The 72,089-nt window shown below is 43.8% G+C and overlaps 2 protein-coding genes across 3 annotated transcripts in view; one reads left to right on the top strand and one right to left on the bottom strand.

Moving 5' to 3' along the window:
- Positions 1-4,615, bottom strand: part of LOC132832386 (zinc-binding protein A33-like) — a 15,734-nt gene extending 11,119 nt beyond the window's left edge. The window contains exons 1-5 of one of the 2 annotated variants that reach the window (XM_060850339.1): positions 3,963-4,615; positions 3,773-3,868; positions 3,431-3,679; positions 2,965-2,987; positions 1,317-1,423 (exon numbers count right to left, since the gene is read on the bottom strand). In XM_060850339.1, the coding sequence (XP_060706322.1) occupies positions 1,317-1,423; positions 2,965-2,987; positions 3,431-3,679; positions 3,773-3,868; positions 3,963-4,373 (886 nt within the window). In that variant the 5' untranslated portion in view covers positions 4,374-4,615. The remainder of the gene's footprint in view (positions 1-1,316; positions 1,424-2,964; positions 2,988-3,430; positions 3,680-3,772; positions 3,869-3,962) is intronic. The other variant, XM_060850340.1, reaches the window with a different exon arrangement.
- Positions 4,616-26,805: 22,190 nt separating this feature from the next.
- Positions 26,806-51,847, top strand: LOC132832408 (zinc-binding protein A33-like). The gene is made up of 6 exons (XM_060850371.1): positions 26,806-27,217; positions 27,585-27,680; positions 27,774-28,007; positions 28,846-28,868; positions 30,041-30,156; positions 50,462-51,847. Exons 1-6 carry the CDS (start codon positions 26,807-26,809, stop codon positions 51,010-51,012), a joined length of 1,431 nt encoding a protein of 476 aa, XP_060706354.1. The 5' UTR covers position 26,806; the 3' UTR covers positions 51,013-51,847.
- The last annotated feature ends 20,242 nt before the right edge of the window (positions 51,848-72,089 follow it).

The raw sequence follows: 72,089 nt of genomic DNA, 5'->3' as shown, positions 1-72,089 counted from the left end.
TGGCAAATAGGACTAGATTAGATTTGGAGATGCCGGTGTTGGACTGGGATATACAAAGTTAAAAATGAAACCACTCAGGTTGTAATCCAACAGGTTTAATTGGAAGCACTCCGAAAGCTAGTGCTTTCAATTAAACCTGTTGGACTATAACCTGATGTTGTGTGATTTTTAATTTAGGACTAGATTAGGTTAGGATATCTGGTCGGCCAGGCCTCTAGGAATTCTCTGGCATGCCTTTGCTTAGCCTGTCCCAGGATAGATGTGTTGGCCCAGTTAATTCCCATGGACAAAACCAATGCCATCTACAAAATTCCATGCAAGGACTGCCACAAACACTACATAGGACAAACAGGAAGAAAGTTAGCCACCAGGATACACGAACACCAGCTAGCCACAAGAAGACAAAACCCTCTCTCCCTCGTAGCCCTACACATGGATGAAAAAAACCACCATTTCAACTGGGACAACACATCTATCCTGGACAGGCTAAGCAAAGGCATGCCAGAGGATTCCTAGAGGTCTGGCACTCCAACCACAATGCCATAAATAAACACGGATCTAGATGCCATCTATCAACCCCTGAGAAAGTGAACAGGAAATGACATCACCACAAACCCCAGGAACCCCATCTAAGACAAACATATAAATAGGAAGCAGGAGACAACAGCTTCACTTCACTTGGAGGTCGCCACTGATGATGTTATCTAGCCAGGTAATGAAATGTCTGGATATCAAACCTACATCTCAGCGAGCAAACCTACACCCTACAATCAATGGACTTGTATGAAAAAATAATAATTTCACAATCTGAACAATTTCGCTGAGCTCTCTTTTTCATGAATTTGAGGATAGTCCTAATTTTTTGTAGGCTGTTTGACTGTGTTAAATCCAGAGATATTTTCTAAGTCTTGATCCTAACAAAATTGAATATCAGCCCACAGCCTCCCTGATCCAGTGCAGATTCGCAATTGCTGCAGTTTCCTATTTGTCTCAATTTCAATTCCAATTCCACCTGAAATGGTTAATTGCCTGTTAGCACATTATTCTTTTTAATAACTTCCTGGTTGCCAAGCGGTTCAAGTCTTGTCTGTCCATGCTATGGCCAGGGGTCCACTATTCTGGCGATCACTTCCCTTCATCGCTTTAACATTACATGCCGACGCCTCAGGCACTTACCCAGAGAAACTCACAGAAAACAAAGTAGACAATGGACAGCCTCCTGCTGTCAGCTACTGACAATCTGAACATTTAACTTGGCGCCTTGGAGTCCTACACAACTGCACTTACAATCAACAAATCAGATATAGGAGTTTTACCTGGGACAATGGCGTTTAACATTTCTCTCCAGATCATGTACTGCAACGGGCCATTGAACTTTCCAAGAGTCAGCTTTATCGAAATTAACTGATGTACATCACTAATCCTATAAATATTAAACAGTTTGTTGTTAAGGGAAAAAAACATTTGTTAGGATATTTGAGAAATAATTTAAGATTTCAGTTTTTTTAAAAACCTTCGAGTGATTGCGGTAGAGATAAAATGTTAATCTCGTTTCTGTAACTGAGCAAAAATTAATGACAAATGCAAGGAAGGAGCATGGAAACGCCCAGGACAAGAAATAGGCCCACAGCCTGAACACAATTAGTTGCTAAGACATTACACACTGCAGGGGAGCGGAGGGGGCATGCATTAGTCCATGTGCTCAGTGGATTATAAACAGAGCTTGGAGAACAAAGACAGAGGTTGGGAATACCTAAAACCTCATGCCCAATTATATAATACGTGCCTCTCAACTCTGCAGGAATCCTGGTGTCTAGATTTGGCCTCTTGATCATGTCTGAAATCAGTCGCTGCACTATGGGCGATCAATTACCTCTGCAATTCCCTTCCTGATTTTCTAATTTCTAAGTCTCTCTTCCTTATTTTCAAAAACACTGTTATAGCTCTGGAGTCTGTTTGAATATTTCCTGATGCAAAGTCGATCTAACGTATGACCTTCTAAATCTTATGTAAAAATTGCCTGAGGGAAAAGGCGCTATAGAAATGCAATTAATTCCTGCTGTCTTGTTAAGAATACAGAGTTCGAGTGTATAGTTTTTCTTTCTTTAAAAGTCTGAATACCCTCTAAGCTATGACTTTGTCAGGTTGACCTGAAGCCTTGCAGTAACATGGATCTTGCAAACATGGACACTGAGGCTTGCTCAGATTGAGCTGGATGCTCACAGCTACACAGCTACACAAACAGTATAACTCAGATGAAATCCAATCTGGGTTGTATTGTTTACATGGCATCTAGTCAATTTTAGAGTCATAAAGATGTCCAGCGGACACCTTCCGACCCTTCGGCCCAACTCTTCCATGCTGATCAGTTAGCACAACGGAATCTTGTCCCGCTGCCAGCGTTTGGCCCATATCCCTCTACACCTTTCCTCTGCACATACAGATGCATTTTAAAATTGCCATTGTACCAGCCTCCAACACCTCCTGAGTCAGCTCATTCCATACACACATCACCTTCTGCGTGAAAATGTTACCCCCTCAAGTCTTTTTAAATTTTTTCCCTCTTACCTTAAACCTACGTCCTCCAGTTTTGGACTTCCCCCGCCCTGGGGAAAAGACCTTGTTTATTCACTCTATCCATGCCCCTCATGATTTTATAAACCTCTATCAGGTGACCTCTCAACCTCCGATGATCCAGGGAAAAGAGCTCCGGCCTATTCAGCCTCTAAATGTAGTTCAAACCCTCTAACATTGGCAACCTTCTTTGAACCCTTTCAAGTTAACCTTTCCCACAGCAGGTTGAAGTCAGCGTGTCGGTTATATAACGCTGAAATAACAAGCTTCTGATTATAAAACACACTCGTGCGTGAAGCATCAGTGGAGATAAGTAATAGCGACAACCACAAAATAAATTTACAATCGCACTTTATTATTTAGCAAACTGTGCAAGTTTTTGTGCCCTACCTTCTCTTCCGAATAGTTTCATCCTGAAATAAAGTAATTGCGAACAGTGAGGACGGGAGTAACAGAGTTCAAGGGGGTGGAGAGAGAGAGAGAGGCCGGTGAAACGAGCAACACGGAAGTGTAAATATATTCCCGGAAGAGAGGCAAAATAAACTGGAATTCAACAGCAGCCGTTTACAATTACCCGCACATGTGAAACGGCAACATAATTGTAATTGGGGCTTCCCAGGGATAACAAAATGAGAGTTGGAAAGGAAATAACAACTAAATAAAATACTCAGGTCAGGTGTTTCATTCTCCAAAAGTTGTCGTGCATTCCGCAGGTATGTTGAGGAGCCAGTTAGCCCAGTGGCAACCGCAGAACATAGGCAAAACATGATCAGTCATTTAGATCTACTTCTACCTTTTTAGCAAATGTTATATTTGTTTTCTTTTTATAAGTTATTGAATCACTGAACTGACTCACAATATGTTCTGTCACCTTCAGAAACATCAATTCGTCTTTTTCCTCCATCAGTTTCTGCAACTTTGAGAGTTTCTCCTCAATAGAATTTAAATTCTCCTGAATCTCTCGAAGGATTTTCTCCATTGGTTCTACAATCCTCTCCTCTTCTTCCCTGAGATCTCTGAGTAAACGCTGCTCTTTCTCAGTGAGAATCTGGTGCATTTTAGTGAACTCGGATGTGATGTGGGTCTGCAGACTGCTCGCCTGTTCCTACCAAATGAAATGTGAAACCTCATTAATGTCCCGCGGTGAAGGGAACAAAACTAACCGAGATCCCATAAAGTCAGCACAGGGAGACCTCACCCTCACTTCGGAAATCTTCCGTTTCTGGGTCAGTTCTGTTTGTAGAACCGCCGATTTCTTCTCTGTGAGAGAATCTAAGGAAGATTTCAGCTGATCCTGGAATTGGAGAGACGGAAAAAAACACAGAATTGAAATGTTAGACCGTGAAATTATGATAAAACTCTAACCTTTTAAAATATCCCCCTTTTACCTTGTACATCTCTACAGCCTCATTGATCGGCAGGAAGCAGTGCTCTCTGTGTTCCCGCGAATCTCGACAAATCAGACAGATCAATTTCTTGTCAGTTTCACAAAACAGCTTCAGATCTTCTTGATGTTTCTCACAGCGAATTTCACTTTCCTTCACTTTCGGATCCAGCTTTAACTTTCGAATTTTCTCCGCTAGGTTCGCTAAGGCCCGGTTTACCTTGAAGTTTCTTTCAGTAAATTCCTCTCTACATTCCGGGCAGGAGTTTATCTCCTTCTTTTCCCAACTCTGGGTGATGCAGGAGCGGCAGAAGTTGTGTCCACAATCCAGTGTAACCGGATCGGTGAAAAAATCCAGACAAATGGGACAGATTGCTTCCTCGGTGAAAATCTGTAGCTGCTCCCTGGAAGACATGATCACACTCAGAACTTCCTGATTCAAATTCTCATCACTTTGAATATTCACACGCTGCGGAACATCTTCATTTCCTGGTGAGGTTCACCGCAATAGTCGTACAACTTTTATTATATCGTGAACTATACCTTCAATTTTCTCACTGGTCGTTAAAAGTTAGCGCAGTTTGGAGAATAAGCAGAGTTCACGTACAGACGGGAAGAATTCAGTCAATCCGCCGAAGGTGGTAGAACTGCATCTAATGTTGTCAAGGCCGAGAGAGGGAGTTTCCGGAGGCAGAGAAGGGCGGGGTCGAGATGAGATTGCATTTTTCTCCAGTCTGAACTCGTTTGCGCCTACCAAGGCTCTAGTGAACTCTGATTTCTAAAGATTTAAAAGGTCCCTGAAGAGGCAACCTTTTCATGCAGAGGGTGGTGTGTGTATGGAATGAGCTGCCAGACGGAGTGTTGGAGGCTGGTACAATTATAGCATTTAAAAGGCATCTGGATGGAATATGAATAGGAAAGGTTGAGAGGGATGTGGGCCAAGTGCTGGTAAATGGGATGAGATGAGTGCAAGGTTTGTGAAGGTTGTGAAAAAAAATTCCATGCAAGGACTGCCACAAACACTACGTAGGACAAACAGGAAGGAAGTTAGCCACCAGGATACACCAACACCAGCTAGCCACAAAAAGACACGACCCTCTCTCTCGTAGCCCTACACACTAAGGAAAAAAAACACCATTTCGACTGGGACAGGCTAAGCAAAGCCATGCCAGAGAATTCCTAGAGGCCTGGCACTCCAACCACAACATAAACAAACACATAGATCTAGATGCCATCTATCAACCCCTCAGAAAATGAACAGGAAATGACATCACCACAAACTCATCAACCCCATCTAGGACAAACATATAAATGGAAAGCAGTAGACAACAGCTTCGCTTCACTTGGAGGTCACCACTGATGATGTTACCTAGCCAGGTAATGAAACGTCTGGATATCAAACCTACAGCTCAGCAAGCAAACCTACACCCGAGGGACTAGATGAGGTTAGGATATCCGGTCGACATGGACAAGTTGGACCGAAGGGTCTGTTTTCATGACTCTATGACTCTAAGTGACTATGTTCCTCCAAACTCCCCCGCATTACCCTCCTTATCCGAGTGTGAATCCTTGGAAGATCGGGGTTCTCTGGACTATATGGGTGGGCAGGAATCACTTTACAATGCAGACAACATGTCCCGTTCGAACTTTGACTCACACTTTCACTCACTCTTTCCTTTCTTCTATATGGGAGGGAATATCGATGGGAAAAACTCCGCCCCACTGACAATCTGCAGGATTAAAGGACAGATTCATCCCATAATTTCACCCTGTCCCCCTGCCTCCTGCCAGCTGTAAACTGATGGGGGTTGGACTCAGTCACAGGTAGTGAGAGAAGCCAGGTTAACATCTGGGAATAAATCCTGTATCAGAATTGGGAACTGAAAAGTCAGCAACCAGATCTACACAACTGGGGCATTTGGGGATGGGGGTGTGGGGAAGTTGGTAGTGATGGAAGTTGAGAGAAGAAAAAAAAATCGAAGTTCATTTGTAGAGAAGTAATTGTTGGGTAGAATGAGCTGTGAGCTGCAGGAACCCGGGGTATTCCAGTCTTCAATATTTCCCAACAGGTGGAAGGTGTTTGAGATGAATAGGTGCCAGAGAGGCTGAACAGGCTGGGGCTATTTTCCCTGGAGCTTCTGAGGCTGAGGGGTGACCTTATAGAGGTTTACAAAATTATGAGGGGCAAGGTAGGGTAAATAGGCAAAGTCTTTTTCCTGGGGTCAGGGAGTCCAGAACTAGAGGGCATAGGTTTAGGGTGAGAGGGGAAAGATATAAAAGAGACCTAAGGGGCAACATTTTCAAGCAGAGGGTAGTACGTGTATGGATGAGCTGCCAGAGGAAGTGGTGGAAGCTGGTATAGTTGCAATATTTAAAAAAGCATTTGGATGAGTATATGAATAGGAAGGGTTTGGAGGGATATGGGCTGGGTGCTGGCAGGTGGGATTAGATTGGGTTGGGATATCTGGTTGGCATGGACGTGTTGGACCAAAGGGTCTGTTTCCATGCTGTACATCTCTATGACTCTAAGCATTAGAAGCGGCATCATTGCTAAGATATATTGGTAGAATTAAAATATTTGACCCATTGACCCCTGTCCACATTCATAATTCATGAAAACCCCAATTTTCTGGAGATTCATACTTTGGGTGAGGAGGGTAGTGCAGGAGAGTTCGATGGAACATAGTCACTTAGAGTCGAAGAGTCATAGAAGCACACCTTTTGGCCCAACTCATCCGTGCTGACCAGATATCCTAACCTCATTTAGTCCCATTCACCAGCAGTTGGCCCATATCCCTCTCAACCCACCCTATTCATATTCCCATCCAGGTAACTTTTAAATGTAATTGTATCAACCTCCAACACTTCCTCTGGCAGCTCATTCCATACATTTCTTGAAATGTAAATAAGCACAGTTCTTTACTACATCCCAGAAACAGAATGAGACCTTCAGATTCTGGATTCTTACTTATAAAACCAGTTGATTGACCCCAAGTGTAAAATTGCTGATGGTACAGTTTTCTTTAAAAAACTACCTATTCAGGGATGTCATGACAGACCACTGAATCAGATGGGACTTGACGTTGGGCATCCTGGCTCAGCGATAGGGAGATTGTCACTGTGCCACAAGAGCTCACATCATTCGGAGTATAAATGAAATCTAGAAGTTCCATTCACACGCAGTATATTGCAATGGTCCAGCCTTCACCACACTGGAAAGATGTGTGATGTGGAGATGCCAGTGCTGGACTGGGGTGGACAAAGTTAAAAGTCACAAAACTAATTCCTCACAGTGGGAGGCAGCAGTGAAGAAAGTAAATATAATCTGGCATTGTGTGAATTTTTACGTTGGTAAGAGTCTGAGAGATGGGAACACCCTCCAGTTTTAGATAGTGAAACCTCCAACAATCGTGAAATTATACAACACAGATGTTGTAGGGCGGCACGGTGGCACAGTGGTTAGCACTGCTGCCTCACAGCGCCAGAGACCTGGGTTCAATTCCTGACTCAGGCGACTGACTGTGTGGAGTTTGCACATTCTCTCCGTGTCTGCGTGGGTTTCCTCCGGGTGCTCCGGTTTCCTCCCACAGTCCAAAGATGTGCAAGTCAGGTGAATTGGCCATGCTAAATTGCCCGTAGTGTTCGGTAAAGGGGTAAATGTAGGGGAATGGGTGGGTTGCGCTTCGGCGGGTCGGTGTGGACTTGTTGGGCCGAAGGGCCTGTTTCCACACTGTAAGTAATCTAATCTAAAAAAGTAATCTAATCTAATGTTTATTCGGCCTCCCTCGGATGAATAAGTGCCAGCCCTTTGAAAGGACTTTCCAGCTTGTCCCATAACCTCTCCCTATAGTGCTAAATTAATATTAACCTTAAAATATTCATTCAGTTTCCTTCTGCAAAAAAATATTTATTCAACATACCTTATCGCTCAAATAGTGCTTTCCTGAGCAGGAAATGTCTACACCGTATTTCTACTGATTCCTTTTCCAACACGATGGCCAATTTCTCTGCTTCCACTAACACTTTGCATCAGACAATATGTCTCAGTAGGGATCCTGACCTCTATATCTCAGGGAACATAGCAAACAGTGCTTGGTAATTTTGAAAGCAGCTTCTGATTCAGCCAAAGACTCTTCAAACAGATGAAACAAAAAGTTTCAAATCAGAGGATAAGCCAATAATTATTTAAAAAACTATTTAGAACATAAGAATAGGAGCAGGAGTAGGCCATCTGGCCCTTTGAGTCAGCTCTGCCATTCAGGAAATCATGGTTGATTTTTTGTGGACTCAGATCCACTTACATGTGCTCGCACCGTATTCCTTAATTCTTTTTTCTTTAAAAATCGATCTTAGCTTTAAAAATGTTTATGCATCAACTACTTCACTGGGCAAGGAATTCCATAGATTTACAACACTCTGGGTGAAGAAGTTCCTTCACAATTTAGTCCTAAGTCTGCTCCCTCTAATCTTGAGGCTATACCCTCTTGTCCTAATTTCACTGCCAGCGGAAACATCCTCTCTGCTTCTATCTTATCTATTTCCTTCATAACTGTATACATTTCTATGAGATTCCCCCCCATTCAGAAGAATGCGCTTGGTAATTTTGACAATGCTTGGCAATTTTGAGAGCGCCTTCTGATTTAGACAGACACTTCAAACAGATGAAATGAGGAGTTTCACATCAGATGATAAGTTAATAATTATAAAATGTATTTATTGCGATGTAGTTAATATGTTAATGGATGCAGGTTTGTTCATTGAGCTGAAAGGTTGATTTCCAGTTCTTTCGTTACATTACTAGGTAACATCTTCAGTGGACGTCATGCGAAGCAATGCTGAAAATTCTTGCTTTCTATTTATATGTTTGGGTTTTTCTGGGTTGGTGATGTCATTTCCTGTGGCGAAGTCATTTCCTGGTCCTTTTCACAGGGGGGTGGTAGATGGGGTCTAACTCTTAGAGTTCTGGTTGGAATGCCATGCTTATAGGAATTCTCATGCGCGAATTCTCATCACCAACCCAAAGAAACGCAAACATATAAACAGAAAGCAGGAATTTTCAACATTGCTTCACATGAGTTCCATTGAAGAGGTCACCTAATAAGGTAACGAAATGTCTTGAAATGAACCTTTCAGCTCAGTGAGCAAACCTACATCCAAAACCTCAATCTGAGCTATAAATCTTCCAAAATTCATCAATGTGTTAATTTATGGAATAGCTATATTGTTTGTCTTGATCTAAAATCATTCAAATATCCTGTTTTGTACTATAGTGCTTCAATGAAATGCCTTGTGGTATTTTATTTCTTTAAATGCATTACATACATAATAGTTGTTATCATTTTGTTTTAACATTACAAAGCTGAAACTTTATATTCATCAAAGAGACAATTCAATCTTGCAGGTAGAAAATTTAATGTAATAAGGAAAGCAGGGCAATTTAAAAAAAAATAATCAGGAATTTGGCGAAAGTGAGAACTGCAGATGCTGGAGATTAGTTGAAAGAATGGTGCTGGAAGAGCACGGCAGGTCAAGCAGCATCCACGGAGTGGGAGACTCACATTTCGGACAAAAGCCCTTCATCAGGAATAATCAGTAATATGCTTAGTCAAATTAAAAGTTTGGCTACAGCCAAAGTATTGCACCAATTTCTGCTTCGCAACTTCGGAAATGTGTCAAATTCTTTCAGTGGTGCAGAGGAGATTTTCTTGACAGGTTCCAGAAGTGTGGGACTTTAGGCACATGGTCAGTTTTGAACTGGGATTTCTTTTCCTTTAGGATGAAAAGGATTATTAGGGAGAAGCATAGTAAGGTCATACCTGATCATGCTGGCTTTATGGAAGTTACACACATAGAGAAAAAGAAACTGTTCCCTTCAATTGATCGTAGAAGGACCAGAAAACATTTTTTTTGGTGACAGTGGGAAGAATAAATTATTTTCACATAATGATGGTAATCTCGCAATGTTATATCTGGTGTGAGCAATTAATTATTTCAGAGGAAATTAATTGGGCGTTTCAAGGAAATGAACTTTTCCCAACAGTGAAAGATTGAAATTGTAAAAAGCCTATGGAATTATTGTGGCAGAACGAGGCAATACAGTCCCCTTCTGCCTCACAATGGCTGTGTTAAAAACATTATTAAAAAGAAAAGAACTCAAATCCAGGCAGCTTCATTATCATGGCTATGTTGTCGAGGGATCTTCATTGGAAATGTGCAAATGATTCCTAGAGGACTGGCCTCCAAGTTCAAGACAGAATGAAGCTAACATCTCTGATTGGAACCTACACTGCAAGGTTTTCTCAGTAACACAGCTGTATTCATAACAGCACCGATTTCAGACAAACAAGTGGCATAATGACTCTCCAAACCACAAGGGCACTGAAAGAAAAATTAGACTTCTGCGGCACCCACAGCCAGAGAAAATATATAAGGTAATGATAAGGCTTGCAAAATGTAGTTGCTCAGAAATATAGAATACATTAATATAATTACAGTGGGATTATTTTCAACGGCTGCTTAAAATCTGTTTCTTACATATATACTTTGAAAAAAATCAACTATCAAATGTCTATTTATCTCATCCTTTTATAATTGATTCTTGGGCTTTACCTACGACTAGAATTCTTTGAGGAAGTTACCAAGTTGTTAAATGAAGGAAGGGCAGTTGATGTCATATACATGGATTTTAGTGAGGGGTTTGATAAGGTTCCCCATTGTAGACTAATGGGACAAGTGAGGTCACATGGTGTGTAGGGTGTTCTAGCTAGGTGGATAAAGAACTGGTTGAGCAACAGGAGACAGAGAGTAGTAGTTGAAGGGAGTTTATTGAATGGAAAAAGGTGACCAGTGGTGTGGTTCCCTCCCCTCCCCAATCAGCATTCCGAAAAGACCACTCCCTCCGTGACTCCCTTGTCAGGTCCGCACCCTCCACCAACCCAACCTCCACTCCCGGCACCTTCCCCTGAAACCGCAAGAAATGTAAAACTTGCGCCCACACCTCCTCCCTTACTTCTCTCCAAGACCCCAAGGGATCCTTCCATATCAGCCACCAATTCACCTGCACCTCCACACACATCATCTATTGCATCCGCTGCACCCGATGTGGCCTCCTCTATATTGGGGAGACGGGCCGCCTACTTGCGGAACGCTTCAGGGAACACCTCTGGGACACCCGGACCAACCAACCCAATCAGCCCGTGGCTCAAAACTTTAACTCTCCCTCCCACTCCACCAAGGAACATAGAACATAGAACATAGAACATAGAACAATACAGCACAGAACAGGTCCTTCGGCCCACGATGTTGTGCTGAACATCTATCCTAGATTAAGCACCCATCCATGTACCTATCCAATTGCCGCTTAAAGGTCGCCAATGATTCTGACTCTACCACTCCCACGGGCAGCGCATTCCATGCCCCCACCACTCTCTGGGTAAAGAACCCACCCCTGACATCTCCCCTATACCTTCCACCCTTCACCTTAAATTTATGTCCCCCTGTAACACTCTGTTGTACCCGGGGAAAAAGTTTCTGACTGTCTACTCTATCTATTCCTCTGATCATCTTATAAACCTCTATCAAGTCACCCCTCGTCCTTCGCCGTTCCAATGAGAAAAGGCCGAGAACTTTCAACCTATCCTCGTATGACCTATTCTCCATTCCAGGCAACATCCTGGTAAATCTTCTCTGCACCCTCTCCAAAGCTTCCACATTTTTCCTAAAGTGAGGCGACCAGAACTGCACACAGTACTCGAAATGTGACCTAACCAAAGACCTGTACAGCTGCAACATGCAGGTCCTTGGACTCCTCCATTGCCAGAACATAACAACACGACGGTTGGAGGAAGAGCACCTCATCTTCCGCCTGGGAACTCTCCAACCACTAGGGATGAACTCAGATTTCTCCAGTTTCCTCTTTTCCCCTCCCCCCACCTTGTCTCAGTCGATTCCCTCGAACTCAGCACCACCCTCCTAACCTGCAATCTTCTTCCTGACCTCTCCGCCCCCACCCCACTCTGGCCTATTACCCTCACCTTGACCTCCTTCCACCTATCACATCTCCATCACCCCTCCCCCAAATCCCTCCTCCCTACCTTTTATCTTAGCCTGCTGGACACACGTTCCTCATTCCTGATGAAGGGCTTATGCCCGAAACATCAAATTTCCTGTTTCTTGGATGCTGCCTAACCTGCTGCGCTTTTCCAGCAACACATTTTCAGCTCTGTTTGGCTTGTCCAAGGATGGATAAATTGTCCCAGTCAAATTATATCCTTCTTCATCTGTATATAAGGATGTCTTTTGGTGGCTAGTTGATGTTCATGTATCCTGGTGGTGAGTTTTCTGCCTGTTTGTCTGGTGTAATATTTGTTAAAGTCCTTGCAAGGTATTTTGTAAATGACATTCACTGTGCTTGTTCTTTGTACAGTGCCGCTTAAGTTCATTAGACTCTGTTTCAGTGTGTCGGTAGGTTTGTGGGTTTCCATGATGGCAAGGTGACTGAGTAGTGTGGATGTCATTTCAAAGATGTCTTTGTTGTCAAGTAAAGTGGCTTTGGTTTCTGGGCATGCTGTGTCTGCATGTTTGGGCATGTTGTTGAGAAATTGGCAGATTTGTGTATTGGGTACCCATTCTTCTTGAATAAACTGTACAGCTATTTCTCTTCTGCTCTTCATAGTTCCTCGGTGATGCAGTGTTTAGTTGGAAAAGCGCAGCAGATCAGGCAGCATCAAAGGAGCAGGAGATTCAACGTTTTGGGCATAAGCCCTTCTTCAGGAAAGAAGGGCTGAAGAAGAGCTTATGCCCGAAACGTTGATTCTCCTGCTGCTTTGATGCTGCCTTACCTGCTGCGCTTTTCCAGCAACACATATTAAAGCTCTGATCTCCAGCATCTGCAGTCCTCACTTTCTCCCTGCAGTGTTTAGTGGCTTGTTGAAATAATGTCCTAATGCAGCTTCATTTGTGGATGTTGGGATGATTTCTTCTATCATTCAGTATTTGGTCTGTGTGTATTGTTTTCCTGTAGACGCTGGTTTGAAATTCCCCATTGAGAGTTCGCCGTACTGTGACATTTGGGGATGGCACTTTTTCATTGTTCTCCCCCTCTTTCACGATTTATCCACTAAGTATATTGTTGATGGTGTTGTAGGTTTTCTCTAATTTGTTTCATTTATGATGACAAAGGTATCATCTCCGTTGTGGACCAAAAGTTCGGTTTGGATGGTTAGAAGGGCTGTTTGTTCGAGTCAATGCATTAGTGCTTTATGCTAGGAACCCTGATATTGGTGATCGCAATGGGTTTCCAATGATTTGTTTTTGGTCCTGTTATTGAATGTGAAGTGGGTGGTCAGGCACCTTTTTGTTTGTAATTTTTTAAACTATGATTATTACTTGGTTGAAGGTGCATTTCTTGCACACCGCTGTCATTATCTCATATCACGATATATCGGTGAGAGCAGACCTGTAAGTGAACATGTACTTGGAGAATACCCTCCCTCACGTTCTGTGATGTAGACATAGGTCTCACGGAATAGTCACGACCTGATGCTACGGAACCACAACACACCAGACAGTGATGTCACACTTGACTTTCTTTTCAACATTCTTGTTATTAAAACAAAAGGAGTTTCTTTACACATACCGCTGGTAACTTACATCAGGACAGTCACCCTGAACAAAATCACACTCACTGGAACAGCCATGATGACAATGCCAATACACAGCAAGGAACACTGGATACCACCAAAGCAGAAGACAGGAGAGTCATGATTGAAATTTGGAAATGAGCAAGTCCAGTTCATAGAGAGAGCAAACACAAAAATCTGGTCAGGCTTTTCTTGTGACATGACCGTTGAGTTGCTTTAAATTGGCAGCTGCACAGACCTCCAAATCACACTCATTGTCGTGTACTCAAAAGAATTTCTGAACCATCAGGCCCATTACCAGGAGAAAGTGGAAATGCTGTAAGTGTTTCCTTCACCAACTGGCAGCTCTCAGGCATGTGGAAAAACCACAGCTTACATTGAGGAGTGTGGTGCACAGAGTCTTATCAATGGAAGCCATGATGTGGAGGTGGCGGTGTTGGCCTGGAGTGGATAAATTTCAAAACCATAGAACACCAGGTCATAGTCCAACAGGTTTAACTGAAAGCTTGTACTATTGGATTATCGCCTGGTGTTGTGTGATTTTTAGCTTTATCAATGGAATGCTGGGCCAGGCCATGCGGTTGGGGCACAGTTGCTGTTGCAGTTAGTGGGACAATCATTTACCTCTCAAGGCTGTTCAAACTATTAATCAACAAGCATCTACATCTACCAGCCCTGAGGCACAGAAATAAACAAACCCACCATGCAAGTCCAACATTCTTGGAGAATCCCTGTAACAAAGGGCTGATCAAATCCCTCATTCCTTTCAATGTGTTATATTGCTGATCATACTTGATATATTTGAACTTTTTTTGCTTTTTGAGTGTTTAATTTTGATGCTATCAAGTGCATTCACTGTGCCTTTTCCATTTTTGAATATATTTGATGTGGAAAATGGCAAAGGGTTACTGAAAACAAGCTCCAAATACAAGCTCCAAATTATAGTATTTGATGTCAAATGATGACTCATTGTTTTCGAGCACATTTGAATATAATGACATTTTTTTAATCATTCGTGGGACATGGGGATTGCTGGCTGGGCTAGCATTTGTTGCCTATTCATACCACGTTATATTTCAGGATTTTGACCTTGTGACTTGGTGATATATTTCCAAGTCAGGACTTGGAGGGGAACTTGCAGGTAACTGTGTTCCCATGTACCCAATGCCCTTATCATTCCAGATAGTACTGTTTGTGGGATTTGAGTGTGTTGTCTATGGAATCTTGCTGAATATCTGCAGTCCATCTTGGAGATAGGACACATTACTGCTGTCGAACATTAGTGGAGGAGGGAGTGAATATTTCTGAATGGAGTATCAATAGAACAGGCAACTTTGTCCTGATTGCTGTCGCATTCCTTGTGTCTTGTTGGAGCTGCACCCATCTCGGCACGTGAAGAATATTCCATCACATTCCTGACTTGTATTTTTGAAATGCTGGGTGGCTTCGTGGAGTCAGGAGATAGATTGCTTGCTGCAGGGTTCCTCGGCTCTGACTTGAATTTGTAACCACTGTAATTATATGGCTAGGACCAGTACATTTCTGTTCGGTGGCAACCTGCAGTGTGTTGATGGTAGGGAACTCTGTAATGGTAATGCTATTGAACATCAAAAGGTGGTAGTTAGGTTCTATCATTGCTTATTACTTGTGTGGCATCAGTGTTACTTGCCACTTATCAGCCTGCCTTGAAGAAGTTTTCCTCCTCTCTCTATCTCCCCACCTTTCAGGCACTCTGCCTGTATTCCTGGGATTGGGGCCCAAAACATCGATTTTACTGCTCCTCGGATGCTGTGTGAATTGCTGTACTTTTCCAGCACCACTAATCCAGAATCTGGTTTCCAGCATCTGCTGGTCATTGTTTTTACCTCGTTGATTTTAACCCTACTGCGAACCGTCTTACAAAGATGCATACCTTGAAGAAGTTTTCCTCCTCTTTCTATCTCTCCACTCTCCAGGCACTGTGCCTCTATTCCTGATGAAGGGTTTTTGCCCGAAACGTCGATTTTACTGCTCCTCCGATTCTGCCTGAACTGCATGGCCAATTCATCTGACCTGCACATTTTTGGACTGTGGGAGGAAACCGGAGCACCCGGAGGAAAACCACGCAGACACGGGGAGAATGTGCAAACTCCACACAGTCAGTCACCTGAGGTGGGAACTGAACCCGGGTCTCTGTGAGGCAGCAGTGCTAACCACTGTGCCACCGTGCCGCCCCGGAGTTCAAGCGGAGCGAATGCGGGTGAAAGGTTTTGAGATTGTCCACGATCTGATTGAACGGTGGAAGAGATTAGAGTCGCCGAAGGACCTGCTGCTGCTCCTGTTAAAGCAAAACCTAGTGTTTGTGAAGGGAAGGTTTCAGATTCCACAATAAAGAGGCGCGGGGGAGATCTCCCGATGTCGAGACCGACGATGTTCAGACAACGGGAACTTTCAAAGAGATATTAAACAGGCGAGTCATTTCTGATTATATCTCTTAACGATTGTAGTTCTTACATGCTGCCTACCCCATTTCCCCAATCCATTGTGGGTGTAGTTTATTTCTGGGACTGGTTGAGTCGCTGTCCCATCGCTGGTCTCTTGTTATTATACGGTACACGGCTGCCGCCTGTTGACAGACTCTCAGTGTTGCAGGAAAAAACACCCACTGCAAAGAATAAAGTTAAAAATCACACAACACCAGGTTATAGTCCAACAGGTTTAATTGGAAGCACACTAGCTTTCGGAGAGACGCTCCTTCTTCAATCATGACTGCAAAGAATGTAAGTGAGAAAAGTGAGGGATGGTTAGCCCCACAATGGACTGAATGACCTCCTCTCGTAGCTCAGGCAGCTTCTGTGGAGAGAGATACAGTCACACTTCCGATCTCAGCCCGTATTTTCACTTTGAATCCATTTGAAAGAAAAGAGTTGAAGTTTCAGAATAGTGAAGTTCCACTGTGATTTTATAGACCTTTGTTCGGTAAATTTTCTGGATGGTTTGGTGAATATCTGCTGGAAACTGTATGATGAAGACAGACTGAGAAGACATGGTATATAACAGCTACAGTTTAGAAACGTCGATGCTCCTGCTCCTTTGATGCTGCCTGACCTGCTGCGCTTTTCCAGCCACACATTTTTAAGCTCTGATAAACTCCAGCATCTGCAGTCCTCACTTTCTCCCAGCTACAGTTTAGAGGACGGGAAAATAAACTGACTGAAACATTTTAAAATTCCGCATGTGCTTCACAGGGTAGGTACTGGGAGGATGTTTTCTCTGACTGGAGGGATTATAAATGTGAGTATGGTCTGTGAGGCTGGAGAATTTAAACCAGAAAGTGAGAGAGGAGGAAGTGAAGCGGGAGGATCATCGGGTGAACCTGAAGCTGTTTCCTGAAATTGTGAAGACGGGTCTTGTTGAGAGCGAACGTTTCAAGTCAGGTGTCGTTTCTTCCAAAGTCTGAGTTAACTTTGAGTTTCTCTCTCTCCACAGGCGGTGCCAGACCTGCTGAGATTCTCCAGCAATTTCTGGTTTTGGTTCAGACAGCAGACTCGGAGTTTCCTGCTGTTCAATGAAGCTGCTGGGATCCACAAGGGCAAAATAACTAAAGATATGCTTGATCTAGTCTTCCCCCGTTAGAGGTAATACAGGTAACCCCTTTCCTTCTGTGATTGACTCTCCAAACCCGAGGATCGTTTGAAATCTTCTTCGAAATCTTCCAGAGAGAAGGAGCGGCTGTTTTGTAAACAGCAAAGAAAAGGAAAGCAGAAGATTTACGACATTCCCTGTGCTAACTTTCTGGAATCTGGGTTAGTTTTGTTCTCTCTATCGCGGAAAGAGATGCAGCCCAGGTTCACAGGATGGAGCAGTTTTGTTCTGAAGAGAAGCTGGATAGGGTCCGGTTGTGTTCTTTAGAGCAGAGAAGGATAAAGGGGACCTGATTGAGGAGTATCCGATTAAAAGGGGCAAGGAGAGACTGAAAAGAGATGAGCTGTTCCCATTAGTCGGAGGGTTGAAGGGTCGTTATCGAGGGCTTTAGGATAGCAGGAGGTTTAAAATATAAACATTTCCATAAATGAACTGGAAGAGGGCATTGTTGGACTGATCAGTCAGTTTGCAGATGACACGAAGATTGGTGGAGGAGCAGAAAGCATAGGGGGCTGTCAAAGAATACAGGAGAATATAGATCGGCTGGAGAGTTGGATGGAGAAGTGGCAGATTGAGTTCAATCCAGGCAAATATGAGGTGATGCATTTTGGGAAGTCTAATTCTAGAGCGAACTATAGTGTAAACGGAAGAGCCTTGGGACATGTTGATGAATAGAAAGATCTGGGAAGTTCAGGTCCATTGTACCCTGAAGGTTGCTGAACAGGTGGATAGAGTGGTCAAGAAGGTAAATGGTATGCTTACCTTCATTGGACGGGGTTATTGAGTGTAAGAGCTGGCAGGTCATGTTAAATTGTACAAGACATTGGATCGGCCGCGTTTAGAATACTGTGTACAGTTCTGGTCGCCACATTACCAAAAGGATGTGGACATTTTGGAGAGGGTGCAGTGAAGGTTTACGAGGATGTTGCCTGGTATGGAAGGTTCTAGATATGAAGAGAAGTTGAGTAGGTTGGGTTGTTTTCATCAGGAAAAAAGGAGATTGAGGAGGGACCTTATTGAGGTCTACAAAATAATGAAGGTTATAGACAGGGTAAATAGAGATAAGGTTTTTCCCAGGGTGAGGGATTTAATAACGAGAGGTCACGCTTTCAAGCTGAGAGGTGAAAAGTTTAAGAGGACAATACGTGACAAGTAGTTTACACAGAGGGTAGTAGGTGCCTGGAACGCGTTGCCAGCAGAGATAGTAAGGGCAGGCACGGTAGATTCATTTATGGCGCATCTGGACAGATGCATGAGTAGGTGCGGAGCAGAGGGATACTTGGGAATTGGGCGACAAGTTTAGGCAATGGATTTGGATCGGCTCAGGCTTGGAGGAGTGAAGGGCCTGTCCCTGAGCTGCAAATTTTCTTTGTTCTTTGTTTAGAGGGGATTTCAGGAAAATGTTTTTCCCTCAGTGCGATAGGACTCTGGAATGCTTGGGACGGTAGTTGAGGCAGGAAACCTCATGAGCTTTAAAATGTCCTGGAAAAATTCTTGTGCTACCATAATAGTCACAATAATGGATCAATTGCTGAAAACTGAACGAGTGTAGATAGGTCAGTGCAGGCTCGGTGGGCCAGAGGTTTCAGATCCCACTGTGATGAGGAGCAGGGCAGTTCTCCCGGTGTCGATGCGAGAAGAACAATTTTCAGACCACCAAACCTTCCAAGCGATATTAATCGACGAAATATTTTATTTCCAGATTGTGCTTTTCAAGTCCGTACTTTGTATATATTGGCTGCTCCATTTCCCTAATTCACTGAGACTGGGACGGGTTGAGGTGCCGGACTCTCTTTGTTACACGGTGCACGGCTGCCACCTGCTGACATACTCTCAGAACTGCAGGAAGGCACTGTTCACTGAAAAAGCACTCAAAAGAGAACTGCGGATGCTGTACAGCAGAAACAAGAAAAGCTCAGCAGGTCTGGCAGCATCTGTGGAGAGAAATCAGATTTAACGTTTCAGGTCCGGTGAACCGTCCTCAGACCCGCAAAAAGTGAGCAATGCCTTTGATGGTTAATAGCCCGAATGACCAGGGACTCTCTGAGTGAATTGCATGGCTGTATTTTTACTGGAAAGCAGGAACAAATTGAACGATTTTGTGCTTTTTGGGGGAGGCTGTGTGTTTGTTTTCATTGAATTCCAGCACTCGCCACTATCTGTGATCTCCCAGAAATAGCGGTATCGTTCCGGGAATAACTGTCATGCGCTTTACACTTGGGTTCTCATTCTTTCCGTGATCCTCAGTTTAGTTTTCTCTCAGAATATTGAGTCTGAGATGGATTTATAGTACAGAAGGGAAACTTTCGGCCCATCGAGTCAAACCCAGCTCAGTGCAGAACATGCCTTTTATTTTAAAACCTCTCAATCTTGACAGTCCCCTCCCATTCCAGACAGGACTGATGAAGTGCTTTTGCCCGAAACGTCGATTTTCCTGCTCCTTGGATGCTGCCTGACCTACTGTGCTTTTCCAGCACCACTCCAATCCAGGACTCCCACATCCAATCCGCTGTCAACCTGCTGTCAAACGTACCCATATCCTGTACACACAGCACCAACCCCCCTCCACTCCCGTACTCAGTGAGCTCCCTGGACTCCTGGTGAAGGAGAATGTGGTTTTAACATTCTCCCGCTAACTTTGAAATCCATGATTTCCATGCTCTCTCTATATTTACCACATCAGCTCCAGTGTAAACCCCTCTGGATAATCTGCATTCTTGTTACTCTGTCCAATGGGAGCCCCCTTGATTTGAGTCGCTCACAGGTGGCTCTGTCTTCTGGTTGCCTGGGCCCCAATCTCTGGGTTGAACTCCTTCCCCCTCGCCCCTCGACTTCGCTTTCACCCTTCTCCGTTCAAACATCCCTCCTCGGCCAGGGTGTTGGTCACATGACCTTCCAGCTCCAAACGGACTGGCTGCCGGGTTTTGGTTTATAATGCAGGGCCGTGTCCTGGGATAGTCTGAGTCAGTTAAAGTTGAGACACAAACGTAAGTGGTTGTTGCCTACAATGTTCGAGGTTTCTTCTGGAGTACTGTGAGCAGTTCTGGTCGCCCTGCCTGATATTATGAAATTGGAGAGGGTTCGGAAGATATTTCCCAGGATGTTGCCAGGAAGGGAGTGTTTGAGTCATTCAAATGAGCTGGGACATTCTTGACTGGAATGTCGGAAGTTGAGGGGTGACCTTATAAAATCAAGAAAGCCATGGATAAGGGGAATAGCTATTTTCCCCGGAGTGGGGAGTTTAAACTATTTTAAGGTGAGAAAGATTTAGAAAGAACCTGAGGGGCAACTTTTTTTACTCACAGAGTCGTTCATGTGTGAAATTAACGGCGAGAGAAAGTGGTGGATGTTGGTACAGTTACAATATTTAAAGAGATTTGGCTAACTTCATGAATACAAATTTGGATGGAGATGGACCAAACGCAGGCAAGTGGGACTAGTTTAGTTTGGGAACATGATCGGCCTGGACTAATTGGACAGAATGGTCTGTATACATGCTGTATCACTGTGTGATTCTATAACCCGATGTATGTTTGAAATCCTCATAACAACCCAATGTGTATCTGATATTTTCATATAACCCAGGGTGAGCATGACACTGTAAAACCTGTAGAGTTTGCATCGTCCGACAATAATTTACATTCAATCATATGAGGCCCACAATCTGTGAGGATTGACATATTTTTGACATTCTTACCGCTCCTTTGGTCAGTTAGGTGCAGGAACCCCCACGTTAATCCAATCATAGCTCTGTGTTGTGAATGCCTTTGGGTCCCTGATACAGTGCCGAGAGTGTGGTGCTGGAAAAGCACAGCAAGTCAGGCAGCACCAGAAGAGCAGGATAATCGACATTTCGTTTTTTCCTGAAACAGCGTTTCTCCTGCTCCTCGGACACTGCCTGACCTGCTGTGCTTTTCCAGCACCATACTTTCGACTTTGATCTCCAGCATCCGCAGTCCTCACTTTCTCCTCCCTGATACAGTGGGTGTGTGACAGTCGCTATCAACGTAACCGGGGACTCGTGTTAAGTTTCAGTTTTTAATGCCACTCCTCAACCTTCCTTCCGAAATGTATCCATTCCAATCCCCCTGTTCATTCCCATCTGTCCTGTCTCCGCTCATTCCACCACATCTTCCCGTGGGTCTGTTACTGTCAGGTTCACTGTTTCAGTTTGGAATGAGTTCAGGTGGAAGTTTGTGGAAAGCGAAAGACACGCTCTTTACTGAACAGCAGTTCAGAGAAATTGCTGATGAGGATTTATTTCCTGGTTCATACCAAGGTTGTCGGTGGGATAATGCTGGGATAGTGAGCACTGAAATCAATTCTTAAACATTCGAGCAAAGACAAATTCATTCCGTTGGCTGTCCAATAATTACAGACTGAGTGACAATGATCTCAGTAGCTGAGAGCCCCCTGCCTGTCACAAAGATTAAAGGCACGTACACAGTGTGGAGAGCAATGATAGATAACTCCAGTAAAGCTCTGGTAATAATTCTGCTGGTAAATCCTGTCCTGAAGGAACGAAGATGGCCCAAGGCCTCGTATTAATTACTCATTTTGCCGGCTGTGAATGCCTTCTCACATTTAGTTTCTGTGGGTTCCTCTGAGTAAGTGACTGAAGTTCCCAGCGCTGTGTTTATTAACAGTGAAGGGTCTGGATAAACACAGGATGGGAGCACGGATCTCAGGATGTGAACCCGAGTTTCTCCAGGTGATCGGACACATGAGCAGGATTTTGAACACTGTATTCGCGGGAGGACACACAGACATTGGAGAGCGTGTGTGAACAGGCAGCTAACCGGTTCAGTGGATCCAGGCTTCTCAGTCAAGAGAAGTGACGGCAGAAAATGCAAGTCTCTTCTGGATAGTAGAGGCCGCGTTGTGTCCTGACAATATATGAATGGTGGCAGATGGAATTTAATCCTGAAAATTATGAAGTGACGCATTGTGGGACAACCAACAAGGCCAGTGATTACATGGTGAACAGTAGGATTCAGGAGGTCCAGACGATCAGAGGGATCTTGATGTACATCTCCATAGCTCATTGAAGGCAGCAGGGCAGTTAGGAGGAGATTAAGATGGTATATGAGATAATTGTTTCTATTACTCAGGGCAGTGAATACAAGAACAAAGAGGTATTGATTTGTCTGTATAGCATGCAAAACCAAACTTTTCACTGCCTGTAAGCAAATGCAACAATAATAAATCAATTTAATGCTATGATGGCGCTGTATACAACATTCTTATATGCAACACAAAAATCTTATTACTTTTGTTAAGAGAGAATTCTTTCAGTAGAAAACATTCGATTTTAGCACTGGTACACACCTCTCATATATTAGAGTCGATCTTTCTCTGCACCTTCTCTGTAGCTATAGGATTATATTCTGCATTCTTTTCTATTACCCTGATGTGCTTATGTAAGGTATGATTTGCCTGGATAGCATGCACAACGATACTTTTACAGTGTGTTGGTAGACGTGGCAATAATGAATCATATCAAATTGACGTTTCATATCAACTTAATTGGCAAGAAGTTCGTGGATGTTCTGGATTTCTCAAGGACGATCTCTTACAGAGAACATAGAGATATACAGCAGAGGAACAGGCCTTTGAGCCTTCCAAGCCTGTGCCAATCATCATGCCCGAGCTAATCTAACAAAAAAAATCCTCTGGCTCTTATTTGGTTTGTATTTTTCTATTCCCTCCCTATTCATGTTACTATCCAGATGTCTCACCAACGTGTCTGCTTCCACCACCTCTTATGGCAACGTGTTCCAGGCACCGGTCACTGTCTGTGTGTAAACTTTCTTCACTCTTCTCCCTTAAACTTTCCCCTCTCATCTTGAATCTGAGCCCCCTTGTAATTGATATTTTAACTCTGGAAAAATGCCTCTCACTGTATATCCCAGCTATGCCTCTCATAATTGTGTAGACCTCTATAAGCTTTCTCTCAGCCATCATCCTTCCAGGGAAAGTAATCCTAGTCTTCTGAACATTTTCCCATTGCCAATGTCCCGAGGCCAGGCAACATCTTGGTGCACCTTCTCTGCACACTTTCCAAAGTTTCCACAACCTGCTGGTAGAGTGGTGACCAAAACTGCATATAATACTCCAAATTCAGCCAAACAAGTGTTTTGGCTGGAATCACTTGCACTGCTGCAGTCGGCAACTGCCTACACCGAGAAGCATTGCCAAAACCAACCGAGGGGAGCCTGACATTATTAAGGAAGTTCCTTTCTTTTGGCCAGATGGAGTTGATAAACTTGGCATTTCATACCAAGTAATTTTCAAGAGAAAGAAAGTGATAATATCAAAAGCATTACACCAAGATATTATGACCATGTTACACCAACAATAATGGGTACTGAACACAGAGAAGGTGAGCACATGAATCTTTAAACTGGCCAGGGATGAATGGGGATATCCAACAACTCATGAATACACATGAAGCACACCAAATGATTAACATCCCTTCCTTTCCCCCGACTCCCTTTCCAGAACATCCTTCTTTCTCCCATTTCTCTGTGTGATCCTTCCCTCCAGTTACCAACTGGATTCATTTTGCCCGTCGGCCGATCAGGTCAGACTCTCTACCTGTGTTCATCTGTCACTACCTCACCACTCCCACTTCACCGTTCTTCCCTACAAACCCTCCCGGTCTTGCCCCACTTCCTTTTCCTGCAGTTCCCCTTACCCCCACCCCGTTCTGAAGAAGTGTTCGACCCGAAATGTTGACTTCTCCCGCCTAGCTTCTTGTGTTCTTCCAGCCTCCTGGCTGTATGAAAATGATTAACCTGAGCAGTGAAAGGTGATTCTACATCCATACATTGTGATTTCCAGTCTTCAGGAAAAAAATAGGAACAGATTTACTCTCAGTGCATGGCGAAAATTACATCCTTGTGACATTGCTTTTGTAAATTTCCTATAGTTCAATGGACTGAGAAACAAAATCAGTGCAACCATCACTGAAACACAGACTTCGATTTTCAGCTCATTGACTGTGCCAGAGCAAATTGTATCTGACCAAAAACACATTTCACTGGCAAAACATATCAAAACGTTTGCTAATTGGGATGTAATTCATATCATATTGTCATCCCATAATCAACAGTTTAGCACATACAGCAAATTCATATACTTCAAGTGTCGTCCCACAAAACAGAATTTTCACATTACAATGCCAAATGTTCACCACTAATTTGGAAAGGATCATCATCCCCAACACAATTTAGACTTGGAAGGATCACTACAATTAGGCACCGGACACAGAGAATGGATCAGACATCCAGTCACAAGTACTTGGATAACAGGAAACGTTTCTAAGATATGCAATCAACCCATGTTGTATAAGATCATGATTGATCACCATGCTACATTGTAAAACAACAAAAGCCAACTCCAGAGCAATGTAGGGTGTGCTGAGAGTCAGGAATAAAAGATTAAAGGTAATGATTGTGAGATGATGCTGAGTGATAGCAGCCAGCACCAAGATGACCAAGAGGAACCATGAATAACACATAACTCTCCAAATGGACATATAATTATCAGATCAGGGCATCCTGTCCAAAACATTATATCAAAATTTAAGTTGTTAATCTTGTTAACTTTGTTCATACATGTCTGTATAGGTACAGAATTGAGAATGCTTGGTTATGTACAACATTGTTTATTGATGTTGGGTATCTTTTTGAAAACTTTGCGATATTGTGTTACGTCTCACAGCAGTAGTCTAATACACATCTTCAATGACGTACTTATATCGTCAATATATCATAATATGTGACTTGAAGTTCTCAGTTTCTAACTTACTGAACTTGGTCCCTTTGCAGCATGACATGCCGAGTGAAGCATGGTGCAGTGCATATGAATTGATCAGCTTGAGCCCGGGCATGCAAAAGGATTTAATGCTGGTGAGATACCAAGTACTGGACTAAAAACGAATTGAATTTTTTCGTACTATGTGACCCACATCTCGCGTTATGTAAACAATGCAAGTGTCATTGCATGATAGTATAGATCATCAGCATTCACATGTCATGTCTCTTCACAGATTCTGCCAGTCCTGCTGAGTTATACCAGCAATTTCTGTTTTTATTTCAGATCACCACATCTGCAGTACTTTATCAAAGTAGGAATGTTACAGTTCAATTATTCAGGGCATTTATGTCATTGCATAGATGCATAGAAGGCCAATGGGCCGAGAGGTGGCAGATGTAACTTAATTTAGAAAAATGGGAGGGGCTGCAAATTGGAAAGGCAAACCAGGCCAGGACTTGTACACTCAATAGTAAGGCCCTGGAGGGTGTTGCTGAACAAGGAGACCTTGGATTGCAGGTTCATATTTCCTTGAGGATGGAGTCACAGGTAGACAGGAGAGTGAAGGGGCCGTTTGGTATGCTTGCCTTTATTGGTCACTACATTGAACATAGGAGTTGGGAGGTCATGTTGTGTCTGTGTAGGACATTGATTAGGCCATTTTTGTATTATTGTGTGCAATTCTGGTTTCCCTCCTACGAGAAAGATGTGAAACGTGAGGGGGTTCAGAAGAGATTTACAGGGCTGTTGCTTGATTGAAGAGTTTGAGCTGTATGGAGACACTGGATAGGTTGGGGCTGTTTTCCCTGGAGAGTTGAAGGCTGAGGGGTGATCTTATGGGTTTTTTAAAAAATCATGAGGGTCATGGATAGAATAAATCGAGGAGATATTTTTCTTGGGTTGGGTGGGTCTGGAACTAGAAGTTTAGGGTGAGAGGGAAAAGATTTAGAAGGGGCCTAAGGTGCAACTTGTTCACGCAGTGGGTGGTGCATGTTTGGAATGACTTACCCAAGGAAATGGTGGAGATTGGTACAATTACTACATTGAAAAGATACCTGGATGGGTTTATGAATTGAAAGGGTTAGAGGGATATTTGTCAGGTGATAGTAAATGGGACTAGATTTATTTATGATATCTGGCCAGCATGCACAAGTTAGACTGAAGGGATTGTTGCCGTGCTGTACATCCCGATGGATCTATCTTTTGGCCAAACTAAACTGGGGTTCATTCAATTATCGGACCCTCCTGGTCCCTCCAGTAAACAGCATATTGCACACGTTAGAAACTCCATGGTTTGTTTGTTGGAATTGTTGGGAAAGTCTTTGTTCTCCAAAGACTATACAGACTCGAACGGCTAAATAGATGGTGCGTGTATTTTTTTAATGAATAAAGTAAATTGTTGAACTTTTAAAAATCTGCAGGCAGAAACAAGATGAAGATTCATAAAGCTAAACCTTGCAGCTTTTTCTGCATTTAATGAACATCTAGAGCATGAGCCCTCCCTCAGACTCCGTCCTATCCTCCCTTCTATCTCACTGTCCCTCCACCAAAAGCAACTCTCCCGGCACCTTCACCCTCCTAGGACTGGGTCAAAACCCTGTCAGCTTGTTCCCAGGTCAAAACCTTTATAAACCATAGTTACTGATTACTCTTCTCTGATAATTCGAGTGAAATCCATCGGTAAGTGATTGAAAAGGAATGTGTTCACCAGCGCAGTCACATTGAAACTGAAAGTGGTTTGAATCAGGAAGTGCTGAGGTTGATCATGGCTTCCAAACAGCAGCTCCTGAGACTGACCGAGGAGGCAATTTGTCCTATTTGTCTGGATTTCTTCACCGATCCGGTAATCCTGGGTTGTGGACACAACTTCTGCCGCTCCTGTATCACCCAGAGTTGGGAAAAGAAGGAGATAAACACCTGCCCGCAATGTAGAAAGGTGTTTCCGGAAAGAAACCTCAGGATAAATCGGGCCTTAGCGAATCTGGCCGAGGAGGCTCGAAAATTAAAGCTGGATCCGAACGAGAAGGAAAGTAAACCTCACTGTGAGGTACATCAGAGAGAACTGGAGCTGTTTTGTGGAACTGACAGAAAGTTGGTCTGTGTGATGTGTGTCACTGCACCGGAACACAGAGAGCACCGCTTCATACAGATTAAAGAAGGAGTTCAAGTATACAAGGTAAAGAGGAAATGTTTAAAAGCTGAGAATTGTGTCACAGGTTTTTTACTAACCGCTGCCACACCATCTGCAGATTCTCGGGAACACCAACATTCTCCCGGGAATGGATTGTGATGCTTTTATTTGTTTTGTTATTATCTCCGTGTTCCCCAAGTTTAATTGGTTCCTGGAACTCCCATTGTAATCCAGTTCCAGTTCCATATGGAGAGTGTATGGGCGGGTGTCTGTCTGTCTCCTCCTGAAATCTGTTACTGCCATCCTCACTGTTTGTGATTCATTTCTTTCAGGAGGCAGCTTGTCGGAAGAGAAGGTAGGATATGTTCTTTACTGCTGCGATTTCATGCTGCGATTTCTCTTCCAATTCCAGGCTAAACTGAAATCTGCCTTAGATTCTCTCACAGAGAAGAAATCGGCGGTTCAAGAAACTGAACTGACCCAGAAACGGAAGATTTCCGAAGTGAGGGTGAGGTCTCCCTGTGCTGATTTTCTGGGATCTCGGTTAGTTTTGTTCCCTTTACCGCGGGACATTAATGAGGTTTCACATTTCATTTGGTAGGAACAGGCGAGCAGTCTGCAGACCCACATCACATCCGAGTTCACTAAAATGCACCAGATTCTCACCGAGAAAGAGCAGCGTTTACTCAGAGATCTCAGGGAAGAAGAGGAGAGGATTGTAGAACCAATGGAGAAAAACCTTCGAGAGATTCAGGAGAATTTAAATTCTATTGAGGACAACCTCTCCAAGTTGCAGAAACAGATGGAGCAAAAAGACGAGCTGATGTTTCTGAAGGTGAGGGAAGATGTTGCAGGTTATTTCAGACAGATTTCGGACATGATGACAACTGTAAAAATAATATGGAATGTCGTGTAAATACGTGAATTGAACTTGTGACTGTCCAGAGGTTCTGTTGTTGTCACTGAAGAAGGATCATAAGACCATAAGACCATAAGACATAGGAGTGGAAGTAAGGCCATTCGGCCCATCGAGTCCACTCCGCCATTCAAGCATGGCTGATGGGCATTTCAACTCCACTTACCCGCGTTCTCCCCGTAGCCCTTAATCCCTCGAGACAACAAGAATCTATCAATCTCGGCCTTGAAGACATTTAGCTTCCTGGCCTCCACTGCACTCTATGGCAATGAATTCCACAGGCCCACCACCCTCTGGCTGAAGAAAGGTCTCCGCATTTCTGTTCTGAATTGACCTCCTCTAATTCTAAGGCTGTGTCCACGGGTCCTAGACTCCTCGCCTAATGGAAACAATTTCCTAGCGTCCACCCTTTCCAAGCCATGTGGAAAACAATGCTCCCGAAGCGTTCTCTCTGATTTCTTTCCACAGATCCTTCCAAAGCTGCTGAGATTTTCCAGTAATTTTTGTTTTTTTACTAACCGCTGCCACACTATCTGCAGATTCTCGGGAATACCAACATTCTCCCGGGAATGGATTGTGATGTTTTTATTTGTTTTGTTATTATCTCCGTGTTCCCCAAGTTTAATTGTTTCCTGGAACTCCCATAGTAATCCAGTTCCAGTTCCATGTGGAGAGTGTGTGTGTGGGCGGGTGTCTGTCTGTCTCCTCCTGAAATCTGTTACTGCCATCCTCACTGTTCGTGATTCATTTCTTTCAGGAGGCAGCTTGTCGGAAGAGAAGGTAGGACATGCTCTTTACTGACACTCTGCACAGTTTGGTCAGTAACTAAGAGACGGGTAATTATGGATTTATTTTCTGGCCAATGGTGTCGCTTGAAAGGGTGATTCATCGTATAACAGTAACTCCGGTTATGGTTCACACACACGTTTTTTATAAGAAGAAGATTGTTATAGGTTTTAAACAGTATTAGATTTTATGACGCTGTTCTGCAGCATTGCAAACAATGACAAGATGCCTGTAAATACAGCCTGGTTCCGAGGCTGGAAGTGATCACTGCCCTGATTTTTGTGACTGTTTGTGTGACTGTGACCTTCCCCCTGACCCTGAGAGAGACACATGGACCATGTTTCCAGGGACTGGCCATTCCTGTCCCTGCATGGCTCCTGACCAGCCCTAGACACTCAGAGTAGAAAGGGGGAATCATTTTTGTTTCACTTTTTAGAACACTAACTTGCACCGTAGCCTTTATAAAGGGAAAAATAAATGCAAAATGAGAAAAGAATCTTTAATTTGTGTAACGTCATGTTCTGAGTACTTTGCATGAGAGTTGGAAAGTATAGAAAAGTGTCACTGAGCTATGAATCCAGGTGATTGCTGTTGGTTTTAGCGGATATTAAAGGAGGAAAGAGGAATAGAAAGATGGAGAGGTTCAGGGAGGGCATTCCAGAGCTGAGGGTCTGGGCAGCTGAAGGCCCAACCTCCAATGGGGGTTGGGGTGGGGTGGGGGTGGGGTGAGGTGGGGAGAGACTAAAATCGGAGATGGTCAGAGGCTGGAAGTAGAGGAGCAGGATTCTCGGAGGGTTGTGGGACCCATGTATTACACAGTTGGATATGAGGTTTTTAGATGTTTCCGGTTTTTTGTCTCAGTTCCACAAGCTCTGTTTATAATACGGCAAGGGGATGGAGCAAACGTATATTATCTCCTGCGGTGTGTGATGTCTCAGTACCTAATCTGTTATCAGGACATGGGCTTTTCTCCGGACCTGGGTGTTTCCAATCCTTGCCCTTGCATATCGAATTCTTGTTGGATCAGTTACAAAAATAAGATGAACATTTCACTTTCTATCCCATTGACTCAAACATGAAAAATGCGGAACGCTTGAATATGTAAATGTTTTGATAAATGTTCGAACAAAGCAGAGTTTATGATGTCATCTGTTTAATGTTTACAGGATTAGTGAGGAGACAGAGGCACTCTCAGCTGCTGATGGCTCCCTGTCTCTCGCACTGTTCACTGGCCCTTTACAGTACACAGTCTGGAGAGAAATGATACACACTATTAACCCAGGTAAACACGTGTATTCATTTTCCTGATGGTAGATCCAGTTATGTCGGGTCTCGAAGGCCCCAGTTTAAATTCTCACATCACTAGTTGTTAATTCTGGGAGACTCTCCCTGGAAACATTGTATTTTCTGTGGGTCCATTTGGATAAGTGTCTGAAGCCATCAGCTCTGTGTGTCAGAGCAGTGAAGGGTTCTGGATTAGAGTGGTGCTGGAAAAGCACAGCAGGTCAGGCAGCATCCGAGATGCAGGAAAATCGACGTTTTGGGCAAAAGCCCTTCATCAGAAATAGCCCTTCATCATCTATTCCTGATGAATGGCTTTTGCCAGTAACGTCGATTTTCCTGCTGCTCAGATACTGCCTGACCTGCTGTGCTTTTCCAGCACCACTCTAACCTAGACTCTGGTTTCCAGTAGCTGCAGTCTTTGTTTTTACCCAGTGAAGGCTTCTGTCGAACCAGAGGAGTAGAGCACGGAAACAGGATTTCTAGAGTAGACTGGGCTGGCTCCATCTGGTGTGACATTGGAGGAAAGGTTTTTCTCATAATGTCAAAAGGCATGTAGACATTTAAGAGCCAGTGTTGACAGGCACTTATCTAAAGGGGGTTGTGAGAGAAACAAAACAGAAATCCCTTGGAAAGCTCCCCAGGTCTGCCAGCATCTGTGGAGAGAAATCAGAGTTAACCTTTCAGATTGAGTGATCTTTCTTCAAAGCTGTTAATAGCTGATAAAAGTCGGTTTATATGCGGAAGGTACAGTGGTGGAGGAGGTAAGTAGGAAATGACAGGTGGGGTTAGTCCGAAACAGAGAGAAGTACAGTTAGAAAGACGAAAGAGTGGATAATGATTTGGTTAGGAGAGTGAATACCTGGTGATGGAGACTGTTAGTGCCAAATAATAGGCAGAGTGTAATTGCAGTGAAAATAAAACCTGGTGTGTGGGTTAGGGGGCTAGGTCATGGCAGAGCTCTGGGACTAGAATTATTTTCCTTGTAATTGAGTCCAGACAACTACAGGGTCCGGAAGTGGAAAATGAGATGTCGTTCTTCCAGACTGCGCAGAACTTCAGTGGAGCACTGCAGGAAGCCAGAGACAGAGATGTTGCCCAGAGAACAGGATGGTATGTTAAAGTGGTTGGCAACTGGAAGCTCAGGGTCCTTTTTCTTAAATGGCAGAACTCAGATGCTTTGATTCCCCAATACAGAGGAGACCACCTTGTGAACAGTGAATGCAAGAGACTAGATTGTGTGAAGTGTGACTTCACCTTGCAGGTGTGTTGGACCCTTGGATACGGGAGGTAAATGGGAAGGCGTTGTACCTTTGACAGTTGCTGAGGATGTTGCCGTGGGCTGTGGGTGCCTGATGGGAGTGAAGGAAGAGAGCACCAGGGTGATTGGAAGGGAATGATCCCTGCAAAACGCTGACAACGGAGGGGAGGGAAATATATGCCTGGTGGTGACATCTTACTTGCAGGTGGCGGAAATGGTGGCTGATGCTCTCCTGGTTGTGGATGCTGGTGGGATGGTAGGTTAGGACAAGGGGAACACGATCGGTGTGGGCAGAAGTGTGGGAGGTGTCGGACCCGATTGAAAGCACTCTCAATGGTGAATCCTCAATTGAGGAAGGATGTGGGCATTTCCAATGCTCCCTTGTCAAAGTTGCTTTGTCAGAGCATATATATTAGATTACTTACAGTGTGGAAACAAGCCCTTCGGCCCAACAAGTCACCACCGACCCACCGAAGCGCAACCCACCCGTACCCCTACATTTACCAATTACCTAACACTACAGGCAATTTAGCATGGCCAATTCAACTGAACCACACATCTTTGGACTGTGGGAGGAAACCGGAGCACCCGGAGGAAACCCACGCAGACACGGGGAGAATGTGCAAACTCCACACAGTTACTCACCTGAGTCGGGAATTGAACCTGGGTATCAGGCGCTGTGAGGCAGCAATGCTAACCACTGTACCACCGTGCCGCCCAGCAGATGGAATGGAGACGGAGGAACTGGGAGGATGGAATAGAGTGTTCACAGGAAGCAGGGTGTATACTCTACGTAGCTGGAGAGACGGGATTATAGTGGATATTATTGGTTAGTCTATCCCCAGAAGTGGAAACAGACATGTCAAGGAAGAGAAAGAGGAATCACAGATCGACCAGGTGAAGGTGAGGGTGATGTGGAAGTTGGACATTATCAGTGTGAGAATGAGGGGGAGGGGGAAGTGGATGTTTGAGGGGGAAGGTGGGATTTAGATAGTTCAGCGAAGAGAAGGAGTTGAAAATACTGAGAGATTGCATTGTTTAACGGAAGGTGCGTGATGGTCTTACTAAAGTGGTCAATGATGAATACTATAGCAGATAAATACCAACTGAAAGAACTGTGGATGCTGTAAAAAAGAGACAAAAACAGAAGTTGCTGGAAAAGCTGGCAGGATCTGTGGAGAGAAATCAGAGTTAATGTTTCGGATTGAGTGACCTTTCCTCAGAACTGATGGCAGCTCAGAAAATGTCAATTTATATGCAGACATTAGTGTGGGGATTGGGGTAAGAACTGTCTGATATCTGGGCACAGAGCCTAAAGACAAGGAAAAACAGTTGGAATCGATAACAGTCTGGCTCAGAGGGTGAGGAACTGTTAATGGGGATGGTTTGTGGCTGTGTGGGCTGTGTGTAATACCAGACTCTGAATGATGAGGCCTGATGTGTTGGGGTTGAGGGAAGGACATGGGAGCGCGCAATTCTTAAAATTATTGAATTCCATATTGAGTCAGGGAGGCTGCAGAGTCCAGAAGTGGAAAATGAGGTGCTGTTCTTAGGAAGCCTGAGGCAGAGATGTTGGCCAGGGAACAGGGTGATGTTTAAAGGAGAAGGCAACTGGAAGCTCAGGGTCTTTTTTATAGACAGAATACAAGTGTGCAACAAAGCAGTCACACAGTCTATGCTTTATTTCCCTAATGGAGAGGAGAAAACATTGTGAGCAGTGAATGTAGTAGACTAAATTAAGAGAAGTGCAGATAAGGTATTGCTTCACCAGGAGGACTGTTTGGGCCCTTGCATACTGAGGAGGGAAGAAGGAAACGGACAGGTGCTCCATGTTCTGCAGTTGTAGATGAAGGTGCCGTGAGGCTGTGTGGGGCTGTTGGGAGTGAGGGAAGAAGAGTCCAGCGTGTCCTGGAGGGAACAGTCTCAGTGGAAGGTGGACAAGGGAGGTGAGAGGAATATGTGTCTGGTGGTGGCAGAGATTATGGCTGATGATCTTCTGTATGTTGGTGCTGGTGGGATTACAGGTCACGACGAGGGGAACCATATCACTGTTGCAGAAGGGAACAGAAGGGATAAGGTTTGAAATGTCAGAGATGGGTTGGACCCAGTTGAGGGCCCTGTCAACAACAGTGCTGGGGAATCCATGGTTCAGGAAAAGAGTAGACATTTTCAAGGCTCCTTTTTTGAAGTTGGAAGGATTGGAACGAATGTGATGGAGACGGAGAATGGAATGGAGTATTTACATGAAGCAGAGTGCGCGAATGTACAGGCCAGCTAACTGTGGGAGTTGGTGGTGGGTTTATTGTGGATATTATTGGCCAGTCTATCGCCAGAAATGGAAACAGGAATGTTGAGGAAAGAGAAGGATGGATCAGGTGAAGGTGAGAGCAGGGTGGAACTTGGAATCAAAATGAATAAACTTTTCCAATTCCAGATGAGAAAGGGAGGCAGCACCGGTGATATCATTGATATACCAGAGAAAGACTCATGTGTCGGACTGGAATGGGAACAAGAAATGTTACATATACCCCATTAGGAGACAGGCAAAAATGGGGGCTTAGATGGGTACCTATGGTCACCCCTCTGACTGAAAACAATGAGGGGTGTTAAAAGAGAATTGAGTGAGGATGAGCTCGGCCCAGGGGAGGCGAGTGTTGGTGGGTGAGCATGGTTCAGCCTGTGTTCCAGGAAGAAGCAGAGAGCCTGAGACCATCCTGGTGGGGGATGGAGGTGTAGATGAATTGCATGTCCATGGTAAAGAGGAGGCAGCTGAAGCCGCAAACTGGAACTTTTGGAATGGGCATAAAGTGTCAGAGGAATGGCGGATGTAAGTGAGCAGGGACTGCAGCAGGTGAGACAAGACTGAGTCATGGTAGGGAATGATGAGTTCTGAGAGGCAGGAGCAGACAGAAAGAATGGGTCTGCCTGGATAATCCTGTTTATGAATTTTGGGAAGGAGGTAGAAGCGAGCTGTGCGGAGTTGTGGAACTATAAGCTGGAGGTAGTTGGTGTGGGGGCAGATCCCCAGATGAAATGAGGTTGGTGACCGTGGTTGATGTAATGACCTGATGTTCCATCATGGGATCACAGATTAGACGCAGATAGGAGGAGGTACCTGAGAGGGATCTCAGCTTCTACAATGTGGTGGTCAGTTTGCCGACTGCTACAGCCCCACACTGATCTGCAGGCTTAATAACAAAGTCAGGCTTGGATCTGAGGGCATGGAGCATGGTGCCACCTCCGTCTCCCATTCAGAATTGAAAAGGTTTATCGATTTTGTTTCCAACTTCCACTTCACTCTCACCTTCACCTGGTCTGTCTCTGAACCCTTCCTCAACATCACTGTTTCTATTTCTGGGGATAGATTGGCCACTAATAATCCACAATAAACCCATAAACTACCACAATTACCTGGACTTCATGTACTCGCACCCTGCTCCCTGTAAAGTCTCAATTCCTTTCTCCTAGTTACTCCATCTCCATCACATTGATTCTGACAATGTTAACATTGACAAGGGATCCACCAAAATGTTCACGTTCTTCCTCATCCAAGGATTCCTCTGGGCTCTCAAGTGGGACCAACCTATCTCTCGCACTTCAGCCCTCACCCCCTCTCTTCCCTCCTGCAACAGTAATAGGGTTCCCCTTGGCCTTACCTGTCATCCCAACAGCATGAACATCCAAAAGATCATCAGCTGCCATTTCTGCCACTTCCAGCGAGATGCCACCACCAGAGATCACACACCTCCCCTCCTGCAGGAACCGTTCCCTTTGGGACACTCTGGTTACTTCCAACACCCCCACACAGCATCATAGCACTTTCTCCTGCCACTGCTGAAGGTGTAACATGTGTCCATTTATCCTCCCTCCTCAGTATCCATGGGCCCAAACACGCCTTCACCTCCGTGCACTTCTGACAATCTAGTCTACTGCATTTGCTGCTCACAATGCAGCCTCCTCTCTATTGGAGGCATGAAGGGTCAACTTCAGAACACTTGTATTCCGTTTCCAAAAAAATACCCTGAAATTCCAGTTGCCTTTTCACACACCACACTGTAACCTGGTCAGCACCTCTGTCTCAGGCTTGCTGCAGTGCTCCAATGCAGGTCAGTGTAAGCTGGAAGAACAGCACCTCATTTTCAGCCTGGGGATCCGGCAGACTCAATATCAAATGAAATAACTTTGAGGTCTGAGCACTCCCATGTCCTTACTCCAACCCACACAACCATGCCTTGTTATCACAGAGTCTGTTTTCCACACAAAACATTGTTAGCCACTAACAGTCTCCTTTAACAGCAAATCACTCCCCTACCCAGATCGTTATCCAATCCTTTGTCTATCTAACTGCTCTTCTCTCTCTTTGGGCTCAATCCCCACCTACCATATACTTCTCACCGCTTCACCCCTCCCCCCCAACCCACCCCAGCTTCTGTATATAAACTGACATTTCCCAGCTCCCATCAGTTCTGAGGAAGGGTCACTTGATCTGAAACGTTAACTCTGATGTCTCTGCACAGATGCTGCCAGACCTGCTGAGCCTGATAAATATCTATAGGTGTAACGTAATCTAATATTAAACAAGACATGGATATTTATAAATTTCCAGTTTGTAGATAGTGAGATTGTTAGAATCACAAAATCCTTCCATGTGAAAGCAAGCCATTCAGCCCATCGAATCCACACTGACTCTCTGAAAATCATCCCTCCAGGACCCAATGCCTTCACATATTCTATTAACTCCACCTTTCCCATGGCTAAAACACAAAGCCTCCACTTTCCTGGACACAATGGACAAAAGCTGCACATCTTTGGACTGTGGGAAGAAACCAATGCAAACATGGGAGAATTACAAACTTCATACAGTTCCCTGATGCTGGAATTGAACCCAGCTCCCTGGTGCTGTGAGGCAGCAGTACTAATCACAAAGCCACTGTTCCAATATTTTCAGTAATCCTATTCATCAAGCAGTGAACTCAATGTCCGCTCATGACATTTTGAAGAGGTCCAATTCAGTCTGAGTCTACTTATTCAATGAAATGTTCTTGGTTAGTTTTCCAAGCGTTCAGAATGTGAGAAGGTGCGGGATGGTCCTGCAGGAGGGAACAGGTACCTGGAAAACTGCAATCACTTCCAAGTGAGGGAAGGGTGTGATTTGGAACATTGGGATGTGGCAGAAAATGAGCTACAAATCTTCGCACTAACTTCCCCAGTTAACTGTTGCTGGCTCATCCCCTTCCTATAACTCTTTTTCCTCACTGAAATATATCTTTGATGTGAGTCATGTGCTGTTCTTTTTAGCGTCTGCCATTGTTCCTCAAATATCTTACAACATAGAACATAGAACAATACAACGCAGAACAGTCCCTTCAGGCCTTGATGTAGCACCGTCCTGTGAACTATTCTCAGGTCGACTCCCTACACAATCTCAAAATCATCCATGTGCTTATCTAAGGATTGTTTAAATCTCCCTAATGTTTCTGAGTTGACTACATTAGCAGGTAGGGCATTCCACGTCCTTAACACTCTCTGTATAAAGAATTTTGCTCTGACATCTGTCTTAAATCTATCACCCCTCAATTTGTTGTTATGCCCCCTCGTACACGCTGACATCACCATACGAGGAAAAAGTATTTCACTGTCTACCCTACCTAATCCACTGATCATCTTGTATGTCTCTATCAAAACACCCCACCCCCACCCCTGCCTTCTTCTTTCCAATGCAAACAGACATAAAACTCTCAGCCTTTTCTCATCAGAACTTCCCTCCAGACCAAGCAACATCCTGATAAATCTCCTCTACACCTTTCCAATGCTTCCACATCCTTCCTGCGATGGGGTGACCAGAACTGTACACAATATTCCAAGTGTAGCCGCAACAGCGTTTTGTATAGTTGCAGCATGATTCCGGAACTCAATCCCTCTACCAATGAAACCGAACACACGATATGCCTTCTTCACAGCACTATCTACCCGGGTGGCAACTTTCAGGGATCTATACACATGGACTCCAAACCCTCTGCGCATCCACACTACCAAGAATCGTTCCATTGACCAAATACTTTGCCTTCCTATTATTCTTCCCAAAGTGCATCACCTCACGTTTAGCTGCATTGAACTCCATTTCCCATCTCTCAGCCTATTTCTGCAGTCCCCTCCAACCTGTAATATTCTGCCAAACTGTCCAGTACTCCACCAACTTTACTATCATCTGCAAATTTACTAGTCCATCCACCTATGCCTGCGTCTAAGTAATTTATAAAAATGACAAACAGCAGTGGTCCCAAAACAGATACTTGTGGCGCACAACTCGTGACTGGACTCCAGACTGAATATTTTCCATCAACTACCATTCACTGCCTTCTTCCAGAAAGCCAGTTTCTAATCCAAACTGCTGAATCACCCTCGATTCCATGCCTCTGCATTTTCGCCATCAGCCTACCATGTGGAACCTTATCAAAGTTTTTACTGAAGTCTATGCATACCACATCAAATGCCCTACTCTCATCTGCATGCTTGGTCACCTTCTCAAAAAACTCAATGAATTTTGTGAGACATGACCTGCCCTTGACGAAACCATGTTGAGCATCTGAAATCAAATCATAGCTTGCTAGATGATTATAAATGTTATTTCTTATAATCTTTTCCAAAACATTTCCTACAACATACGTAAGGCTCACTAGCCTCTAATTACCTGGGTCACCTCTGCTGCCCTTCTTGAACAATGGCACAACATTTGCAATTCTCCAGTCCTTAGGTACTAAATGTGGAGATAACGATGACTCAAATATCAAAGCCAACGGCTCTGCTACCTCCTCCCTCGCTTCCCAGAGAATCCTCGGATAAATGCCATCCAGCCTAGGGGACTTGTCTACTTTCATTCCTTCTAGAATTGATAACATCTGTGCGTAACTAACCTCAATCCGTTCTAGTCTAATATTTCGTACCTCCTTCTTCTCCTTCACAATATTCAACTTTTCCTGAGTGAAAACCGATGAGAAATGTTCATTTAGCCCCTCTCCAATCTCCACAGGGTGCACACTCAACTTCCCACTACTGTCTTTGATTGGTCCTATTCCTACCCCCATGGTCCTTATATTCCTCACATACCTGTAGCAAGCTTTAGGGTTCTCTTTTACTCTATTTGCTAAAAACTGCTCCTGTCCTCACTTTGCTCTTCTTAACTCTCTCTTTAAATCCTTCCTCGCTGATCTGTAACTCTCCATTGCCTCATCTGTACCATCTTGCCTCATCAACACATAAACCTCCTTCTTCTTCTTACCAAGAGATGCAATTTCTGTAGTAAACCACGGTTCCCTTACTTTATCACTTCCTACCTACTTGTCAGGGACATGCCTCACAGGAATACGCAATATCTGTTCCTTAAACCTCCTCCACATTTTGATAGCATGTATCCCCCCAGTCTATGCTACCCATTCTATGCATCCTGAATCTTGCCTAATCGCATAATAATTGCCCTTGCCCCATCGAAACTAAACATTACTGAATTATGGTCACTCTTTCCAAAGTGCTCACCTACAACTAAATCAAACACCTGGCATGAGTCATTACTGCGTGGCTTGATGGCTCAATGATTAGCGCTGCTGCCTGACAGCTCGAGTGTCCCAGGTTCGATTCCAGCCTTGGGCAAACTGTCGATGTGGAGTTTGCCCATTCTCTCCATGTCTGCATGGGTTTGCTCCAGATTCCTCCCACAGTCACAAAGATGTGCAAGTCAGGTTGATTGGCCATGCTAAATTGCCCAGGACATTGCTTAGGCCAGTTTTGAAATGCTGTGTGCAGTTCTGATCTCCCTCCTATTGAAAGGCTGTTGTGAAACTTGAAAGAATTCAGAAAAGATTGACAAAGATGTTGCTGGGACTGGAGGATTTGGGCTAAAAGGAGAGGCTGAATAGGTGGGCCTGTTTTTCCCTGGAGCATCAGACACTGAGGAGTGACCTGATAGAGATTTATAAAATCATGAGGGGCATGGATAGTATATTGTTAGGTGCATTAGTCAGAGGGAAATGGGTCTGGGTGGGTTACTGTTTGGAGGGTCAGTGTGGACTTTTTGGGCTGAAAGGCCTGTTTCCCCACAGTGCAGCCTGCCCTCTTGTTGGCCCTTCGATATACTGTGTCAGGAAACCCTCCTGCACAACTGGACAAACACTGATCCATCCGACCTGCAAGAGGTATAACATTTCCAGTCAATATTGGGAAAGTTAATATCCCCATAATGACCACCCTGTTCCTTTCAATCCTACTCAAAATAATTTTGCTAATTCTCTCTTTCACCTCCATGGAATATCTTTGATGCTAAGTGCTTTCCCCAGTCCACTCCAGCAAGCTCAGCCATCATTCCTTTGCAATTACCTTTGTTTAAGTTTCGCACAGTTATTTTCCAACCAAGATCCTCCCTTTCAAACTGAATGCGACATTCATCCATGTTATGGTCACTGTTGACTCTGACATCATGTAGCTAACCTGCCTCATTACACTTCACCAGATTCAAACTGCCAAATATAAGGTTGAATTCACAATATTATTATTCTAGAAACAATGTGCTCATAGCTCCCTTTACTAATCTCTCTGTTTAAATCAACATGCTGATAAATGTCACCCAGGTTTAATGCTACTTGCACTTTTTATCTCCTGATTATTTTCTGCCCCACCGTGTAGCTACTGTTTGGGGTCTTACAGACCATTTCTGCCAAACTATTTACTTTATTTCTTGCCTTCACTCATGTGGCGTCTATATTCTTCTGATTTCAGATTATTTCTTGCTGGTGTATTTACTTCATCCCATTTCCACAATGCTATGCCATCGCACTTTCATTTCTGCTTGTCCTTTTGAAATTTACATTTTAGCGACATGCAGTATCCCCTCGTTTTTTGAAAGAGTAACAAAATGGATTGATGATGGCAAAGCAGTGAACATGATCTAAATGAACTTCAGTAAGGCATTCGACAAGGTTCATCATGATAAACTGGTTATCAAGGTTAGATCTCATGGAATACTGGGGGAATTAGCCATTTGGATACAGAATTGACTTGAAGGTAGAAGACAGAGAGTGGTGGTGGATGGTTTCTTGTCGGACTGGAGGCCTGTGACAAGTGATGTACCACAAGGATCGGTGGTGGGTCCAATACTTTTCATCACTAGTAAAAATGATATGAATGTAAACATAGGAGATAGTTAGTAAGTTTGCAGATGACAAAACGGGATCATGATCAGATGGGGCCAATGGGCCGAGGAGTATCAGATAGACTTTAATTTAGATAAACGTACGGTGCTGCACTTTGGAAGGCAAATCTGAGCAGGACGTCCACACTTAATGGTCAGGTCCTGGGGAGTGTTGCTGAACAAAGAGATGTTAGAGTGCAGGTTCATGTTTCCTTGGAAGTGAATTCGCAAGTGGATAGATTAGTAAAGAAGATATTTGGCATGATTTCCTTTCTTGGGCAGAGCATCGAATACAGGAGTTGTGCGGTCATATTGCAACTGTACAGGACATTGCTTAGACCAGTTTTGGAATACTGTGTACAGTTCTGATCTCCCTCCGATTGGAAGGCTGTTGTGAAACTTGAAAGAGTTCAGAAAAGATTGACAAAGATGTTGCCGGGACTGGAGGATTTGGGCGAAAAGGAGAGGCTGAACAGGCTGGGGATGTTTTTCCCTGGAGCATCAGAGACTGAGGAGTGACCTGATAGAGGTTTATAAAATCATGACCGGCATGGATAGTATAAATAGACAAGGTCTTTTCCCTGGGGTAGGGAAGTCTAGAGTAGAGGGCTTAGGTTTAGGGTGAGAGTTAAAATGGACCCAAGGAGAAATGTTTTCATGCAAAGGATAGCACATTATTGGAATGAGCTGCCATAGGGAGTGGTGGAGATAGTCACAATTACAACATTAAAAATGCACCTGGATGGGTATATGAAGAGAATAGATTCAGATGTATATTGTCAAATGCTGGCAAATGAGATTAGGTTATGATATCTGGTGGGCAAAGACGAGTCAGACTGAAGGGTCTATTTCCGTGCTATACATCTCTCTAACTCTATGATTCTCAATGAGAGAATCAATCTGTGACCAGTGATGTCACAGGAAGAGCAGTGTGATGATGAAAAGTCATCTGTTTTGATGATATCAGTTGTGGTGGAAAGGTTCAGTGGTACAGTAGGAACTAATACATTGCATTGTTCCTAATAGTAATGCAGGAGATTAGAAAGAGGTCCTCAATGGTAGTAATACCTGTGTTCTTCCCAGTCCCATGTGCTAGTGAGAGTAGGAGTAGGAGGATAATGTGCAGCTAAGGAGCTGAAGTAAGGAGCAAGAATTTAAATGTTTGGACCTCTGGGACCTTTGCTGGGATAGAAGTGACCTGTCGAAAACAGATGGGTTGAAGCTGAATTGGAAGGGGATAAATATCCTGAAGGGGAGTTTTACTAGTGCGACTTGGTAAGCATTAAACTAGTAAGGGGGGAGTGGGTGTATTTATATGAGCAAAGAAATGAGGTGCAGTAGATAAAGGGAGCAAATTAAGTACTCAAGGTAGGCAGGAGCACAGGAGAGAGTGAGATAAGACTGAGCAACTGAACAGCATCTATTTAATGCAAGAGGCCAGACAGATAAGACCGATTAACTTAGGGCATGGATGGGAACACAGGATTGGAATATCATAGCTATTACTGATGAAACGTGGCTCAGGGAAGGTGAGGGAGTTATTGTCAAGATAGAATGGGAGGCACGAAAGGAGGGGTGTGGCATTTTTAATTAAAGATAACATTATGGCTGTACTTAGGGAGGATACTCCTGGAGACCATCCAGGGAAGTTATTTGCATGTAACTAAGAAAGACCACTTTGGGATTGTATAAAAGCTCTCAGATAGACAGTGGGAAATTGAGAAGCAACATGCAGGGAGATCTCAGTTATCTGCAAGATTAATAGGGTTGTAATAAAAGGGAATTTTAACTTTCCAATTATAAACTGGGAATGCTATTGTGTTAAGGGGTTGGATGACTAGGAGTCTAAGTGTGTCCAAGAATATTTTCTGATTCAATATGCAGGTGCACCTGTATTTCCTGGAGAGTCGACCTTAACGAAATTTATAAAATCATGAGGAGCATGGATAGAGCAAATAGACAAGCTAGGAGAGGGGGTGTCCAGGACTAGTGGGCAGACGTCTATGGTGAGTGCGAAAAAATTTAAAAGGAATCTAAGGGGAAAATGTTTCATGCAAAGGGTGCTGCGTGTATGCAGTGAGATGCAGAGGGAATTGTAGGGGCTGGCACAATTCCAACTTTTAAAAGGCATTTGGATGGATAGACAAATAGGAAGGTTTAGAGGGATATGGTCCAAGTGCTGGCAAATGGGACGAGATTAAATTGGATGAGTTGGTCCAACGAGTCTGTTTCCATTCTGTGTACCTTTATGATTCTAACAGCATCTCCGGTGAGGCCGCATGGGGAGAACTTCATAAAAACTGGGGATTACATTGTTAGGAAAGTACTATAGACCCACACCAGTCAGAGATTAAGCACTGATAGGTAGAGAAATCTCAGAGGAATGAAAAAAGCAAAAGGGTTGTAACATCGGAGGAATTCAGCTTCCCCAGGATGAACTGGGACAGGGAGATTGTGAAGGGCTCGGACAGGACAGAATTCTTACCAATTCTCCACGTGATCTATTTAAGGCAGTGTGTAGAAAGTCCAACAGGAGGCAGGGCCGCGCTGGAATAGCTGAGATTCACCAAGATGTTGGCTCGGCTGGTGCGTTTCACCTCTGAAGACAGACTGGATCGGCTGGAGATGTTCACATTGAAGCAGGGAAGGCTGAGGGGACAGCCTGATGAAGGTGGAGAAAGTTATGAGGAATGGAATGGACAATAACAGGTGCATAAATTTAAGAGAAGGAGCAGGGTTTTCGAGGTGAATTAAGGCTAATATTTCCCCCCAGATCATGGTTGGCATCAGGACCTCACAGCCTGAAAAGAGATAGAAATCTTTGCAGCATTTAGGAAGTTATTCAAATGGAATGATAAAGTCACACAGGATGGAAGCCGACTCTTCCATCCAATGAATCCACAAAGAACAGATATCCTGAACAGACCCTAATCCCATTTGCCAGCATTTGTTCCCTATCCCGCGATACCGTTCCTATTCACATTCCCATCCTGATGCATTTTAAATGTTGTAATTAGACCTACCTCCACCACTTCCTCTGGCAGACCATTCTATACACGCACCACCCTCTGCATGAAAAAGTTACCCATCAGGTTCTTTTTAAATCTTTCCCAACTCACCTTAAATCTGAGCCCTCCAGTTCCGGAGTCACCTACCCTGGGGAAAATACATTAGCTCTTCACCCTATCCATGCCCTTCACGGTTTTATAAACCTCTAAACGGTCACCCCTCAGCCTGCTATGCTACAGGGAAAAAAACTCCCCAGCCTATTCAGTCCCTCCCTAAAACTCAATCCCTCCAGTCCCAGCAACATCTCTGCAAATGTCCTCCACACATTCTTAAGCCTCACAACATACGTACCCATGGTAGGGTGACGAGAATCACTCTCCAGTGTGCTGCACAGCCACAACATGATGCCCCAACTCCAATACTCAATGCTCTGACCAATGAAGGCAAGCATTGCACACTTCACTGCCCTGTCTACCTGCAACTCCACCGCAAAGAACCATGTATCTGCACGCCCAGGCCTCCCACTCAGTAACACTCTCCAGGGCCACACCATCAACTGGAATAGTCCTGGCCTGGTTTGCCCGACTAAAATTCAACACCACACATTTATCTAAATTTACCTCCATCTGCCACTCTTCAACCCACTAGTCAGCTGGTCAAGGTTCCATTGCAGTCTAATATAATCTTCTTTACTGTCCAGTGGACAATATTTTCATGTCACCTGCCAGCTAATGAACCATGTTAGACAAATAGGAGGCGGGGAGAACACAGCAAGCCAGGCAGCATCAGGAGGCAGACAAGTCGACGTTGTCGGGGGTGGAGGGGGGGGGGGGGGGGAGGGGTGGGTGTCGGAAGTAGGATGGTGAAGTGGGGCTGCTGAAAACAGGCAAGGGGTTGGTCGATGGGTGGAATGAATCCAATTGGTGGCTAGGAGTAGTGCAACGGAGGGGGAGGGGCTGGGAAGGGAGTGGGGGAGGGGAAGGGAGGTGATTTGAAATTGAAGAACTTATTGTTGAGTCCTACAGGCTGTAAACCCCCCAAACGGAAGAGATGTTTTTCCTCCAATTTGGGGGTTCACTCATTGTGGCAATGGGGGAGGCCAAAGATGGTCATGTCGGAAAAGGAGTGGGAAGGGGAATTAAATAGGCAGTGACTGGGAGGTCCGGTCAGCCCCTACTGACCCGGCTGTGATGCTCAGCACACTCTTCCCTCAATTTACGTTTGATCTCTCCAATGGAGAGAAGATCACATCGGGAGCACCTGATGCAGTAAACCAGGTTGGAAGAGAGGCAGGTGAACCTCTGTCTCACCTGGAAGGACTGTTTGGGGCCCTGGATGGAGCTGAGTGGTGTGGTGTATCGGCAGGTTTTGCACCTTTTCTGGTTGCAGAGAAAGGTATGTGAGAGTCCGGGTGCATGGTGGGGGTGTCGGTGGTGGGCTGTCGGTGGGATGAGTGGCACAAACTGAGGACTGGTGAAGGGAACAGTCCTTGTGGAAGCCAGAAAGGAGTGGGCAGGGGATGATGTTATTGAAGGTAAGGTGAAGTTGGAGTTGGAAGAAGTGTTTGAGGATGATCTGTTGGACGCCGAGACTGGTGGGGTGGTAGGTGAAGGCAAGAGGGTTTCTGTATTTACTGCGTTGAGGTGGGAATGTTTAGAGCAGTGGAACAGGGAATGGAGGTGGAGAGGTGGAGGGCTGTCTGGATGAAGGAGGGCGGAATGCACATTGTTTGAAAAAGGTGGACACCTGGGATGCTCGCGAGTGGAATGTCTCCTCGTCCAAGCAGATGCGGTGGGGGCAGAGGAATTGGGAGAATGGGGTGGAGTTCTTGCAGGATACTGGGTGGGAAGAGGTGTGGTCCAGGTAGTTGTGAGAGTCTGTGGGTTTATAGCAACCCCATGTGGAGACTGTTGCCAGAGATTGGAACAGAGAGATCAAGAAGGGGAGGGAGTTGCCCGAGACAGACCAACTTACAAAGCATGCCTCCAATATTCACAAATGATTTATATATAGGTCCAAAAGCAGTGGAATCCAGCACCAATCCTTGTGTCTCCACTGGTCTTCAGTCTGAAAAGCAACCATCTACCATCACACTCTATCTCCTACCTACAATCCAATTTTGTACTGTGTCAGCCAGCTCTCCCTGAATCCCATAACCTTACTAACCAGTCGACCCTGCAAATCCCTGTTGAATGCTTTGCTGAAGTCCATAAGGACAACATCTACTGCTCTGTCTTCATCAATCTACTTTGTAACATCTTCGAAAATTTCAATCAAGGCGCGATTTCTGACTTACAAAGCCATGTTGATGACTCCTAATAAGAGGGTCATGTAAATCCTGTCCCACCCTTTCCAGTAACTTACCGACCACTGCTGTGAAGCTCACTGGTTCTATAGTTCCCTTGCTTTTCCTTACAAACTTTCTAAAATAATGGCAACAAATTAGCCGACCTCGAGTTCTGGCACCTCACCTGTCGCTGTTGTTCATACAAATATGTCAGCAATGGGTCCAGCAATCTCTTCCCGAGCTTCTCTAGTTTCTGGTCACGGGAATTTACCAATTTTTACACAATTGAAGACTTCAACAGCACATCCTCTTCTGTAATGTGAACCCTTTTGAAGACATCACTATTTATTTCCACAAGTTCCCTAGCTGTTGGGAAATGGAATAGAATTTGATAGGCCATTGATGACCACAATGGGCTTAAGGGCCTCATTTGATGCTGTGTTTTTCTATGGCTATGTAGGTTGGTTAAATAAGTTGGCTGGACAGCTGCTGTATGATACAGACTGACAGTAACAATTCAGGTTCAATTCCTACTCTGTGAACATCTTGTCTTCTCATGCATGCCTCTTCAGTGAGGGATGGTGACGCTGACAATAAAAACACCACCAGCTTTCACTCTCAGATCAGACAGTTGCCTCTGGGACTGTGTTGACTTCACTTTCTTTTTGCCTGTGGCTCAAGCAGTGGACAATAGACAATAGGTGCAGGAGTAGGCCATTCATTATGATCATCGCTGATCATCCTCAATCAGTATCCTGTTCATGCCTTATCCTCATAACCCTTGATTCCACTATCCTTAAGAGCTCTATCCAACTCTTTCTTGAAAGTATCCAGAGACTTGGCCTCCACAGACTTCTGGGTCAGAGCATTCCATCTACCCACCACTCTCTGGGTGAAGTAGTCTCTCCTCAACTCTGCTCTAAGTGGCCTACCCCTTATTTTTAAACTGTGTCCTCTGGTTCGGGATTCACCCATCAGCAGAAACATGCTTCCTGCCTCCACAGTGTCTAATCCTTTAACAATCGTATCCGTCTCAATCAGATCCCCTCTTAGCCTTCTAAACTCAAGAGTATACAAGCCCAGTTGCTCCAATCTTTCAGCGTAAGATAGTCCTGCCATTCCAGGAATTGACCACGTGAATCTACGGTGCACTCCTTCAATTGCCAGAATGTCTTTCCTCAAATTTGGAGACCAAAACTGCGCACAGTGTCCCAGGTGTGGTCTCACCAGGGCCCTGTACAGCTTCAGAAGGTCCTCTGTGCTTCCTTCTCGCAGATTCTGTCAATAACTAAAAGATATAATTTTTAGTGCAATGTTCACATTACCTCAGCAAAATGATTAACCTTCTTAATTACTCACAGTAACCTTAATTAAGTAGCAATATCTTCACACCCTCACTCATCCCCACATTCTATGCCTTCCCCCACATATTTCCCTTTCACTTCCTCCTGTCTCACACAGTAGAACACCAAGATCACTCTGTCACTGGCAATTCTGTCGGTTACCTCTGTTTTAAGAATGCTTCTTGTTTTTAAAATTCTTCCTTGTGAAGACATCCCTTCCCCTCACATCACTCAGGCCTCACACTATCCCCCATTGTCTCACCCGCACAACTCCCATTACGACCCCAAAGTTGTTCTATCTCCTCTGAATAACGTAAGTATTTAAAAACCCAAGCGACTCAATCACATCTCACTGATGCTGTTGCAAATAATTGCAACATCCCCATAAGCACCTCTTTGTCAAAAAAAAAGGAAACCTTAAACCCAGGTTCTCACAGGAGAGATGTCAAAGAGAGAGGGACAGAGAGAGGGTCAAAAAAACTGACTGCTTGCCAAACCAAACCAAAACCAGAGTTAAGCGGACTTTGCAGACCTGGACACTCCTCTTCGATTATACAAGCGTTTCATTAAACTAAAAATGCCTTTGCCTGAGGCAGTATCTGTTATCCCTGATCAATTTGTCCCGAAAATGTATACAAACCAGAGACATCGGAATCTGTGTTTATAACCCCTCTAAAAAACACAAGGACAACCTAACCTTAATTCAGTAGCAATATCTTCACACCCTTACTCATCCCCACATTCTATGCCTTCCCCCACACATCTCCCTTTCACTTCGTCCTCCCATCTCCCTGATTCTCCTTGTCGAGTCATCCTCCTCATTTACATTCCCCCTCCCCATCCCCTTTGCTGCCAACTTCCCTCTCATTTTCCCTTACACCCTGCCTCTCCCCTCCTCCACAGTCATGAACTCTCACACAGTCCACCTCTTTATTAATCCCCTCACTCTCTCCTCAGTTTCCTTGTTCCTATCCCTCACTGCATCGCCCTTCCATTTCCTCACCCTCCAATCCCATCACTCTTCCATGGTTTTCACTCTCCACACCCTCCCTGTAACCAACACTCCCTCCTGATCTCCCACCACACTCTCTCCTGCTCTCATTGTCTCCATGCTGCTCACTCCCCACTCCCATCTCTGACCCTACTCACCCTACCCACCCCCAACCTCTCCCACTCTCTTTCTGCCATCCTGCTCACTCTCCACTCACTCTTCCCTCTTATTCACTGTCCCCTTTAGCACAACTTCCCATCCGGACACTCTCCCCTTGACCTTGGTTTGCACCTGCCAATAACCATCCCTTAGCCTGGCAGACCATGGCCTCACTGCATTCTCCACCCAACAACCCACTCACCTCCATATTCCCCACATCCATCCATTCCTCTTGATTGTTCACCATTCAGTCCTCCCCACCCTCCCTTCATTATCTGACCATAACAATTCTCTCTCGCTGCTACCTCACTCTCCCATCCTCCCTCTCCTTGTCACTCCACATCCCCCTGACATTCTGCTTGCCCACACCTCCCCATCGATGCCCCCTCACTCCCTCCTGCTCTCCCATTCCCCTCAATCTCACATCACCTCCTGATCACTCCTCCTACCGTCAGCTCATTCTTCCCTCTCCCTCACTAACCTCCAGAGCACAGCTTCCCAATCCGGTCACTGCCCACTCAACCTCACTGTGCCCACACCCTCTTCTTTGCTCTGCCCCTCACTCCTACCTCACATTCCCTCTCCCCTCCACTCCATTCTCCATTATCACTCTGCTATGACTTCCCCCACCCCTGATTCTCCCTCCCCGTTTAATCTTGCCTCCTCTTCCCCTTCACACTTGCCTCCACCTCTCTCCCCTTCACCTTATCTTCACGTTCACTCAACTCCTCCACATTCCTCCACACAGACTTCTTCAAATTCTGAGACCCAACTCTGTCCTTCCTTTGAAGCCTCCATCCCACATTCCCCTCATCTTAACTCTCCTCTCCCCTGCTCGACTCCACGTCATCCTCCAGTTCACTCACTTCCAGAATTCCCACAAGACCTTATTTTGCACTCTCTCACTTCCTCACGTGGATTAATTCTCTGGCATCTTAACACATCCTGATGTACCCTGTCACTTCTTGCCACTCACACTCCTCTCCCACTCACTCTCACCTCCCATGGCCAAAATGAACCTTTATTTCTCCCCTCCAGCTCAGCCATCCTTTCTTCCTCACTCCCACCTCCCTTTCTCTCTTCCCCTCACTCACTGTATCTCCACCTCTCAACTCTCCCACTCACTCTCCTGATTTCCAAGCCTCAAGTGTTCACTTATTTTGCAGACCTCCTGTTGTCACCCTTCCATTCCATAGAATAACTCACTCTCCCCTACAGCATTCCAAACATTCCCCTCCCCTCATAAAACCACCAACCGTCTCCAATATCCTTACTCCGATTCCAATCGTTCCCTCCTCCACCACTTACTCCATTTCCTCACTCTCCCTGTCCTGGGGTTAAATAGCTCCCCTCATTTCCTCCCATTCTCCAGATGCTCCCCTCCCACTTAGCTAAATTCTCCTTTACAAATGCACTTTCACTCTACCGTCCCTCAGTCTCCCCACTCCCTTGCAGCTCATCACTCCTACGTCCCCTCACTATTCCCATTCCCACTGCCTCACATCACCTCACTCTCCCCTTTTCTTTTGCATTCTCCGACCTGCCATTGCTCTCACATGAGTACTCAACCCTCCCATTGCTCTCCATCTTCTGAGCTTCTCCGCATTCTCCAAACCTCTCTCTCTCGTACTGCCCCTTCACTTAGCCCTCCTCTCTTTCCTACCTCTCCTCAATCACAACCCTCTATCCAAATCTCCTCACTCTCCCTCTATCTTTAACCATCCCCTCCCTCCTGCGATAGGGTTATGATTAGGGTTAGGGTTCTATTTTTCTAGTGCACTTCATGTTCCCACTCACATCCTTCTAAATGAGCCCTCTCATCTCCCTCACTCATCCCTCCCCATCCCTTCGCCTTTCCCATCTTTCCTCCTCATACCTCCGCTCTGCCTCACTCACCACACTCTCCCTCACTCACTCCCCTTTCCCTGTATCCTCCCCCGTATTCAAATTCTGTTTTTCCAGACTCTTTTCATCTTCCCTTCACTCCAAACCCCCGCCATCGCTCAACCCTTCACTTCCTTCTCCCCTCTCTCTTCCTCCCTCTCTCTGACGGTGTTGTTTGATCTCTCCCCCAGTTCCAGCCTCTCTGACTCTGGATCCAAACACAGCACACCCCCAGCTCATCCTGTCTGAGGACCGGACCGGTGTGACACTCGGAGACAAACGGCAGCCGCTCCCTGACACCCCGGAGAGATTTGCTTCCTGGGAATGTGTCCTGGGATCAGAGGGATTCACATCAGGGAGACATTACTGGGAGGTGGAAGTGGGAGAGAAGACCTGGTGGTATCTGGGAGTGGTCCGAGAGTCTGTGATGAGGAAAGGGGGGACTATCCCGAGCCCGGAGACTGGATTCTGGATTGTGAGGCTGTTACCCGGATGTGGTTATTTTGCCGCCACCTCCCCCTCACGGACCCCCCTCTCCCCGAGTGTGAATCCCCGGAAGATCGGGGTTTTCCTGGACTATGAGGGTGGACAGGTGTCATTTTACAATGCGGACACCATGTCCCATCTCCACACTTTCACCCACACTTTCACTGAGAGGCTCTTTCCCTTCTTCCATCCGGGATGGAATGACGGCGGGAAAAACTCCGCCCCGCTGACAATCTGCGGGATTGAAGGGCACTGACACATCCATCCCATAATTTCACCCCGTCCCCCTGCCTCCTGCCAGCTGTAAACTGATGGGGGTCAGTCTCAGTCTGGGGGAGAGAAGGAGGGGGAGAGAAGAAACAAACGGAAGCTCAATTGTAGAGAGGGACTGACTGGGTAGAATGAGCTGTGAGCTGCAGGAACCCGGGGACCTTCCTGCCTGTAATGTTGCTCCACAGGCGGGAGGTGGCGCTACATGACGGTGTTGGCGATGAATCAGTCAGTGGGTCTCAGACTGGGCTCAGGGGAGTCTTTCCAGGTGGGACACCAAATCATTTCCCTGCAGGATCAGTGGAGTCTTTCCGGGGGGAAATTTAAAATCATTTCACTGCAGAGTCGGTGGGGTCTTTGCGGGGGGACTGGGCTCAATCAAAATAAACATTTCAGACTGATCTTCTTTCGATTTCCATCATGTGCCAGTAATGTACATGATTTAGTAACATAGCGAGACTGGTCTTGTTTTGTTCAGGTTTGTAACTATTGTCCAGAATTTTGCTGCTCTTTCATAAAATTGGAAAATTTGAAAACCTCAGATTTGAAAGGGATGGGTGAACTGATCATTTATGTCATAATCAGATAATATTTAACCCTGTTTGAAACCATTCAGCTGGTACAAACTGCAATGTAGTTGGAATTACAGTTATCACTTGTCCCTGAGTTATCATCTATCATCATTATCTGCACTGAGAGAATCCTTACGTCAGCCCAATGAAAATGTCTGTTTGATAAAAATCATTAATTACTCTTGCACTCTGTGCGCAGAACCAGTTCAGATTTTGACAATGTTTACGTTTATGTCATTATAATTTATATTGGAGGGCAGTATCAAATTTGAAAATAGTTTCTTCAATCAAATCAACATCTGTGATTCACTAGAGTGTAAGTAAGGCTTTTTTTTTAAAAAAAAATACTTCATCAATAAATCCAAGTGAGTAAACCTGTTAAGATTGTATTTGTCAATTTCTCCAGAATATGTATCCATATACCTTGCATTCCAACTTCGTCTGGATTATTTTAAAATTCACTATTTCAAGTCAATGGAGTGTTAGCGGCCTGGAAATTATCCCACATTTACTCTGGACCTTCAGTCATTCCTACCTTCTTTCGGGTCTTAGAATCAGAGATTGATAGCGTCCTACACCATAGAGAGAGGCCCTTCAGCCCAAACTGGTCCATGCCAACCAAATGGTCTATCCACACTAACCCCATTTCCCTGCACTTGGCCCCGATCCTTCTAAACCTTTCCTATTTCTCCAAATTTCTTTGAAATGCTTTTCATGCACCCGTCTGAACCACTTCGCTGTCAGCTTATTCTGTATGCAATCCACCCTCTCTGTAAAATCATTGCCCCTTTTTACTCTTTTCCCGCTATCTGGAAACTGATGTTCTCTTTTCCTTGATTCTGTAACCCTGGGTAAAAGACTGAGTACATTCACCCTATCCATGCCTCTCATGAACTTATTCACTTCTATAAGATACCCCCCTCCCTCAGTCTCCTTCAGTCTAAAGAAAAACAGTCTGCATGTGTCCAACCTTTCCCTATAACTCAGACCATTGAGTCCAGGCAACATCCTTGTAAAGGTCTTCTGCACTCTTTCTAGTTTAATAACATCCTTCCTACAGCAAGGAGACCAAAACTGTACCCAATACTCCAAGTACAGGGACAAGGTAGGACTAATAAATTAAACTGCATTTATTTCAATGCAAGGGGTCTAACAGTGAAGGCAGATGAACTCAGGGCATGCTTAGAAACATGGGACTGGAATATTATAGCAATGATAGAAAGATGGCTCAGGGATGGGCACGACTGGCAGCTGAATGTTCCAGGATTCAAATGCGACAGGAAGGATCGAAAGGGAGGCAAGAGAGAAGGGGGAGTGACAAAATAAGGGATAGCATTACAGCTGTGCTAAGGGAGGATATTACTGGAAATACATCCAGGGAAGTTATTTGGGTGGAACTGAGAAATAAGAAAGGGATGATCACCTTATTGGGATTGTATTATAGACCCCCCCCTAATAGTCAGAGGGAAATTGAGAAACAAACTTGTGAGGAGATCTCAGCTATCTTTAAGAATAATAGGGTAGCAACGGTAGGGGATTTTAACATTCCAAACATTGACTGGGATTGCCAGGTTTAGATGGAGAGGAATTTCTTAAGTGTGTACAAGACAATTTTCTGATTCAGAATGTGGATGTACCTACTGGAGAAGATGCAAAACTTGACCTTTTCTTTGGAAATAAGGCAGGGCAGGTGATTGAGGTGTTGTGGGAGAGCACTTTGGGGCCAGCGACCATAATTCTATTCGTTTTAAAATAGTAGTGGAAAAGGATAGACCAGATCTAAAAGTTGAAGTTCTACTTTGGAGAAAGGCCATTTTTGACGATATTAGGCAAGAACTGTCAAAATCTGATTGGAGGCAGATATTCGCAGGAAAGGGACGGCTGGAAAATGGGAAATCTTCAGAAATGAGATAACAAGAATCCAGAGAAAGTATATTCCTGTAAGGGTGAAGGGAAGGCTAGTAGGTATAGGGAATGCTGGATGACTAAAGAAATTGAAGATTTGTTGAAGAAAAAGAAGGAAGCATATGTCAGGTTAGATCGATTGAATCCTTAGAAGAGTAGAAAGAAAGTAGGAGTATACTTAAGAGGGAAACGAGGAGGGCAAAACGGGGACATGAGATAGCTTTGGCAAACAATATTTAGGGGAATTCAAAGGGGTTTGACAAATATATTAAGGTCAAAAGGTTACCTAGGGAGAGAAAAGATCATCAAGGCGGCCTTTGTGTGGAGCCACATAAAATGGGGGAGATACTAAATGAATATTTTGCATCAGTGTTGTAAGAAACAAACTCAATAAAATTAGATGTGACCACCAAAGCTGGAAACAAGACAATTTATTCTACGATCTTGCAAGAAAGGACTCCAATTGCAGAAAGCAATGGAAGTGAAGAGATTTCAAAGTACGACACAATTTTTTTTTTGAGCTACGTGAGGTCACCTCTTCCGATCCCTACATGACTCATTCTTTCTTACCATTCCATCTCTGCTCATCTATACTCCACGCCCATTGTCTCCTTCTTTCCAAGTTGTCAATCATCCCCCTTGTACGTGCGGACCTCGGCTAAACTTGTATCTTGATGTTCCCTTCTTTTATTTTGTCACATCTTTCATTGTTCACAGGTACATTCCATTCTTGAACATACATCTTAACGATGTATCTTTTAGTGCCTCGCTTATATATTTCAGCAATCTTAGTTTTTTTTGCTGAAATTACTGTTTTAAACATTTCTTTAATAATTCTACATTAAAGTTAGTACTTTTAATCCGCATGAAAAGTTACGATACATTTCCTAATACTTACCTAGATCTCTCATACACTCCCTTGAAAAACAACACATTTCCCCATTTCTTACAACTCCCCCCCCCACATTTCTTTTCTTAAACAATTGTTGTTTTTCAAATTTTTATTTTCTGCCCTCTTTTCCTGTGGTGCCGAGGTTCACAATCTTGGCATTTCTTTCCTCCTAAGCCTGCCTTTTCTCAAACTCTTGGAGTAGCCTACCACATTCTCTTTCTTGCGTTTGAGTTATATTCACAATCCTCATTGATTGTTGTCCTCCCAAAGACATGACCAGCCGAGTCATTATCCATTTTAACACATTGAATCCTATTAGTAAACCTACAATTATTAGTAATACACGCATGCCTAAATTATCTAACCATTTCCCCAAACCGGTCAGTCTCCAGTCGCACCATTCCCATCTTTCATCTTTTCGGAGTTCATCCTCAATTTCTCTTATATTGCTTATCTTTTTCTTTACTATTTCTGCCTTCTCTTCCACTATGGAAGAGGTGTCTGGGATGAAGGTGCAGCATTCCTAACCAATCAGCGCACAGGTTTCTCCCTTTTTCGGCCAAGAGGTAGTCTAAAGCCATTCGATTCTGTAAAGCTGTTAGTCTTGTTGCTATCATTTTGGTGGTTATGGCCGATATCTGGGATTGAGTTTCTCCCATTGCGTCAGCAGTATCAATAATTAAATTTTCAAGGGCAGCCACCAGTTTCTGTATTTCCACCACTGCCCTCGGAGTGCCGTAGCCTGGGAGCAGTGTCCACAATAGACAGTCTCCTTCAGGGACCTCTCGGGTGTTACGTCTTATCAGCCCCTCCTTCCTCGGGTTGTGCTCATATTTTTCTATTCGGAGGCGAGGGACTATATAAGCAAGGTAACAGCAACCACTCCAGCCTTTCTTGTTTTGAGGCAATGCTTATTCACTGCTCCTTTCAGTGGGGAAATTCTGAGGCGATTGATAATACCTCGGGTTTTTGGGGCTGGTCTTGGGAACCATCCCGCAAACTTATAGGTACTCCTTTCATATTCCCACTTTGTATTATTTGAGCCTGAGTCAAATTATTGTACATCATATACTTCCTCTTTTGTGAGAGGTATTACTGAGATGGGGATCCCAGATTCGCCATGGTGTGGAATTTCTGCACAGACGCAAGAGTCGGCAAGTCTCTCTTGTTTGGCATAATTTTGGCATAGTGTAGTAAAGTGATTTTTCCCGTTTCCTTGAACAGTTAGTACTACTAACGTTATAGTACTATACCAGTACCCACCCAACTCTGAACCCTGCCTATCTCCCTATCTTAATCTTTTTAGGCACCAGGGAGAGGTGCATCCACGCAACCCTTACAATCAATACAATATATATCATCAAATATTAAAAGAGTCTTTTATCTTCGTTCATTCACTCTCAGCTTAACTTTCAGAGGGTTGTCTGTAGGATGAACGTGCCACTCCGCCAATGATGCATCACAGGACCTTTGACACGAGTGTGATGACTCCACCCTTTCTCAGCAGTCCGGACAGCTCTCTCAGTAGTCAGGAAGGTTAGGTATGGTCCCTCCCAGCTTGGGTGGAGTGTGGTATCTTTCCAGGTCTTGATCAGGACCAAGTCACCCGGTTGTCGAACTCGAGTGGAGGTATCTGGGTCAACACACCCTTCTTCCTAAAAACAGACAAAGAAGAGCCGAGTGTCACAATATAGTTCTTTAAAAACATATCATTTAACTCTACAATTGGTAACTCCGCTCTTTCACCCAAGTAAGGTAATCCAAACATCATCTTATAAGGAGAGAGGCCTGTATCATGACTAGGAACAGTCCTAATGCATAGCATTGCGATAGGTAAACATTTTGTCCATGGTAATCGAGTCTCTAGGACTAGCTTAGATAATTGCTTCTTTAAGATTTGATTCTGTCGTTCCACCCACTCAGAGGAGTGTGGATGCGAAGGGATGTGGAGTTCCCGAGAGAGCTCTAATCCTGCCATTACTCCTTGTAAGATCGTTGAAAGTAAAATGGCTACCTTGGTCTGAATCTATACTTTCAACTATTCCATATCATGGGATGATATGTTCAAGGACGGTCTTTACCACTCCTTTTGAGGTAGCCAATGATATTGAGAGAACTTCCACCCACTCGGTTAAGTGGTCTACAAGTACTTCTGTTTTCCCACTGGGGGTATTTCGGTGTAATCCACCTGTATACATTGGAAGGGTCTCACCCTTGGGTTCCTTCCTCCTTTGAGCCTTTCCCTTATTATTTTATACATACTTAGAATCAGTGTAAATTGTCCCATCCCGTTTCTCTAAGTGTTTTAAAACTTGATTTAATGTGTACAATTCACAGGTCTGGGCTGACCATGTGTTAGGCAGCCGGTCTGCTTCCATTGTTTAGTTTTTATGACCGCCCACTACTGCATATCCATTGTGTCTTTTTCCTTCCACTACTCTCGATGATCCATCTATCCCCATCATGCAAAGGTAGATCTCTCAGGTCTTGTCTAATTTTAGTTTGATACTCAATGATATCTAAACAGTCATGTTCTAATTCTCGTTTGTCTCGGGGTTCTCCCTTCCATAAGAAGGTAGCTGGGTTTAGACAGGTGTCTGTTGCTAACACCAGGTCATCTTTTTCCATCAGGATGGCCTCGTCAAACATCTTCCTGCCTTTTGGTTTAACACAGTTCTGACTTGTTTGGAGGCGGGGTACTAACTACTATAAGGCTGCTCCATCTGCTGTCTTTGCAGCTCCTAAATCTTTTAGTCCCTTTCCCCCCTTTGTAGTAAACAACAGTGCACTCTGAAGATCTGAAATTGCAGGTATTAGGGAGTATATCACTACTCCGTTTGGATTCAGGGTTGCTTCTTTAACTATCTGTTTGACCAGTCTATTTCCCCTTACTTCCAAGTCATTCACATTCTGATGTCCATTTATATGAACTACTACTATTTCTCTCGGGAGTAACAGAGATTCCAGCAATTGTTTTATCAATTCCTCGTGAGCTAGTTCTTTTCTTCTGCTATTTATTAGTCCTCTGTCTTGCCAGTTTTTTTTCCCGAAAGTATGTACCACTCCAAACGCATATTTGGAGTCTGTACATATTGTTCCTTTTTTTTGTTTTCTAAGATTCTGAAAGCTCTTTCTAGGGCATAGAGTTCACAAGTTTGGGCTGACCAGCCGTTAGGTAGTCTTTCAGCCTCGATAATACTCCCCTCTATCCCGTCTACGACAGCATATCCATTGTGCCTTTTACCCCCAATCACCCAGGAGGACCCATCGATAAACAACCGAGCTCTCGCATGCAACGGTATGTTTCTTAAGTTCATTCGCACTTTAGTCTGACATTCAGTAATATCAAGGCTGTCATGTTGTGGATTTCCAGGGGCCACACCCTTCTCTCCGCCACAGAAATGCAGCTGGATTCTAGCAACTGTCTGTGACTAACACAAGGACATCCTGTTCTATTAAGATTGTCTTATATTTCAAGATCCTAGAGTCTGTGAGTTATTGTCCTGCATTCTGATTTAAGAATTCTTTGCCTTTTACTCCAGAAACCTTGAGACCTTTGTTAGTTAATTTCACACCGCTAGGTCTAAAGCTTAGGGATGTTCGTGCTGCTCCCATATCCACTAAAAAAACTGCTTCCTCTTTGTAAGGTCCCATCTTTAAATTTATCAAGGGTTCCTGGTGTGTCCCCGGGGGCAGGAACTCCTGACACCCCTATTTTACATCAAGAATCATAAACGGCACTGCCTTCACTTCCTTTTTCGGATCTGGACACTCTCTCTTAAAGTGACCTGTCTTTCCACAGTAATAGCATCCCACCTGTGGGGATTTCCACTTTGATTCTTGTTCCTGTCTACCACACCCCTTAACATCTCCTCCCCGATCCCTTCTCCTCCCTTTATTTTCAACATACTGCCGACCACCATTCCAGTTTCCTTATCCTTTTAGTTTTGTCCTTTTCCTTATTGCCTCATCAACCGCGGCTATCATTATTTTTGCCTTCTGTTTCTGCTTCTCATGTTACGTTGCCAGATCAATTGCTGAGCCGATTTAACCATCTGAACAGCTTTAGGGCAACCTCATGGCCATTCCTCATCACTCAATGTTTTGTTAGACCTTGATTTTTTTAAAGAAATATTGCAATATTTCTTGCTCCCTGTAATCTCAAATATAGTTTATCAATTTATGATTGTCTAACTTTAATGTTAGATATACATTTAGGAGTCTTACTTGTAAATATATATTTATATATTATAATTTCATTTATTCAGTGTTTAATATTTAAAACGTAAAATGCATAAAGTTCCCAACTTTGAAATTCACTATAATTACCCTGTTTTAGTCCCGTGGTCCAAAACTAGTTTTCTAAAGTAGTGCTGACCAGTCTTTGCTCAATTACTAAGCTATAGGTCGTTTTAAAAAAAAACTTCTCATGCATGAATAATGGCCAAATCCAAGGTCACCGATTTTAACCATAAGACTTTTTTTTTATTCCAATCTAATGTTGAACCGAAACTTCAACGTCCTCCATAAATCGCTTTTATGTAAGGAGAAAAGAGATTACTTAGAAACTAATAGTAAGGGCGTCATGACCTGTTAAAAAAAAAGCAAGTGTTAACATTTTATTTCATAATCTTGCGAAATCCTTCACCTTAAAAGAAATCATGTTAACATTTCCATAACAGAAATCAGATTCAAAACAGTCAAGGATCTCAAGCTCCAGGGAACGTTCAGTCCCCAACAAACAAATGTGTGTTCAGACTGAATCACAAAGGTTAAACTTTCTATATATGTATATATATATATGTACACATATATAACACACACACACACACACACACACACACACACACACACACACACACACACACACACACACACACACACACGGACACTGTAATTCACAGACACTTTGAGCTTCCTGCAATGACTCCTCTAGGTTCTGAATATTTTTCTGGATGTCTGGCTATAAGTTAGTTACGAAGTGTGCCCTCAGTAGTGCTTCAGCTATTAGCCCTTCTGACACGAAGCATAATCTGATTCCTCCTGACTGTAAGGCTGTTTTCCACTGATATATTATAATTTTTTTTATCCTTTCCTTGCGTCCGAGGATTGTATTCCAATCTCTTAACATTTTTCCTACAAGTCTCCTTCGACACTTAAACTCACTATTCTTATTTTCCAATTTAACACTCGGCCGTTTCTTTATATAATTTTAATTAACCTCTCTGAGGTCCGGTGTCACCTTCTTCCACACCCACTTCAGGGTCCTGACCTTCGCGTGGGGGTTTTCCCTCTTAACAACCGGTCTAAGGCTGGGTGATCGAATCAGGTAGACACCTTACTCGTTAGATTAATCTAGCCAATTAAAGATCTTTATTCTCTATTTTTTAAGTTGCCAGTTCCCCCGTACTTCTTGTACGGAACTGACCACCAAGGTAATACTTAAAGGTCAATTTTCATACCTTAGTCTGTGCACAAGAGTTACCTGGTCGAATGCGCACCCCATCCCGCGACAATACCAGACAGCAAAAACTGCTGTCAATCTAGATCGCCCAACATTTACCTTTACCCGGATCTATGTACACAAGAGCAACCCAACCGAACCACCTCGTCTCAGTGCCCTTCGCACTGTGGCAAAACAGCAAGTAATACCGACCATCCCGCCGTGTCTTAGTGTGCCTCGCTCGTGGCAAAGACTGACAACAAAACAAAACCCGCTGCCTACCCCGGTCGCCCGGATAATACTTATGTAAGACCTTTTTCTTACCCGGGTCTTGTGCACAAGAGTTACCTGACCAAACCCGCCGTGTCGCGTCTGCACGTCTTGGTTCCAGGGTCTCTCAGTCTGGATCTCACTCATCCGAGCCGCCGCAGCAATGGGGGTAAGTAGGGACCGGCGAAATCGGTGGGGTGCACCTTCTCCGATTTTTCTGAAATTGCCAAGCGACTGGATCTTGGGATCCCAGGACGAGCACACAAATCTGTAAGAAACAAATGCCATAAAATTAGATGAGACCACCACAGCTGGAAACAAGACAATTTATTCTACGATCTTGCAAGAAAGGACTCCAATTGCAGAAAGCAATTGAAGTGAAGAGATTTCAAAGTACTACACAATTATACTTTTTGAGCTACGTGAGGTCACCTCTTCCGATCCCTACATTACTCAATCTTTCTTACCATTCCATCTCTGCTCATTTATACTCCACGCCCATTGTCCCCTTCTTTCCAAGTTGGCAATTTTCCCCCTTGTATGTGCTGACATAAGGCTAAGCTTGTATCTTGATGCTCCCTTCTTTTATTTTGTAACATCTTTCATTGTTCACAGGTACATTCCATTCTTGTACATACATCTTAATAATGTAACTTTTAGTGCCTCGCTTATACGTTTCAGCAATCTTAGTTTTTTTTGCTGAAATTACAGTTTTAAACATTTCTTTAATAATTCTACATTAAAGTTAGTACTTTCAATCCGTATTAAAAGTAAAGATACATTTCCCTACTTGCCTAGATCCCTCATATACTCCTTTGAAAAACAACACATTTCCCCATTTCTTACGGTATTTACTGTGAAAAAGGATATGGAAGATATAGACTGTAGGGAAGTAGATAGTGACACCTTGCAAAATTTCCATATTACAGAGGAGGAAGTGCTGGATGCCTTAAAATGGTTAAAGGTGGATAAATCCGCAGGACCCGATCAGGTGTACGCAAGAACTCTGTGAGAAGCTAGACAAGTGATTGCTGGGCTTCTTGCTGAGATATTTGTATCATCGATAGTCACAGGTGATGTGCCAGAAGGCTGGAGGTTGGCAAACATGGTGCCACTGTTTACGAAGGGCGGTAAAGACAAGCCAGGGAACTATAGACCGGTGAGCCTGACCTCAGTGGTCGGCTTATTGTTGGAGGGACAGGATTTACATGCATTTGGAAAGGCAAGGACTGATTCGGGATAGTCAACATGGCTTTGTGCGTGGGAAATCATGTCTCATAAACTTGGTTGAGTTTTTTGGGGAAGTAACAAAGAAGATTGATGAGGGCAGTGCAGTAGATGTGATCTGAATGGACTTTAGACAAGGTTCCCCATGGGAGATTGATTAGCAAGGTTAGATCTCACAAAATACAGGGAGAACTAGCCATTTGGATACGGAACTGGCTCAAAGGAAGAAGACGGGGGGTGGTGTTGGAGCCTTGTTTTTCAGACTGGAGGCCTGTAACCAGTGGAGTGCCACAAGGATCGATACTGGACCCTCCAGTTTTTGTCTTTTACATAAATGATTTGGATGCAAGCATAAGAGGTACAGTTAGTAGGTTTGCAGATGACACCAAAATTGGATGTGTAGTGGACAGCGAAGAGGGTTACCTCAGATTGCAACAATATCTGTATCAGATGGGCTGAGAAATGGCAGATGGAGTTTAATTCATATAAATGCGAGGTGCTGCATTTTGGGAAAGCAAATCTTAGCAGGATTTATACACTTAATGGTAATGTCTTTGGGAATGTTGCAGAACAAAGAGACCTTGGAGTCCAGGTTCATAGTTTCTTGAAAGTGGAGTCGCAGGTAGATAGGAGAGTGAAGAAGGCGTTTGGTATGCTGTCTTTTATTGGTCAGAGTATTGAGTCCATGAGTTGGAAGGTCATGTTGCGGATGTACAGGACTTTGGTTAGATCACTGTTGGAATATTGCATGCAATTCTGGTCTCCTTCCTATCGGAAAGATGCTGTGAAACTTGGTAGGGTTCAGAAAAGATTTACAAGGATGTTGCCAGGGTTGGAGGATCTGAGCTATGGGGAAAGGCTGAAAAGGCTGGGCTGTTTTCCCTAGAGCGTCGCAGCTGAGGGGTGAGCTTATCGAGATTTACCAAATTATGAGGGGCATGGATAGGATAAAAAGACAAAATCTTTTCCTTGGGGTCGGGGAGTCCAGAACTAAACGGCATCAGTTTAGGGTGTGAGGGGAAAGATAAAAAAGAGACCTAAGGGGCAATTTTATCACACAGAGGGTGGTACGTGTATGGAATGAGCTGCGAGAGAATGTGTGAAGGCTGGTACAATTGCAACATTTAAGAGGCATTTGGATGGGTTTGGAGGGATATGGGCCAGGCGATGGCAGGTGGGAGTAGATTGGGTTGGGATATCTGGTTGGCATGGATGGGTTGGACCGAAGGGTCTGTTTCCATGCTGTACAGCTCTATGACTCTATGCAGCCTCACCAATGTCCTACACAACTGTAACATAACTTCCCAACTTCTAAACTCAGTGACCTGACTGATGAAGGCCAATGTGCCAAAGCCTTCATGATTGTCCTGTCTCCCAGTGACTCCACTTTCAGAGAACCATGTACCTGACCTCCAAGTCCCTCTGTTCTACTACACTCCTTAAGGCCCTAATATTCATCATGAATTGCTCACCTTGATTTGAATTTCCAATACGCAGGACCTCAGACTTATGTGTATTAAACTCCATTTGCCATTTCTCGGCCCACTTCACCAGCTAATCAAGGTCTTGTTGCAAATTCTGAGAACCTTCCTCACAGTCCACAATACTGCCTATTTTAGTGTTATCTGCAAATTGTCATGTATTGGTCAATGGGAACGTCCACATGTTTCAGACCGTAAGGTTGTAAAAGTCCATGGATAGAGTATTTAGCTGGTCCAAGTCCAGTCCCCTTTCTCTTCCTGCCCTGCAATATTGTTTTCACAGTCAAAATTTCATTCAATCTTGTAGTATTGTCAATGTTCTGGTTTATAAATAAAGTATAAACGTAAAGCTACAGCAACAGGTTAGTGAGACTAACCTCGGTGGTGGGAAATTTTAAGGATAATATTCAACACAGTTAAGCAATTCTGGATAATTGAGGAAAGCCAGTATGGGTTTATTCAAAGCAAGTCATGTTTATTTGAAATGATTGAGCTTTCGACTGGAGATACAATTAGGTTTCAGAGGGAATTTGATCCTAGACTTGAAAATACTTTTGTGAAATTGCCATATAAAAGGTTTAGAAGCATTATTGAAGCCCATTGAATGAAACACCAGTGATAACATAAAGATGAATTTGACTGGGTGACAGTGAATGAGGATTTTTGACATGTGTTGAGTTTTACAGTGATGTTCTTTGTCAGTCTATTCCAGGAACACTGAAACTCAGCAGCTTTGGCAGCATCTGTGCACAGAAAGCAGATTCTCCCATCAATTTGTGTTTGTTTCAGATTCCCAGCATTTACAATTCTTTGTTTTTTGATGACTAGGTGTGCAACACACTTCAATTTTCACTGCTAATGTGTGCCACAAAAACAGAAATTGCTGATGTGAATCAGCAATCTGGCAGCGTGAGTGAAGAGAAAGAAGAGACAACATTTTAGGTCCAGTGACACGACTACAGTTTCTCGAGCAATTTTTATTTTTGTAGGATACCTTGTGATTGGCAATGAAATTGAGATTCTTCCAGATCATTTCAAAGGGTTGATGAATTAGCTTTCAAGTAGGCTGAGGCATTTGCTTCCCCACTGCCAACCAAGGACTCCATGATAGCTTCATGAATTCCCTTTTACATTGCAGGGCTCTACCTCTGTGGTGAGAAAAGGACTGTGAACCCTCTCAAACCTATCACTTAAATCAACATTTCCGGCACCCTTCCACTGCACAGACACAAACACTGTGAACAAGAGTCATATTGGATGTGAAATATTTCTCGCACCTCAGCTGCTGCCAAACTGCTGAGTTTCTCCAGCATTCTTGGAGTTTGTGTGGAAGTTGATGCTGCAGAGGGTTGTTGAAGCTGGGTCATTCAGTATATATAAGGTTCAGTTGGACAGATTTTTAACGAGGAAGGGAATCAAAGTTTACGAAGTTAAAGCCAGAAAGTCAATTTGAGAATGATCAGATTAGCTATGATCTTATTAAATGGCAAAGCAGAGGAGAGGTCACATCTGACAAACTTCCTTGAGGTTTTTGAGGAAGTGAAAAAGAAAATTGATGAGGGCGGTGGAAGTGTGTCTTTCTGACTGGAGATCTGTGACCAGTGGTGTTGTGTAGTGATCTGTGCTGAGACACCATATATTAATAACTTGGAGGAGAAGATAGGTGGGCTGAGCTTGCAATATGTGACATGATCATTAAAAACCAAGACTGACACAAGTGTAGTACTGAGGGAATGCTGCAGTGTTGGGACTTTGATCCAAATGTTGTGTAGCGGTGAATGTAAAAAAAAATCCCACAGCCAATATTTACTTCTAATCCAAAATCAAAATAATTAGATGACCTGTTCACATTGCTGTTTATTGGAGCCTGCTCTGTACAGACTGGCTAACTTATGGTCCACGTTGCAACATTGATTACAATTCTGAAATACGTCATGGACTGGAAGAAGCTTTGAGATACCATTAAAGGCACTATGCAAATACCAGTCTTTTTATCTGACGTATTCAACAGGTTATGAAGGAACTTGACAGCATTAGGATACCATGTTATCACTTGTGATGGAGACTAGGGGTTACAAATATAAGACAGTCACTAATATATCCAGTTGACAGCTTCCCTCCTGCTGGCTATAAGATGCAGCAACAGAATGAGGTCATACACAAATCGGGTTTCCTCCGCCTTTGATCGTGGCTGATTTCTTTCTCAGTCCCCATTTTCCTGCCTTCTCCCTGCAAACCTGCTCCCGTTACTCATCAAGAAGCTATCTATCTCTGTCTTAAATACACTCAATGATTTGGTCTCCACATCATTCTGCAACAATGAGTTTAAAGCAATTCCTCATGTCAGTTATAGAGTCAAAGAGTCATCGAGATGTTCAGTACAGAAACAGACCTTATGTCTAACCAAATATCCTAAATAAATCTAGTCCCATTTGCCAGCATTTGCCCTGTTACCCTCTCAACCCTTTCTACTCAAAAACCTATCCAAATGTCTTTTAACTGTGTCATTTTTCCACCCTCCGCCACTTCCTATGGCCATTTATTGTACTTTTTTAAAAAAACATTGTCCGTCAGGTCGCTTTTCTTTTCTTTTCATGTGGATATATTGATTGAAAGAGATAGAACCTTTTGTAAAATTACAAAGGTACAACTCCAATAAACCAATAAAAACACACTATGCTATACCAGTGGAGTGCCACAAGAACTGGTGCTGTGTCCTCTACTTTTTCTCATTTACATAAATGATTTGGATGTGACCATAAGAGGTATGGTTAATAAGTTTGCAGATGACACAAAAATTGGAGGTGTAGTAGACAGCGAAGATGGTTACCTCAGGTTATAACAGGATCTTGACCAGATGGGCATCATGGTGACACAAAAGCCAGAGTTAAGATTGCAGATAAGTTTATATCCAGATAATCCACAAAGAGCCGCCAAACTTTCACAAATTTTCAGTTTTTTTGTGTAAAGTGTCTATAGGACGTATGTACATAATTACCCTCTGCTAAACCAACAGACCTGGAGGTTTTCAGAGATCCACCACATCACAATTATTTTCTTCACATAAAAAGTGAGAATATTAAAGAGATTTTTTTTCCCCATGAGTGTACAAAGAAGTCGAATTGAGGAGGGCCAGAGGAAGAGAGATAAGATCTCTCTTAACTTTGATCCCCAAGCAACACTCTATTTCACCTACCACAGCACTCCAATATCTGTCTGAGGCAAGACCGCAGACAATGAGTGAGAGTCCTGATAATTATTTTACACTTCAGACATAGTGAAGATACTCCCACCTTCAATTTTGTGAGATGCTCTGGGGCCAAATGGGCCTTGTGCAGAATCTTTACCTGCATGGCATGGGTCCTGTTATAGATTGAAATCTTTCTCACGTTTTCAGAAATGTTCTTCCATGTCTCCATGGACATCACAATCCCTAACTCTCTCTCCCAGAATTCACAAAGCTGCTCAATGTCTTCTGAAAGACTACCCCCTAATATATGATAAACAGCACTAACAGAGAGAGTACTTATCGCACAAAGCAATCTCTCCTCTGTGACAGATCTGTATGAGTCTTTCAAAGGTGTCGTCCCTTTTTGAATAAAATCTCTGACCTGAAAAAAAAATGAAAACATGCACTGCTAGCCAAACCATACTTACGGATTAAAAAATAGTGTGAGAGGGACAGTCTCACGGACTGCCCCTACACATATTAAAAGGACCACATCGCACACCATTGGTGAGAATCGTTAATGGACCGCTAGAGGGCCCTCACGCACCTAAAAAAAACTCCCCTCAACCAAATACTTCGAGGGTCTAAAAATGATGTGGCCACTCGACCCAACCAAATGCCTTTTCTGCATCCGAGGAGATCACTAATACCTGAACTGACTGCTGCTGTCACACTTGAATCATATTCAGTAACCTCCTGATATTATTGGAAGATCTACGGTTTTTTTTTTAAAAAATAGTCTGTTTGCCTCAACAATGGAAAGTAGCAGAATTACCTTGGACAAGGTTTTAAAATTTAAATGTGAGCTGGGCCTAAAAGAGGCTCATCCCTCCGGGGTCGTCACTTTCTCAAGGATAAGAGAAAGATTAGCCTCTCTTAAAGATGGCAGCAGGCAATCATGGCTGTACGAGTAATCATATTGTTTAATATCTGTTTATAAATTCTTTGTAAAACTTGCCAGAAGAACGTCAGGGCCTGGTGCCTTCCCACTCTGTACCTTCTTCACAGCCTCCTGTATCACTTGCTTTGTTAAAGGGGCATGAAGGAAAAATGCCTGTTCGGAGCTAACACCTGGAAGATCCAGTTTCTTAAAGAAGTACTCCATCTTAGCACTCACAATGTTTAGACTGGTATAGTTCAAAGTAAAATTTCCAACATGCAGCATTGATCTTGTTCAAATCACAAGTAACCATTCCAGTCCTGTATCGAATTGAGGTAATCGATTGGGGGACATTCTTTCTCTTGGCAAGATATGTTCGATATTTTCCTGGCTAGTCAACATGCTCAAACTCTCTTTAGTTTGCAAAAGAAAGTTCCTTCCTTGCTGTCTGCATGAGCGTCGGGTTCATGGTGGAACAAAGAGCTGCAATCTGCTGCATCTTCGCCACTGAGGGCCCAGCAACTTATGCCTCCTCGGCTGTATTCAGCCGTGCCTCAAGCAGGCATTGCTGCTCCCCCTTCTGCCATTTCTCACTGGCAGAATAAGAAATAATTATCCCCCGGCATAAGACTTAGTCTCCCAAAGAATAGATAGGTTACTGGCCTTATCCGAATTGGTGGCTAACAGTACCTTACATTCATTGAAGAATTATTCGATGGACTTCAGAATAAAGGGATCCATTCGCCAATGTTGACGGCCTGTAACATTGTCCTTAACCTCAATTTCTAAACATAGTGTAGCGTGATCAGAATTAGTGATGTTTCCAATTTTACAAAATGTTACGGAATTCAAGGATAACGCAGAAGTTGCGAAAAGATCAATCTTAATATGACACTTGTGCAGATTAGTAAAAACGTAATGTCCCTCCCCGTGGGATGGGGACACCTCCAGATAGCTCCCAATCCCACTTCCGCACGGAAATCTGCTTGTTGCTCAGATTGTAAAGAAAGTGTTGAGGGGCCTCCAGGCATTTGTTCCACCGTGGGATCGAAAAGGCAAATAAAGTCTTCCCCTATAATAATCTGCTGTGGCGCAAGAGCCATCAGTTTGAAAATGCATCGATCAAAAATTTAAAGTGATGCGCTGGGGGACAATAACCAATCAAAATACCATCCCCTTCTCCATGTATTGAAGCTTTAAGAATGTCGAACTGCCTGTACTCATCTTTAATCTGAAATTGGAACTGAAATGGAAGATTGTTCGTCATAAGTATGGCCTTTCCCATACTCCTACTTGTGAAGGAAGAGACATACACCTGAACAAGCCCACCCTGCTGCAATTGCCATATCACCAAGGTGTAAATAGGCTATATCCACCCTCTCCTTTCTCAGACTAGAATGCACCTTTCTTTTTCTTCACTGGTGAATGGCTCCCTCTAATATTCCGGGTACACCATTGAACATAGAACGTAGAACATTATATGCAGTACAGGCCCTTCGGCCCTCAATGTTGCGCCGCCATGTTTACTAATCTGAAGCCCATCCCACCTACACATGTACGTCCATGTGCCTGCCCAATGACGACTTGAATGCAATTAAACTTGGCGAATCTACTAACGTTGCAGGCAAAGCATCCCATACCATTACTACCCTCTGAGTCAAGAAACTACCTCTGACATCTGTCTTATACCTATCTCCCCTCACTTTAAAGTTGTGTCCCTTGTGTTTGCCGTTCCCATACTTGGAAAAAGGCTCTCCCTGTCCACTCAAACTGACCCTCTGATTATCTTGCATGTCTCAAATTGAGGACACAAACAGCCATAACTCTCTATAACAGCATTTGAACTCCAAAACAAAGAATTTGACTTACCAGTTGCTGAACATAAACCAAAAAAAGACACATGAAGACTAAAAATACAGAACCAGAACTACTGCAACTAACTATGTATGCAAAAAAATCAACAAACTGAACCTAATATAAGACACTTAGTGAGGGGCCCTACGCCCTGTCAACACGAGGCACTTACGTATCCCAAAAACACCTTCATAGCTCCTTCCAGTTTGAGTCCCATCGCAGTTTAAAGTCAAGAACGGCAAGAAAAAAAGTAATATTAGTAAAGAAATTAATATTAGGTACTATCCCCAGCCGCAAATATGCATTAACACTATTGATATCAGAAAAAAAATCAACAATTTCTTTCAGAAAAGGAGAGAGACAGAACTGAAAACAAAAGAGACGCTTTTGTCCACATCCTTGAAGTCATCCAGTGCAATTTCTTCCTCCAACCATGGAAGATCCAAACTGGTAACTGAAGCAAAAGAAACATTGCAGAACTTCAGAAAACCAGTGTCAGCAGATTCAGAAAATAATGTGTTGCAATCACCTGAAAATATAAGTCACTCAGTTCAGGGCAATTAGGGATGGGCAGCAAATGGTGGATTTGTCAATCATGCCCAAGCCTATGAAAGAACAGGGAAGACTGAGAAGGAACCAATAAACACTAACAATGTGCGTTCCAATGTTGGGCGAAGGAGAAGGTGAACTGATATTTTGAGAAGCATGGTCCTGACATATTGAACTGTGAGACCCAAGCCTGGTATTTTACCCAAGTGGTGAACAGTGAAACACTCAGACCCACAGAGCAAACTGGAAACATGAAGACAGAGAATAAATGTCTGCAGGGCCTTCACACAGAAGTAAATATTTGGGCCAAGGCAAATGAGAGAAGAAATTCTGTTCTTGCTGCATTCTATTAATCAGTGGATTCTCCACAATTTCAGACTTTGGAGTCCTGTCCATTCTCAACACAGTCAAAGGAAGGAAACATGGGATTTTTGAGAAGATTTATAACACAAGTTGAGATTCTAGATTTAAGTTTGTTCACTGAGCTGGAAGGTTCATTTTCAGACATTTCACCACCATACTAGGTAACATCATCTGTGATTCTCATTCCCCAGTGATCTGACTCCCCAGTGAATTGCTGGTGTTATGTCCACTTTCTATTTATGTGTTTTGGTTTCTTCGGGTGGGTGATATTATTTCCAGTTCTTTTTCTGAGAGGATGAGGGTAGGTGGGGTCCAAATCGATGTGTTTATTGGTGGAGTTCCAGTTGGAATGCCATGCTTCTCAGAATTCTCATGCATGTCTCTGGCTTATCCTAGGATGGATGAATTGTCCCAGTCAAATTATATCCTTCTTCATCTGTATATAAGGATGTCATTTGGTGGCTAGTTGATGTTCATGTATCCTGGTGGTGAGTTTTCTGCCTGTTTATCTGGTGTAATATTTGTTATAGTCCTTGCAAGGCATTTTGTAAATGACATTCATTGTGCTTGTTGTCTGTACAGCGCCCTTTAAGTTCATTAGACTCTGTTTCAGTGTGTTGGTAGATTTGTGGGTTTCCATGATAGCAAGGTGACTGAGTAGTCTGGATGTCATTTCAAAGATGTCTTTGATGTCAGGTAAAGTGGCTTCGGTGTCTGGGCATACTGTATCTGTTTGCTTGGGCTTGTTGCTGAGAAATTGGCAGATTTGTTTATTGGGTACCCATTCTTCTTGAATAAACTGTATAGCTATTTCTCTTCTGCTGTTCATAGTTCCTCAGTGCTGCAGTGTTTAGTGGCGTGTTGAAATAATGTCCTCATGCAGCTTCATTTGTGGGATGATTGCTTCTGTCATTTAGTATTTAGTCTGTGTGTATTGTTTTCCTGTAGAGGCTGGTTTGAAGACCCCCATTGAGTGTTTGCTGTACTGTGATATTTGGAATGGCAATTTTTCATTGTTTTCCCCCTATTTCATGATTTTATGCCACGAAGTATATTGTTGATGGTGTTGTAGGTTTTCTCTAATTTGTTTCATTTAGTGAAGACAAAGATATCATCTACGTCGTGGACCAAAGTTGGGTTTGGATGTTTGGAAGGGCTGTTTGTTTGAGTCTCTGCATTAGTGTTTCTGCTAGGAACCCTGATATTGGTGATCGCAATGGGTTTCCAATGGTTTGTTTATAGGTCTTGTTATTGAATGTGAAGTGGGTGGTCAGGCACTTTTTTGTTTGTGAATTTTTCCACTGTGATTATTACTCTCGTAAAGATGCATTTCTTGCACTCTGCTGTCATTATCTCATAGCACAATATATTGGTGAGAGCAGACCTGTAAGTGAACATGTACTTGGAGAATCCCCTCCCTCACTTTCTGTGATATAGACATAGGCCTCACGGAATAGTCACGACCTGATACCAAGGAACTACAACACGCCAGACAATTATGTTACACTTGACTTTCTTTTCAACATTCTTGTTATTAAAACAAAAGGAGTTTCTTTACACATACCGCTGGAAACTTACATCAGGACAGTCACCCTGAACAAAATCACACTCACTGGAACAGCCATGATGACAATGCCAATACACAGCAAGGAACACTGGATACCACCAAAGCAGAAGACAGGAGAGTCATGATTGAAATTTGGAAATGAGCAAGTCCAGTTCATAGAGAGAGCAAACACAAAAATCTGGTCAGGCTTTTCTTGTGACATGACCATGAGTTGCTTTAAATTGGCAGCCGCACAGACCTCCAAATCACACTCATTGTCAAGTACTCAAAAGAATTTCTGAATCATCAGGCCCATTACCAGGAGGAAGTGGAAATGCTGTAAGTGTTTCCTTCACCAACTGGCAGCTCTCAGGCATGTGGAAAAACCACAGCTTACATTGAGGAGTGTGGTGCACACAGTCTTATCAATGGAAGCCATGATGTGGAGGTGGCGGTGTTGGCCTGGAGTGGATAAATTTCAAAACCATAAAACACCAGGTCATAGTCCAACAGGTTTAACTGAAAGCTTGTACTGTTGGATTATCAGCTGGTGTTGTGTGATTTTTAGCTTTATCAATGGAATGCTGGGCCAGGCCATGCGGTTGGGGCACAGTTGCTGTTGCAGTTAGTGGGACAATCATTTACCTCTAAAGGCTGTCCAAACTATTAATCAGCAAGCATCTACATCTACCAGCCCTGAGGCACAGAAATAAACAAACCCAACATGCAAGTCCAACATTCTTGGAGAATACCTGTAACAAAGGGCTGAGGTATACACTTTTACTTAATTCATCAAATCCCTCATTCCTTTCAATGTATTAGATTGCTGATCATACTTGATATATTTGAATG

Source organism: Hemiscyllium ocellatum, chromosome 35, assembly GCF_020745735.1.
Source record: "Hemiscyllium ocellatum isolate sHemOce1 chromosome 35, sHemOce1.pat.X.cur, whole genome shotgun sequence".
NCBI lineage: Eukaryota > Metazoa > Chordata > Chondrichthyes > Orectolobiformes > Hemiscylliidae > Hemiscyllium > Hemiscyllium ocellatum.
Note: the sequence above shows the minus strand (reverse complement) of the source record. Positions and strands in the feature narration are given on the sequence as shown.

Coding starts and splice junctions, on each gene's coding strand:
- LOC132832408 (XM_060850371.1), top strand. CDS start 26,807: ATGGCTTCCAAACAGCAGCTCCTGAGACTGACCGAGGAGGCAATTTGT. Junction 27,218..27,584: donor AAGGAGTTCAAGTATACAAG/GTAAAGAGGAAA, acceptor TTCCAATTCCAG/GCTAAACTGAAATCTGCCTT. Junction 30,157..50,461: donor GATACACACTATTAACCCAG/GTAAACACGTGT, acceptor TCTCTCCCCCAG/TTCCAGCCTCTCTGACTCTG.